Below are 72,089 nucleotides of genomic sequence, written 5' to 3'. Positions count from 1 at the left end.
CCAGGTTTGCCCGAATATTTAAAACAAAATTTGGAATAAAAATGCCTATCCGACCCGGTTACCCGGATTTCACTGAAAAAATCCCGGCTTTAATCACTTTATTTCCCAAATCAAAAAGAGAAAAAATATGTTGTAATTTTTTTTTTATTCATGGTTCCAAAACGATTTTTTTGGGTAAGTTTTATATAAATAATCATTAAATGTTCTTTGAAAGCCTAAAACACGTTAGAAAATCTGCAGTTGAGTTTGATGAAAAAAAAATTTGTCGAAGTTTTTTTTCATGATGTTTCTTTAGTTATTTCTGGGTTTTGATAAAATTTTCCCGGATATTGCCTGCATTTTCGACTGTCAATTTTGAAATCAAATGCCCGGATTTTGCCAGGTTTTAAGATAAAAAAATAGCTCGGATTTGTCCGGCCCGAATACTTGCTGAAAATTTGTTGGCTACATTAATCTAGGCAAAATCTGAACCCTTGATAGAATGGAGGGTAATAAAAAGTTTCAGTTTCATGTGATTTTGTCGGTTAATCAGTTATCATTGATCGATTCTACTCAAAGTCTATCAATTTAAAAATTTTCACATCACTAAAACAAGAGATGATAGACAAAATCTGTCAAATGAATTGAACTCAGGACGCCAAAATCTCCCAAAAACAGTGATTAAATCACAGGCACCAAAAATGCTGTTTTTCAGTGTTATCGAAAAATTTGAGAGAACTGTAAAATCTTTTTTTCATGTATACATTTTCTTTCTAATCAAAGTTAATTTTAAAAAATCATAGAAATATAATAAAAAAAAAATGGTTTTGATGACTGCATATCGAAGTGTTTATCCGACTGAATGTGAGTTTTGATTAATAATTCCTAAAAAATTGTTGACTCTTTATAACCTTCTCCTTTGGAAACCATCCTCGAATGTTGTTGGAAATCGTGGGCAATTCATGACGAGAAGTAGTGAAGAACGATCTTTCCCAAAAATAATCTTACAGGAATAATAATTGAAATACAAATTAAAACTACGTAAGTGCGACTCCCTACTTATTTTCATCAACAAGAATCGAACTGGTTACAATAAACAGGTAAAAAGTTTGACAGATCGATATCTGATTTTTCAGCAATAAGCGTTTACTACTTTACTAATATTTTCAGCAAAACATAGCAATTGCTGTAAAAGTCAGCATACAAACCATTTTTGCTGGGTTTCAACTGAAATTAGGATTGCAGAACGCTTTTAGTAAAGTTTTTATCGGCCAATGTTTATACATAAATTTCTTTTTTTTTGGCTATGCTAGGAAGATTGTAAACTTCTGTGAATTTCATTTTACGTATCGATCCCCTATATTTTTTAAGAAACGTTAAAGTTTTATATTCTTAAAGACTTTTTGGAAGAATTTTTTTTTTCAAGTTTCAACTGAGCTTAGCGAAGTCTCCTTCTTTACGTTAGCGAGTGCAACGTCCCTTTGATGCTTGCAGCGCCTCTTGCGGTGACTAGCTGTTTGTTTTCATTTCGGACCAAACATTGTGTGCAATTACGGCTTGTACGCAAATACCAACGCAGAGCGTGCATCAGAAGTCCTCGAAAAATTTTTGGAATAAGCGAAGAATTGAAACGAGAATTGTATGTTATGAAGGAATTATATTTAAAAGGACAGAATGTTTATTAGTCGAATATTTTACTGACTTGACCGTAATGACCAAATAACAAAAATTCTTTGATGAAAATGTGATGAAAAATATGATAATCTAGCTGGTCTACCAAATTTAGCACATCTGATGAATCAAATAGAAAACGGCACTATCAGGGAACCTCGTGGTGCCATGTTCAATCACTTGTAAAAATCTGAGGCAGCCAGAAAGCCTCAGTTTAACCGAATATTGGTCATCTAACGCTTCTTCCTTTATTCGCTTATCCCCATTTGTTTTGATAAGTTTGTTCGATTCAGTTTACGCTGGCCAAAGATGCCGCTTTTGCAATACTCTGGAGATCGCTTGCCGGCAAAGAAATCATTAAACACAACCATGAAAAGATGCGAAACTGCTCCATATAAGCTGTAATAATTGAACGAGTTTCGTTTCTTCACCGACTTTTGAGTTTCTTAGTAAACAACATACATTCAGGGGCAGAAAAATGATTTTCTCCGGTTTGTCGATTTTTAAAGCGATATCGGCGTTAATCTTCCTTGTTGATCGATCGATCGCTCTTAGTATGAATAATGCTTGTTTAGATCTTTTTATATTGTGAGCGTATTGCCATGATAAAGGGGTCGTGATTTTCAACTGGATTGTTTATCCAAATCGATTTTGATTTAATTTTTTTTATCTTGAGGTTTGAATCAACAATCGAATTTATGAGTGTGCGATCTTTTGCAGTTTGCGTTTCTCAAGGAAATTCTCACTTTTTTTTTTATTTTGATTGTAAAACTTAATAAATCTTAATTTTGAATCGAAATTTTTAAATTTTAATCTGAGTTCAAAACAAAAATTTGTTACATTTCAAAGCTGAAGTGAAGAATTAGAGAAACATGAAATATCAAAGAGAGAAAGAACATAAGCCGTAAAAATCATGAATTTTTAGGAAAAGATACAACCGCTCACCGACAGGAATTGAGCTCGAAATTTACGCTTCTGTACAACGGCGTGTAAGCCAATTACACCACGGGAACATGATGGAATCGACCGATACGATCGTAAAAATCGAACTCCATCGGTCCTTTCATCGATACACTCGATGTATATATCGTATGTGTTCATTGCCCACTATTGATCTCTCTGTTGTTTCTCTATCACCACCAGGGTTGCCAATGTGCCTAATTTTTAAGGATGTGCCTGATTTTTTACAAAGCTGTATGATGGACATGTGAATAAATTTTACGGACTTTTTATTAAAGATTATGGTTATACTAAAAAGTAAAAAGAGGTATAAAACCCTACTTATCAATCGATCAACCGCCAAAATTGTTTTAGACACTGGTGAAAATTTTTTAAACGCCGATTACAAATTTAACATTATATTTACAATCATTTGTGACATTTTGGCATCATTTGATCCTCGAAATACGAAGCACAGATTTTCTCACGAATTTTCAAAGATAGTTATCTTTTGAAACTGGATTTTGAGTATGCAAACGCAATAGTTTTGCTATACAATTATGTTCACAAGAAAGGTTAATACAGTGAAGTAATTGCTGCGATGTTTCTCAAAAAGATATGAGGCAGACGTCGCTGTATCTATTGAATATATAAATTGCCTACTATATGTAAGAATATTAACTTAATTTGTGATGTAAATTTGGTTTCAAAATTAAATTCCAGTTCAGAAACATAATTTTTTTGCAAAATCTAAGCCCTGATATTGAATTTGGACTTTGAATCCCATTACTTACAGATGATTAGTAAAAAAATAAGGACAATTAATATGGCTTATTTTCTAATCCTCTATAAATACAATATTCATACAATTGTTTTTTTTCCCAACCGTATGAAGCTCTTATATCATGGAAAATCATCACTATCAAACAGAAAAGAGGACCCTCGTAATTTTATTTTTGTTGTAAACGAAAGAACGATATGACCCTTATATGGAATTTCAACCTACATTTTCCACGAGCGTTCTTATTCTATGGATAGGTACATTATTAGGACTTGTGTGCTAAAGAATGTAGAGTGATTCTTTGTTCTTCTAACATTTTTTTTTTTTAATTTGGTTTATGGTTACTTTTTTATAGAGGACCTTTTTTCTAAGTACAGATACTATCGTGTAGCTGAATTTGTGTTCGAACTTTTAAATCTGTTTTTATCTCCTTTTTTGAGCCTTGGTTCTGATCATGTTCATAAGAAAAAATTAAGTTTAATGAATTGAATCTTTTTCTCATTTTTGGCAGTTATTTCGAAATAAAAGTCCACTTCATGATGAGTGGTTAAACTGTCTATCAAAAGTTCATTAAATATTTTGAGAACGTCGTATTAAAATGGAGTTAAAAGGCATCAAAAGCGGAAAATGCTACATTTTCACAGTTGTACATAACCTTCGCCTAGTTTTGTTTAAAATATGTGAACAAAATATAAACGGACGCACAAATGAACTTACAGCTAAGTAAATCATCGAGATCGATAGATACCTATAAAAGGGGGAAAAGACCCCATAATTTATGATCTAGAACTAAACCTTTTTTTTTTTTTTAAATAAAATAAAATAAAATTGTCTATTGCTTCGTGTTTGCCTTTACTTACAGTCAGGCCCGTGCGAAGGACCGGACCATGGGGGGCTGGGTTTCGAAATTGAAATTAAGCTAAAAATAATAACAATACCAAAAATACACAATAAACATGAAAATAGTTTTCTAACATCATTTTCTTACTCATGATTATAACACAAAAAATTAATTTCATTGATAAAACAGATCAAAATTTTCAAAACAAATCACAATGAATGTTTGAAATCAATGAAATTTTCGGTAAGCCATTGATAAATTATGAAAATGATGTTCCTTATGTTGAACTAGAAAATTTTTCAAAATAACTTGTAAACCTAGTCTGGTTTATCAATTAGAAATAAATATTTTCAAAACACAGATTAAAAAAAATCTGAATTCTTAAATAATCGTCAGTTCAAGTTAAAAATTACCCATGATAAATTGTTAGAAAAATTGGTTAAATGATAATAATTGTTTTAATTTCTTTTCTTCATTTCCAACTGATTCAAAAATTCCGCTGCAGTGTTTATAATTTGAAAACAAAAACGCGATTTGAAATGTGAATTTTTGATGAGGAAAAAATTCAATTGTTTATGATTTTAGAAAACATGAACAAACTTATCAAAAATATTTCTTCAAATTTAAATAGATTGACTTTAAAATTCGGTCAATTAAAAAAAACAAAAAAAAGTGCCATAAAATTCATAAAATTCGGTAAATTCATTTGAAAATGAAAACAAAATATGAAGATGCAAAAGATAAGTTTTTGAACATTTCAAAAGGATTTATTTTCAATAAACCTGTCTTACCATAATGGTAGAAACTTATTTATAGAATTTAATTGCAAACTCAAAAGAACAGCATTTTAATGTTTAAGTTTTAATGGTTGATTTTGTAGATTCGAGAGTCCTGAACTCGAATCTTTTGTCAAATTTGAACAATCACATTTAGTTTTATTGTATGGAGTTTTAAAATGTGTCAGTTTTAAGTGAAATCAGTCTTTGATAACTGATTAACTATCAAACCAACATTTAAGAAAAAATCTGACTCTGATTTTGTTATTCAGTATACTTCATTCAATTAAAGAGTAATATTTTGATGATGATGATGCAGGATCTAAAAAAGTAAAATTAAACAGTTTTTAAAAATTTGGAAAGATATGTATTTTTGACGTTACTGTAGAGAGCTAAACAAAAACTGATTTCATTCACAAATTTTATGGAACCTGCAGAACGGTTTGATTTATGCTTTAAAAAGTATCTAAAATTAAATTTGGTTTGAATCTTCTTTAAAAATTAGTTAAATGAGGAAAAATAAATAAAAAGAAAACTTCTACAACTTTTCCGCAAAACTCAAAATTTTTTAAGTGTTGAGGAAAGCTGATAATTGATTCAAAAGTTCTATTTTGAAATGTGATGTTTTGTTTACAAATTTTGTCAAAAAACTGCACAGCTTCCTTACATAATTTTAACCTATTTTGAACAGTTATTTGAATAACAAAAGCTGATAAAAAAAATGACATATTTAGATTCAGGGCATTTTAATTTGCCAAAATTACGTTTTACATTCATTGCAGCTCGGAAAATGTAAATTTTGTAGGCTTGTGTAGTTTATCAAAACATTCTCAAATGTGATATTGAGTGTTAAGAAAAACAAGAAACATGATTTCTTTAACAAAAGTTTTTAGTACAGTAATACCTCGATATAAAGAAACCTCTTTTAAAAGCAACCTCGATATAACGCAACCCAATATAAAGCAAATTTTGCCTCTATATAACGTAACTTTAAAAAATGTTTCTAATTTGAATAAATATGTTTAATTTCAATACTTTGTTGTCAAAAAAATATAATAATGTTGTTTCTGAGCCATGCGGTAAATTCACAGAGGCATAAATAGCGAATGAGCGCATACGTTGAAAATATAACTCCAGTACTTTCAGTATTGTGATAGTCGCTTTTGTGCTTTTGAAAATCCAGCTTAGAGCATGTATCTCCATTTCAAAACTTAATGACTATATTTGCACCTACAGATAAGTTGCTTAAGCTGATGTTAGGTTAGGGCATGTAGTCTTTTATTCAAATAAGTTTTTATGATTGCTGACAGTTGATCAATCACTGTACAGAAGACCGCTGCAAGCTTTGCATGGAAATTTAAAATTCTTAAATTTTTACACCTCCCACAACTTTTTCAGTTGTTTTTGCTGCCAGAAATACCAATACAAATTCTGGAAGCGATCCATCCAGTCCTGAATTAGCGCAACGAGTTTTATGTTTGTATGGGAAAACAAAATTTTTCATTCAAAAATGTCCAGAGATGTTCTGAAAGTTTTAAAAAATAAAACTGGATGAAAAATGTTCCTTGATTCTTGCAGTACATTTCATGTTAACAAAGCACAAACCTATCTTGTTCCCCAGAAAAGTTATTCAATGTTTTATAAAAATTTTCTTTTCAAAATTCTTTTTTTTTTAATTATATCATTTTTGACTGCTTGTTTGAAAGCTGTGTAACAGTAGGATGGAAATAAAAAATCACAAAAAACTGCCTTGCATTGCGAGAGAATTTATTGACTAATAAAGCCTTTGCAAAAACATTTCATGCAATTATTAACAGCTCTAGCAAGCAAAGTCTGCCATTTTTGAATACTTTTCAATGGATTCAGATTTTTTTTATTTTGAAATGGTTATAACTTTTTTAATGAAATTCTTTGCTGCTTGTCATGTAAGAAAAAATGAAGCTTAAGAATAGTCAAAGTCAAAACTCAAAATTAAAGACCGACTTTATTTCAAGCTTATTTGAATTTTCTGGATGATTTAATGTGCAAAAATTTCTTCTTCCATACAAATTCCCATACAAAATTGAAACGCGTTGCGCTAACTCAGGCATCAACCAATTCATCTCAAATTTTACACTGATGCTTGGTGACCCAAAAGGCAGCGAAAAAGCATATGGGAGCAAAAAGTTATTTTTTGCAGCGGTCAACTGTACAAACCTCTGTACCATCGCTAATGCACGGCTTTTATCACTTGCTATGAAAATAACAAAGAAACATTTCTGATGTTTCTGAGCCGTTTTGAAAATATCGCCTTTAATCGCCTATCATATCAGAATGTCATTATTTGGTGACATTTATCACAATTATTAAACGTCAAGGAATGCATTGAATCAATAGATAAAAAAACAAAACTGTCTGCAGTTGGCGCTTTTGGGCTTAGCAGGAGCTATTAGAGCATTGAAGCCAATATTTTTAATGGTAAAAAGTATTAAAACCGTACAAACAGAATTTAAATCAACTTTTTCACATTTACGATCACTATAGATGCTCCAAAGAACCATTTTAGGTAGTGTTTCGATATAACGTAACTTCGATATAAAGCAACGAAAAAAACAATTTCGTTGCTTTATATCGAGGTATTACTGTAATAGGGTAGATGATATTAGATTCTAGATTTGTTAAGCTTATTATATTGACCAATGTGAGAGGTAACATGGTTTCGAGCTTCTCGATGTATAAAATTAGTTTTAGATTTATTAATTTTGTAGTTAAAATGGTTCGTTTCAAACTCTGTTCTTGTTTGGTTACACTTCGTAATAAAAAAAAACCCATTCTAAAGACAAGGTAGGGTTTTCGTGTTTCAATTTAGATATGCAATACAAAACGTTAGTTGAATTGCAATTCAAAATTTACAATTAAAAATAAGTCTCTATTGGTGAACGTCATATAGTATCGTAAAATGAAATGTTTCAAGCCTAGGGTGATTTAAAAGTAAATTCCGCCGGAGGCCAGCCAAATTTATGACTTGCTTGATAACACTTATTTCTAAACACCTTTTAAGGTCAAGTAATTTTCCGATACTCCGCAAAAAATTTACTTGGAAAAAATCTTCAACATGAAGTTCTATGTGTAAGAACCCCAATCTGGAACCTCGAAATTTAACTCTGAATTTTTGGAATAAAACATCTTTTGAAATAACTCTAGCAGAATTGCAATGAGAACCAGTGCTGGCAGAAAATTTAGAATTATTTAGCAATTTGATATTATGTATTCGAGATTTTTTTCAAATTTTTTATCTAAAACATGAACTTCATAATGCTTTATGTTCAAAGGAATAGTAAATTCTCAATTTTTATAGGAAAAAGTTTTCCAAAAAATATATGTTATGGGCTTAATTGATCCCTAGTAGAGATATAGCGAAAAGTGGTATTCGGCGAACGGCCGAATACCGAATATTGACCTTTTCAACTATTCGGCCAAACGAATATTCGGTCGAATATTATGTTGAGTTTTCAATAGAAATACTTCTATTTCAACTGCTATTTCTATCAGAAATTTTCTACTTCTGCCATCTGTCCCTCATCTTTTTAAGTCGATTATTTTCAACTGAATCTATCGGATCTTTTTATGTAGAGGTTTCTTTGATTTTTAAAATAACATCAATAGCTGAAAGGATATCAGATGATTTGTCGCTTCTAGGATGTTTATCAAAAAAGAGATCAGATTCCATTGAAACCAGGGACAAATCATGTCAAAACAGGTGTTAAGCTATTTAAAATGGCTTTTTTTTATATCGATCTAGATGATTGTCTAATTTTTGCTAGATGTCATCAAAGTAGTTGCCAAATAGAAAGATGATCTTTAACCTTATGCAAACAATACTTTCTTCGACACGTATCCACACGGCCAGGTCTGAATGTTTTTTTTTAAAAACTTGTAAAAAAAGGGAATTCTGAACAGTAACTAAGGCAAACAAACAATTGGAATAAAATTTATAATTACTTGAAATTTAAGGTTTTCATCGAATCACAACACAATCGTGTCTGACGAATAAATTTACTCTAAAAATCGATTTCTAAAAGAAAATTTTAAAAATTTCAAAGAGAATTTCGATTTTTTTGTATGATTTAGCAAAAAAAACTAAATAAACCCAGGTAGAATCCGAAAAGTTTGAAAAAAATGTGGCCATTCCGGTCAGACTTAATATTTCTCGAATGCTTTATTTGGTTTATGGGCAAGCCTGGATATATCTAGAAAACAGGAATAAACGATAATCAAAGTATAAAACTAACTTCAGTGAAAAATACACGGATACATTTGAAATGTTTTACTGAAACCATTAGTTTTTGATGATTTTGAAGGTTTTTCAAATTTACCTTTGGATATTTGATAAATTATTCAACGTTAGTTGAAAATTTGAGAACTCTGTTTTTGTATAAACTTTTAATAATAAATATTCGGCCTATTCGGCCGAATACTTAGCTCAACTATTCGGTGTGCCGAATATTCGGCTTAACGGTTTTTTGGCGGTATTCGGCGCCGAATATTCGGCCAACCGAATATTCGGTACATCTCTAATCCCTAGAGTCCAAGAAGATATATTTTTCTTCTGAATGGATCTTGATTATTGGTTATTACAAAACTACCAATATTTGTCCAATCACTAATGATTAGCCACTAATTATCAGTTAAAAAGGACTTAAAATACTGTTTTTATCTAAAACCTAGAAAATTGCGCCTTTAAGCATGCAATGGCAATAGGATAGTAGACAAATTTATAGAATTGTCTTTGTCTGATACTTACAAACAGTGAAATGAGAACTAACATAACAAAAAAAGTCAACGGACCTTTTAACTTTGGATTCGGCTAGATTTTTACCTAGTGGAGGATCAAATCTCCTTTACTTAAAAATTATCACACATTTTTTCGTCTAACGAAAATGCTTCTAGTTCATCTACGGGTTCATGTATGGTTCTACATTTTTGAGCATATAAACTTGAAACGAGTTTCTAAATTTTCAGAAAAGGAGATCTAGTACACCTAGGTTTTTTTTTACACGGTTTTTTTTACGCGGTTTTTTTTTACACGGCTTTTTTTACACGGTTTTCGGGAATTAACACGGTTTTTTTTTACACGGTTTTCGCGAATTAACACGGTTTTTGAGAGAAAATATTCTAAGTCCTTTTCAACGGAAAACACTTAGAATCTTTTTGAAGTTGGGAAAATCTTATCTCTTAGACTAAGAACATGATACATGAGACCTAAGACCTGGGACCTGAGACCTGAGACCTGAGACTTGAGACCTGAGACCTGAGACCTGAGACCTGAGACCTGAGACATGAGACATGAGACATGAGACATGAGACATGAGACATGAGACATGAGACCTGAGACATGAAACATTAGAAATTAGACATGAGACCTGAGACCTGGAAGCTGAGACAAGGGATATTAGACTTGAGACATGAGACTTGAGACATGAGACCTGAGACCTGAGACCTGAGGCATGAGACAAGAGCCGTGAAACATGAGACTTTAGACCTGAGACATGGGACATGAGACATGAGGCATGAGACATAAGACATGAGACCTGAGGCAAGAGACAAGAGCCATGAAACATGAGACCTGAGACATGAGACTTTGGACCTGAGACCGGAGACAAGCTACTAGAATTAGTACCGCGAGAAACAAGTTTAGCTCCGATTTCTACTTGCGACCCCTCTAATGAAAGGGTTTGACTTGCAGATGACGAAAAACAGTGTCGCGACTTCGCTAGTACAAGCTACTAGTGTTAGTACCGCGAGAAACTAGTTAAACTCCGATTTATACTTGCGACCCCTCTAATGAAAGGGTTTGACTTGCAGATGACGAAAAACAATGTCGCGACTTCGCTAGTACAAGCTACTATGATTAGTACCGCGAGAAATTAGTTAAGCTCCGATTTCAACCTGCGACCCCTCTAGTAAAAGGGTTTGACTTGTAGATGACGAAAAATAGTGTCGCGACTTCGCTAGTACAAGCTACTAGTGTTAGTACCACGAGAAATTAGTCTAGCTCCGATTTCAACTTTCGACCGGTCAAATGAAAGGGTTTGACTTTTAGGTGATGAAAAATAGTGTCGCGAGTTCGCTAGTACAAGCTACTAGTGTTATTACCGGTAGAAAGAAGTTTCATTTCCGATTTCAATCTGCGACCAATTAAGTTAAAGTGTTTGAAGCAAACAGAACTCAAGGTTAGTTGTGAGATACGTCTCGCTGGTCGAGTGGTTAGCGTGGTAAGACGGTAATCGCTGGTCCACTGGTGGCATGGGTTCGATTCCTATCTCGGTATTGGAGTTAAATGTTAATCTTAAATTTTCAACGTAATTAATTCAGTCTACAAAGCCTAAATCGGCATAGACAACGTATGTCTTTTAAACAGAGATACCGTCTGGTGCATCTGGTGCATCATGCAACAGTTTTCAACTTCAATGGCCTTTAAAAACATTATTTCCGCAGATAATCATACCGTTTGTACAAAAAAGTTTTAAAGTTGATTGCACATAAAATTGAGGTAGTCAGAAAAATTATTGGTTCCACAAGTTGTGATGTATTTGTAATGTCGTAATGCATGAAGCACCAATTGCAGTAGTTTTTGGCTTTGTTCGAATTAAATTTTATATTTTTTTAACCATAAATGTTTTTATGGAAAAAAGCATGAGGGTTCAACAAACAGTTAGGGGTGAAAAACACTGTACCAAATTCTACTAGCTGAAATCATAAAAATTCATGATTGGATGGATAAAAATTTTGAAGTTATATTTTCATTAACTGCTAATTTTTTAAAGAATGCGATGTTTGATAAAAATTTTCGATAATTTGTAGCATCTTGTTCAAATTTTCAAACAATCAAAAAACGCACGGGCTCACAGCTCTCAGAGTTCTCTAGAATGATGATTTTACTCAATTTTCAGCTGGGTGCTGCAGCTTCTGCTTGCGCGTTTTGATTTATTTTGCCAGTTATTAAAACAAAACGTGATACAAAATATAAAACATACACTTTAAATACTATTCAATTCCCCGGATTCTCAAGATTACCCCCTGTAACCAATATCACCAAGAAGTCAATCCCTTTCACTTGACGGGTCGAAAGTTGCAATCGGAGCTTAACTAATTTCTCGCGGTACTAACACTAGTAGCTTGTACTAGCGAAGTCGCGACACTATTTTTCATCAACTACAAGTCAAACCCTTTCACTTGACCGGTCGAAAGTTGAAATCGGAGCTTAACTAATTTTTCGCGGTACTAACACTACTAGCTTGGACTAGCGAAGTCGCGACACTGTTTTTCGTCACCTACAAGTCAAACCCTTTCACTAGAGAGGTCGCAAGTCTAAATCGGAGCTTAACTAATTTCTCGTGGTACTAACACTAGTAGCTTGTACTAGCGAAGTCGCGACACTATTTTTCGTCATCTATAAGTCAAACCCTTTCACTTGACTGGTCGAAAGTTGAAATTGGAGCTAAACTAATTTTTCGCGGTACTAACACTAGTAGCTTGGACTAGTGATTTCGCGACACTGTTTTTCGTCACCTACAAGTCAAACCCTTTCACTAGAGGGGTCGCAAGTTGTAATCGAAGCTTATATAATTTTTCGCGGTAATAACACTAATAGCTTGTCTCAGGTCTAAAGTCTCATGTCTCGGGTCTAATCTTTCATGGCTCTTGTCTCATACCTCAGGTCTCATGTCTTATGTCTCATGTCTCATGTCTCAGGTCTCAGGTCTCATATCTCATGTCTCATACATCTTGTCTCATGTCTCAGGTCTCAGGTGTCATGTCTTAAGTCTCAAGTCTCATGTCTCAGGTCTCATGTCCCATGTCTCAGGTATCAGGTCTCGTGTTTTATGTCTTAGGTTTCTAGTCTCAGGTCTCAGGTCTAATGTCCCATGTCTTTGGTCTCATTCTTCAAGTCTCAGGTTTCATGTCTCAGATCTCAGGTCTCTGGACTTAGGTCTCAGGTGTCATGTCTAAAGTCTCAGGTCTCATGTCTCTAGTCTACAATTTCAAGTCCAGGTCTTATGTCTCAAGTCTCAGGTCTCAGGTCTTAAGTGTCAGAACTTCAAAGCTGCAGAATTCGAATGGTCTTTTTTACACGGTTTTCGGGAATTAACACGGTTTTTTTTTACACGGTTTTTTTTACGCGGTACGTATATCAGTGTAAAAAAAAACCTTACTGTATCCCCATTCTCCCTACTGTCTGGTCATGTGAAATTGACCTTTTTTTTTGTGTCCAATACTAAGTGAGTACTTTAAAGTAGTTAGTACAACCTGTTAAAAAATGTTTCACGGAATGTTCTTTCAGTTTAACAAAAAATATCCGTTGGGTATTATATCGTTTATTTATGCATGTTTTGACTTAATTAAAACGGGTTTTAACCAGTAAATTACCTCACATTTCTGCTGTTGCTGTCCACCCGATATCGTTCCAATTCCATATTCTCTCCGCACAGGAAACTCTCGCCGATTTCGTTGGATGACCGGAGAAATAGAAATACATGCACACACACTTTTCCCACACTTCACTTTTTTTTTGTTCACCACCATTTCCGGTCAACCGTTGTTATCAAATGCCCCACACAAACCTCTCTAGAACCGAATTTGTCGCTTGTCAAAATCTCAAACAAATTCGGATCTACAGGGTAGATGTAGAACAGAAATCGACGAAATTCTTCCTGGTCACTGTTGCTTCCCGTTTTGGTTCACTTCGGCTCCATGGATGATTTGTGAAAAGTTTCCGGAAAATTTGCAACGAAAGAAAATTCGAGAAACTCGGAAAAAAATTAAGCATGTTTTCCAGACTGCTCTCGACTGCCCGACAATGGCGGTAAACACGCAGTGATTAATGTTATTTGTCCGGTTTCAGTTCCTGAGCGAAGGAAAAACAAACTCGTTCGAAGAACTTTCCCCACCTGGATACAGGTTGCAGTTTGTAGAGGTCGATGGCGCCTTCAAAGTCGAACAGTAGTGACATTAATCCTAGAGCCTTTTCTAGTTCCTATTTGCCATATATTCATTTTTTTTTCCTACAAAAAAATCACCAGCTTGATTGAGGTAATGCTGTCGACACATTCCGATTAGAGGGTGCGTTTTTTCGGTCTCCTTCGCCGTTGCCATCGATAAACCTAAAACGAAGAAAAACCCCAGGGGAGGGAGAAAATTATTGCATAAAATCATGACACCAACACTGTGATATGCGAAAAATCAACGTTTTTTGCTGCTACCACTTTTGATTCCGTGCCATGGTGTGTAAATCGCAGTAGGCAAATATTTGCCTCCGATTTGTATTGGTGGCGTGTGCGCACCTAATACGGAACCAAGGATAGGAACGAACGAAAGGACGAACGGAGGACCATTTTAAAAGGATCTAGTTTTCATTGGATATGCTCACGCATATCCTGGCGGTACCTACTTATGTACCAATTCCTACAAACACACGGAGAGAAAGACATAAATACAGTTCCAGCATTCGGGGTGCGCGTGGCCTTCTAGGAGGGTTTTCTGGTCGGGCGCTGATACGGAGTTAACATACATTTCGGGTGCCAGGAATGCCGGGAGATCCTAAAATTAGAAAATTTAAAATTTTAATTTTATGAAGAGATTAACCACCGTAATTTTTGTTTGTTACTTTGATTTATCGGCCTAGCGGTGAAAAGTGATGTCCTTTTTAGTAGGGACATCTAAAGATTATGAAATTTTTTTTTTTTTATATAGATGGATAGAAGGTTAGAAGAAATGAAAGATGGTGAAAATGAGCGGGTAGAATTTGTCTAGAAGCATTACCATCACATACCAAATTTTTGTTCCTCACGAGCCTACTACTATGAAGTGGTAGATACAGATAGATACAGATAGATTTGTTCGTCCGCACTACAAGTTCTCGCTTGTGGGGCGGACCACGCTAAGCCTACTAATGTGTGGTGGTAGATGCAACTCTATCTGTATCTACCACTTCATAGTAGTAGGCTCGTGAGGAACAAAAATTTGGTATGTGATGGTAATGCTTCTAGACAAATTCTACCCGCTCATTTTCACCATCTTTCATTTCTTCTAACCTTCTATCCATCTATATAAAAAAAAAAAAAAATTTCATAATCTTTAGATGTCCCTACTAAAAAGGACATCACTTTTCACCGCTAGGCCGATAAATCAAAGTAACAAATTAAAATTTTAATTTAACTTGAAAAGAGAAATTTGTAATTTCTAATCAACTTCTGCAGAATCATTCCCATTTGTAAACTACTCAGGTACCGCCAACATAAAAATTGAAATACCGTAAACTGGAGGAACTTTTAACACCCGGGTAACTTTGATAAGCATGAAATTTTTGCAGATAATTATCATTACCGAAGGCTGACGTTAAAATATCTGAAAACTATTTCCTATAAATTGAGTTTTAAATAGGCTATATTTGGATTGTAGTTGGAGATTTTTTTGTATTACATAAAACGTAGTTTTAAAGTTTTAAAATATCTGTTTTTTTTTTTCGAAGACTCACAAACAAACACCTCTCCTGATATAATTATAGCATTTAGAAGCAAGTGGATTCTTTTATATGAATGTTTAACTTTTTTCCTTTGAATAGCTATAGTTTTAGAGTTATTTTTATGGTCATTCTATGATAATTTTTGTATATTAAAAAAAAACATTTTCTATAATAAAGCATGTATAGAACAAATTTCTAAAAACCCTATTAAATGGTTAAGTTTGAATAAAAAAAGTACATAGGAACAGTGGGAGTATCTAGGAAATTACATGAAGGTAAAATATCATTTGTTTTTTGAGGTAACAAAAATATTGAGAAATGTTTATAATCTTTGCCCCTAAATGTATGCACTATGAATTACAAAATATTCGAAAATGAATTTAAAATTAATCAATGTTCCCCCACTTTACGGTGCTTCCATTTAGAAAGTTGCCACCAGAGAAAAAATTATACTCAATAAAACAACTGATACATATTTTAAAAATGAAAATTAGATTGCTCAAAACTCTGCAGACAAAAAACGTTTTTTAATATTTCCAAGTTGAAAAGTTTCTCATTTGAGTGTAATTATGGTAATTTTTTCATATTTGTCATTTTTTTCATTTTTGTCTTAATTGTATTTTTTTTTCATTTCTGTCCGTTTTCGATTTCCCCAATGTTCTTTACTTCCTCTTAAGGTGACTTCTAAGAGTTACGAAATTTCGAAATCAGATCCGATTGAGTTGAAATTTGGCACCACTGAGATTCTTGAGCCAATCAACAAATTGTAAAGCCGCTACATGACCGGTTTTGGAAATTCGATGTTGAAATTCTTCCCATACATCCACAGTTTGTATGGGAAGAATTTTGTAACATATTTTTCAAAGCGGCGACCCTAAGATTGGTGCCTTTAGGTGAAAATTGACTTTCTGAAAGTTTCAGCACAATCGGCTGAAGCACGAGGTGGAGCAGTTGACTTAAAATTTGTATGGAGATTTCTGGTAAAATTTATGAAAAATCAATATATGCACATTAACTCTTTATTTTTTCAAATAGTTGCCAGTGTGCTACATAGCTCAGATTTGCAGCATTTTTAGTTAAAAAAAAATGAGGAACAAGTTTGAGGCAATTTGTAACGCGATACGAGTTCACTGTGATCATTTATTTTCAATTGAATGAGTGAAGTTTTCGTTGATATTTCGTTTACTGTGTAGGGGTGTATTACGCTAGTTTACAAAATTGAAAAAAAATCTTGAACTTTTTTGAAAAAAAATCTTGAATGCCGATGTTTTCAATAAAACCGGATGCTGAATGCTAAAATTGAAATTTGAAAAAAAAAAATCTAAGTAGAACAGTTTTGAAGTTATGCTCAAAACATAAAACTTTGCTCAGTAAAAAAAGTACTTGAACATAAATCTCTATATTGAATTGCTTGGCTAAGGTCTTAGAACTATTTTGGTCTTCGACGTAATCCGCACTGTTTCTCACACATTGACGCAGAATGTCAGCACGGTTTTCTCAAAAAGGAGCCAACTTGATCAAATTTGATGGTGTATGTTCCTTTCGTCAGCAACTGTCTCGCGAATAAGAAGCAAGTGGATGCAATATACGTGGATTTTGCCAGAAGTTCGATCGGCTTGCTCACAACCTAATAATTGACAAACTGGACAAAAAGGGTTTCCCAACTTTAGCAGTAAAATGGCTCGCGTCATATTTTCGAGGCAGGACTGCTTTCGTCAGATAAAGCAACATCAAATCTCAACATTTCAGTGTCCCCTAAGAAAGCCATCTGGGTCCTGTATTGTTTTATTTATTCATGATCTTTGCCAACTAATTGGTTCTTAATTAGTGTTTTATGCAGAGGATCTGAAAACGTACCGTTCAATAGCGCATTACACAGGCTGCTTGTTAGGGAAGTCAATCTAAAAAAAAAAAGTAAAATTCTCAAGTTCACCAGAAGCAGGATTAAGATAACCCATCTTTTCACAGCTGTCTCTTGAAAGGAGCATTTAGCTGTAACCATGGCCAAAGCAAAAGCTGTGCTGAGATTTTTAGTAAGGAATACCAAAGGTTTCACTGACATTACCACGCTCAAAGCATTGTACTGCTCACTCGTTCGCTGTGTCTTGGAGTAAAATATCCAAATATGGGCCCCAAACTCAATTGGCGCGATAAAAATACTTTAGTCAGTCCAGAAGCGGTTCCTGCGATACGCGCTTTCAAATTTACCATGGAATGAACTTCAGCGACTTCCCTCCTACTATGACCGATGTGGAATCTTGAACATCGAACCACGTGCATTTGACTTTATATTCGGGAATATAGATAGTTTAGTTTAGTTTAGTTTATTTGTAATCAAAAGTAGCGTAAGACAATTGTGCCAGTCTCATCGGAAAGATATCGTTTAAGAAGTGCATCCGAAATCAAGTGGTAGGAATAGAATTGCAATCGAATTGCGAAGTGTTTTCAACTATCAACGTTCACCCCGAAGTTCAAACGGAATCTTCCCCCCGAGCGGGCGATCAGATGCTGCGCCATCAATTGTACGACTTGCCTGGAGTTCAAGTGTTGGTGGATGCCGTCGTCTGGAGACGGGAAGTAAACCTCGAAGTCAGAACCCCCCATCGGTAACAACCTCGAACATTTTGGTCCTTCGAGCCGGATTTGTCTTAATGTCTTGACATGTCGCTGAAAGTCATCAAACAAAGCGTTGAGGTCTTTTGCTGACTCACGTTTTATAAGTGAGAGATGTACGTTGATGTGTTAAAATCACTTCGAAATTCGATTGCGATCCTATTTCTTCCACTCGATTTGGGATGCACTAATTGAACGGTCGCTCGATTGAACTAATAACTAATTTATTGGAACAGTGAAAAATCCGTGCGTAGTATTTAACGTTACAATCTATGCTAATCAATTCTAAAATGGCTTACTTCACTATTATTTCTAACTCTCTCGAGGAAAGCATTCCTGTTGCGAGAAAGTGATGCTAATCCGAGGGTACGTATACTGATAGTGGTGCTCCCTATCAAATGAATTAAAGTGTCAAGTGAACATAAAACTAGACACATATTACAAACAACCCTGAGATGCTATTTCATGATCGGTACAGCACCTATCAAAAACACAATTTATAAATGTGAAAGACGGGGTACAGGAAGCCATGTTCCTTAGCCCCTGCATTTATGCTATTATTTTAAAAATTGACTTTTAAAATTACCTCAACGATGAAGTTTTTCGTTAAACGAAAGTTGTTAATAATCTCAAAACTTTACTTCTGTGAATTTTCTGAGAAAATATATGGTCTAAGAGGGTTAATTTTCTCTAAAACATATGATGAAAATGGAAATCGATTTTGCATTCTATCGCAACAAAAATGATTGAAACAGTCATTATTTAGGGCTTGTGATATAGCTCAGTTGGCAAGTCTGTTGTCTCCTGAGCAGATGTCCGTGAGTTCGAGCCCAAGAGTAAACATCGAACACAGTTGTACCGGATAGTTTTTCAATAACGATCCGCCAACTGCAACGTTGATAAAGTCGCGAATGCCATAAAGATGGTAAAACGACTATAATCGAAACAAAAAAAAAAAAAGTCATATTTGACGGGATGACATGCATTTCAAAGTGAGTTTTGATGAACGAACCATATGAAATCACTTAAAAAATACACTAAATGCTTTCTACAAAACTTCAGCAACTTCTAAACCCATCATAATGTATGAAACAATTGTAGATCTCTACTTGTTTTAACTTTGTTCCAAGATAGCGAACCGTTTTATCCAATCTACAACGATTTAGACTACAAAAACAGTTTTTTCAAGGTATTTTTCGTACTTATACTGTAACTTCTGTGAGTGATGTAATAGAACTTTGACGTATTCTATAAATTTATGTATTTTGACCAGATACAAAGAAAATACGCAAATCGAATACGAATGCATAAAACTAACGAGCAATTTTTTGCACAACACAGTTTTCGTTGCGTCACATAATTTAATTTACCCTGGTGTAACTTATTTCTCAACCGATTTTAATTCTGTAAGAGCAAGTTCACTGGTGTTGGGGAAAAGTGGTAGAAATTTTGTCACTTTTAGCACATTTTGAAAATTTTGCTATACAAAAACATTTTCAAGATCTGTGACCTTCAAGTTTTTTAACAACACGTGTTGTTGTTTCACATGCTGTGATGCAAAAATAGCAATATTTCTATCACATACGGCTGAAAGAGAAACAGTGCTCTAGAAAAATACAACGCCTCAAGATCTTGAAAACATTTTTGCATGGTAAAATTTTCAAAATGTCATTATTTCTACCACTTTTTCCCAACACCAGTGAACTTGCGCTAATAAGCATTGTACGTGGCTTCCTATGTTTAAAAAGAATCTGAATTTTCGTTACAATAGAGTTCCAAAGTGCATTGTAAACCTAAAAAAAACCTTTTATTTACGTTGTGGCACATTTTTGAAAAATACTCCTCTATAAATCCAAAATTATAAAAATAGCTCCAAACGTCTTGACATCCTGGAAGCAGATAGCATTGTTTTTGGGTAAAGAATGAACCTGCAAAGTTTATGAGTGGACCCAAAACTGAAATTTCATATTCATTTAGTTATTTTAAAGCAATTTCAGACGAGGGAATAAAAAAGAGAGATGTGTATGAACGAATAATTCCTAAAACCTGGCTCGCGAGCGTTTAGGCAAAATTCCTTATATAGTAAGGTTGCCAGACTGCCCGGCTTTATTTGGGTTTGCCTGGATATTTGATACAAAATTTGGGAGCGGTCAGGCCCGGCCCAGTTGCCCGGATTTCAATCGGGATGGCCTGGATTTTGCACGGATTTTTTCATTTTTTTTGGCAAATCATACAAAAAATAACAAATTGTGATGTAGTTTTTTATATTTATACGCCCAAAACTTTTATATTAATAACGCCCAAGTTTTATAAAAAAAAATAATGAGAGATTTTTTGGAAACCTTTAATACAATATCAAAGTTTTCAATGAATTTTGATGAAATTTTTCATCAAGTTTTTTTTTAATTTTTGTGGGTTATTTCTGGGTTTCGACAAAATTTGCCCGGAATTATGGTCGTCAATCATGAAGTCAAATGCCCGGATTCCACCAGGATTTTAGATAAAATTGTCCGGATTAATCCGGCCCAGATACGGGCTGAAAAAATTCTGGCAACCTGATTATATAGGATGGAGAAAACATTATTCATAACTCTCCATTCGGCTTAAGAAAACTTTACAACTAGGAAGAACGTATTTTAAGTTTTGAATGTGTATACAAAAATAAAAATATAGGTGGCCCACGATTCCCCACAAGCAATGATTTGCAAATTGGTTTCATTTGTGTGAATAATTGATGTGCCATCAAAAATTCCTTTTCTACGTAAAAGAACATGACAAAATTAATATCATAAGCGTATGAGCATGAGACCGCTGCAAAAAATGACTTTTTGCTCCCATATGCTTTTTCGATACGTTTTGGGTCACCAAGCATCAGTGTAAAATTTGAGATGATTTGGCTGATTCCTGAGTTAGCGCAACGCGTTTCAATTTTGTATGGAAATTTGTATGGAAGAAGATACTTTTGCACATTAAATAATCCAGAAAATTGAAATATGCTTGAAATGAAGTTGGTCTTTGATTTTTGGTTTTGAATATTCTTAAGCTTGATTTTTTGCAAACATGACAAGCAGCAAAGAATTTCAAAAAAAAAGTTAAAACCATTTTAAAATAAAAAATCTGAATCCATAGAAAAGTGTTTAAAAATGGCAGATTTTGCTTGCTAGAGCTGTTAAAAATTTCATGAAATTTTTTTTGCAAAGGCTATATAAATCATTAAAATTTCTGGCAATACAAGCAGTTTTTTTAAAAAATTTTATTTTCATCCTACGGCTTCACAGCTTTCATATAAGCTGACAAAAATTAAAAAAAAAAATAGTTTAAAATTATTTTTTTTTATAACATCGAATAACTTTTCTGGGGTAACAATTTAGGTGTGTGCTTTGTTCACATGAGTTGTACTGCAAGCAGCGGTGTTTAAACTCGCCTCGGAAAGAATCATTCGGCTGATTTTTTCCGAGTTTAACTTGTTGTGTGCAGATTGATTTTATCTTCGTTCCAATCATGACGTGATTGCACACAAAACGAAGAGAACAGTTCCGAGTTGATGTTTTCCCCTCCTCGCAGGAATAAAATCACACCAATGAAACAACAGAACGAAGCTTACCGTACACGAATGCTCACGAGCGATCGTTGCCCGACGGACCGAGTTAACATTCCTCGCACCCTTCTCTCGCTCGTTTCCCGTTCCCTTGTATCTATCACTTTTAGCCACGCCCCCATGCGTTGTCCGATTGATGTGTTCGGCTGCCGAACGAAAACGATTTTTTCTTTAGTTCGCTGAACTGTTCGTTTGCTTCGCTGATGTTTCTCCCCCGATTGCTGTTTACTCCTGCCGAGTTTACCCGAAGCTTACTTCCTGATGCTTTCCGAGTCGAACTTTAGATAGCATCATTGCAGATTGAGTTTAACGAAATAAAATCGTTCTGCAAAGAAGGGCAAAGTGCGAGTATGTAGACTCGCGATTTTAACATCTCTGACTGCAAGAATCAAGCAATATTTTTAGAAAAAAGTTGAAGTTTTTGAAACTTTCAGGGTACATCTCTGGCGATTTTTGAATGAAAAATTTTGTTTTCCCATACAAATTTCCCTACAAAATTAAAACTCGTTGCGCTTATTCAGGTCTGAATGGATCGCTTCAAAAAATATTATTGCTTTTTCTCGCAGCAAAAACAACGAAAAAAAGTTATGGGAGGTGTAAAAGTTTAAAAATTTGAAATTTCCATACAAAGCTTGCAGCGGTCTAATGAGCATATTTTTGTTATGAACTTTAGGTTCCCCATCGATGCCATTTGCGGGTGCTTGTTTAATTATGTAAGTGATTTTTTTTTTAAATTTTTTTGAAGCTTGATAAATCAAAGAACAATAAGATGCGTATTTTAGTCAACATATGTAGGTATAGAAAAAGCGACGGCGATGACAGTTGGATTGAGATTTTTATCTCAACACACCTCTGAGATATTCAGAGTGGGCCACGTTATCCCACTCTCCCCTACAATTTTGTTTTTTTAATGAACTTATTGAATTGTATTTATCTTTCGTTTTTTATAAGTCAAATTCGATTTTTTTAAAGGCAAAACAAAGGAATCAATCAAATTAATTTGTATTTTAAACAAATGCTTTGTGATTTTTTTCTTATCAAACTGGTTTTCTGCGTTTTCTGAGAAAAAAAAACTTTCAATCAACATACGATGTTTTTTGGTTGCAGGCCAAAGGTTCCCAGGTCAAAAGTTATTCGGCCGATGGTCCCGAAGTCGAATTGATGTTTGGCCGAATTTAAGTTAGACCGAATGAATACTCCACTTAATGGACAATAGGTAGCAGCGATTTGTATAGCGAAGTTCGAGTTACCGTGCTTCTGGATTCACTCAAAACTAGGGTTGATCCTCTAATCATGCACGTCAGTGCGAAACATGAAGCGTATAGCGTAACAAATTAAGCTTGAAGGTTTCTTGAGTCTTGAACCCATTCGAGACGGAGGCCTTTTTGCGACATTCGAACTCATAATACTTTACTCTTAGATAACTTGTATGTTGTTTGAATTTCATCAAAATCAACTCTCAAAACATTTTGCCTAAACTTTACGGATTCTGTTGGTATAGAGATATAATTTTTAGTTTGAGTAATTCCATTGCACACATGGTGTGCAATCGGTCTCGAGCGGATTAAGAAACATTCCGTTCAAATTCTAGCTCCTTATTGACATGTTAGAAAAGCTCCATACTCGCTTTTTCGGTAACCTTAGTGGTTTAATTCACACATAAGCTTTGACAGCTGACAACTTGAAAAAAAATCGTTTCCCTCACCGTATTTAAGTTAAATGGCCACTTCTCTGACGAAATCCTGGCATCACTGGTTAGTGAAAAACGTTGGTGTCGAATCAGGACGCACCGCGCCGGTAGCTCTTCGTGCATACATATTATCCTCGAACGCAAATGTCGTGATTGCCCGAAATCAAGGATGAAACCGGCAGCACCCCCGTTCCGTGTCAGCAGAGGTAGGAATCAAAAAGTTTCCCTTCCAACAACCTACAAATGGTAGGGGACGATGATGGAAGTCTGTTCTTTTTTTTCGTCACCCTACCGACCTGTATCCTTCGAGGGCATTTGCAGGTATGTGTGAATTGTTGGCTTATGTCGGGCGGGAAGTTGCGTGTGTCCTTTACATCCGTGCGTGCATGTGTGTGTTCCTGTGCATTCCTCGATCCCATTCCGAATGCTGATGACTGACTGGAAGCGAGAAATCACCCTCCATGGCAGTATATTTATTTCTGGTGGCCGTGTGTGTTTCTCCCTTCGTTTCGTTCCAATTCTGTTGATGTCCTTCGAGGGTAGAAAAGGTATACCTTTCTCCCATTCCACCTTTTTACTCGTCCTTCCAAAATTATAGGACGTAGGTTGATAGGTAGTTAGATACGTGCCATATCTGTATGTTTTCGCTGAAGGCAGAAAAGGCTGTTTTTTCGTCACTGGGTTTCCGTGATGACAAGCTTTTGACGTTGATTTGGCATTGAACATGGGACGACGAACTCACTCATCCGATTTCGAGATGGGGGTTGATGATGATGTTGGGTTGGCAATCACGATGTTGATGATGATAACGATGATGGTGGTGGTGGGTGTTGTTTATTTGGACGCATCAGAACGGGAACGCGAAAATGGCTGGCATTTTTCGTTTTTCCTACGCTTCAATTTTGATAGACGACTGCCGCTCGATTTTTTACCCTGTGTATTGGAAAAGCAAACAAATGGATGGTCTCATTAGCGAATCTATGCAAAGTTTCTGTAGGCGATAATGAAACGACGATGATGATGGCTCGACGATTGATTGTCGTCAAGTCGAGGCTTCATTTGTCACGACGAGTTGAGTTGAACTTGATTTGATTTACATGAATGGTTTACAGCAAACGGATCGATGCGCCGTGTGACTGAGAATAAGTTTGTTTTGCGCCATTCGAACGTTTATCTTTCGAGTCAGTATCATTAGAGCCGATTTGACTACGATACGACTCGAATGATTCCGATATTTTGATTTCAATTTTTCCAATATTTTGAAATATTTCCATTTTTTAAAAACTTTTGTCATTTTTGTCATTTTTGTCATTTGTGTCATTTTTTGTCTTTTTCATGTTTTTGTCCATTTTTGTCATTATTGTCAATTTTGTCATTTTTGTAACTTTTGTTATTTTTGTCATTTTTTGTCAATTTTGTCACTTTTGTCATTTTTGTCATTTTTGTCATTTTTGTCATTTTTGTCATTTTTGTCATTTTTGTCATTTTTGTCATTTTTGTCATTTTTGTCATTTTTGTCATTTTTGTCATTTTTGTCATTTTTGTCATTTTTGTCATTTTTGTCATTTTTGTCATTTTTGTCATTTTTGTCATTTTTGTCATTTTTGTCATTTTTGTCATTTTTGTCATTTTTGTCATTTTTGTCATTTTTGTCATTTTTGTCATTTTTGTCATTTTTGTCATTTTTGTCATTTTTGTCATTTTTGTCATTTTTGTCATTTTTGTCATTTTTGTCATTTTTGTCATTTTTGTCATTTTTGTCATTTTTGTCATTTTTGTCATTTTTGTCATTTTTGTCATTTTTGTCATTTTTGTCATTTTTGTCATTTTTGTCATTTTTGTCATTTTTGTCATTTTTGTCATTTTTGTCATTTTTGTCATTTTTGTCATTTTTGTCATTTTTGTCATTTTTATCATTTTTATCATTTTTGTCATTTTTGTCATTTTTGTCATTTTCGTCATTTTTGTCATTTTTGTCATTTTTGTCATTTTTGTCATTTTTGTAATTTTTGTCATTTTTGTCATTTTTGTCATTTTTGTCATTTTTGTCATTTTTGTCATTTTTGTCATTTTTGTCATTTTTGTCATTTTTGTCATTTTTGTCATTTTTGTCATTTTTGTCATTTTTGTCATTTTTGTCATTTTTGTCATTTTTGTCATTTTTGTCATTTTTGTCATTTTTGTCATTTTTGTCATTTTTGTCATTTTTGTCATTTTTGTCATTTTTGTCATTTTTGTCATTTTTGTCATTTTTGTCATTTTTGTCATTTTTGTCATTTTTGTCATTTTTGTCATTTTTGTCATTTTTGTCATTTTTGTCATTTTTGTCATTTTTGTCATTTTTGTCATTTTTGTCATTTTTGTCATTTTTGTCATTTTTGTCATTTTTGTCATTTTTGTCATTTTTGTCATTTTTGTCATTTTTGTCATTTTTGTCATTTTTGTCATTTTTGTCATTTTTGTCATTTTTGTCATTTTTGTCATTTTTGTCATTTTTGTCATTTTTGTCATTTTTGTCATTTTTGTCATTTTTGTCATTTTTGTCATTTTTGTCATTTTTGTCATTTTTGTCATTTTTGTCATTTTTGTCATTTTTGTCATTTTTGTCATTTTTGTTATTTTTGTCATTTTTGTCATTTTTGTCATTTTTGTCATTTTTGTCATTTTTGTCATTTTTGTCATTTTTGTCATTTTTGTCATTTTTGTCATTTTTGTCATTTTTGTCATTTTTGTCATTTTTGTCATTTTTGTCATTTTTGTCATTTTTGTCATTTTTGTCATTTTTGTCATTTTTGTCATTTTTGTCATTTTTGTCATTTTTGTCATTTTTGTCATTTTTGTCATTTTTGTCATTTTTGCCATTTTTTAATTTTTTTCATTTTTGTCATTTTTGTCATTTTTTTTAATTGACTGAATTGATTTTCTGGTAGTTTATAATTTGTCAGATGTAAGTCGTTTGTTCGGGAAAAACTCAAAAGTATGAATGAGTAAACTTATCTGCAAAAAATCAATGAAGAATTTTTCTGCACGTAGCCGGCAGTTTTAAATAAAAATTTTGCAAAATCCAGGCATTAGTTGCCAAAATTGACGATCAAAAATCGGGGAAATTTCCGGGAAAATTTTGTCAAAACCCAAAAATCTCTCAACAAAAATCATGAAAATAATGTTGAAAAATAATTTTTTCCTCATATTCATCGACAGATTAAAAATCGTAATGAAGGCCTGCAAAAACCTTTTGTGATTATTTTTGTTAAACTTTTACACATATTTTGCAACACAATTTGTTTCATATGTTTGATTCCCAAATAAAACGAATAAATCTGAGCAAAATCCGGGATTTTTTTTTCAATAAAATTCATGCATCCGTGCCGAGCCCAACAGTTCCCAAATATTGTATTTAATATCCAGGCGAACCCGGATAAAACCGGGCAATCTGGCAACCTTACCCATACCTATTTATATGAAGAAATGGAAATGGTGGTGCCTGGCTTCAGGGGCTAAAATAATCGAAGATTTTTTTTAAGTTTTCATTTCTAGATTTCCAGCAAACGCTGAAAGCGAATATCTACTGGGATGAATATGAACATGAAGTTTCATCCTTTCGCATTATTTTCTTCGTTTGAAGAGGATCCTCGATTCTGTCATGGCCATTTTAAATTAACCTAAAGATAATTGCGCCGAAGAATGTTTTGTTGAAATATGTTGCCAATTTGAGTAGTTTTAATCAATTGTTTTTTTCGCAAAAAATTATGTTAAAAGAATTCTTAACCCTATACAAAATTCGTAATTTACAATTAAAAATCTGTATTTACTTTGTTGAGCAAATTTCCATTCAACACTTTAAATTATATGATATTTTTTTCAATTTACGTTTTTCAATATTTTCCAAATAATCTGAATGTTGTTGCTATTTCTGATCAAAATCTGGCTGTTGAAATATGCAACTAAAAACATCTATTTAACATATAGTTAGATTTTATTTGCGATCTGATATTCAAAATCAGAAATGAAATTCTAACATTTTTTCGCAAATCCTAATGATTCGGCATTTTTGTAATACTTGAGTGTAAACTAATGCATAGTAGTACCTACGTATAAAGAACATTTTATTTTGTCCTTCTTTTCTTAGTTCTGATATCTGGTTCAAAACTTTCTATTTTTTTGGATTTTCTTGGTTCCTTTTTTTCCTTCTCAAATATTTTTTTTCCAAGCTTCTTGTGTTTGAAGATGTTATTGAATCAAATTGTACCTGTTTCTGACTTCTGACACTGAGTGATTCTAATTTCTAAAAAGTTAACTCTATTTGTATCCTGAATCCCGTTAAGCTTTTAGGTATCTAAGCATGAAAGGAAGAAGAGGAGATTTTCTAACGTTTAAATTTTTTTTTTACAATTTTACGATTCTATTCTCAAACTAACTGAATACATTATAAACATTTTATAAAAATCAATTAAATCTAAACAATGCTGCCTTATACTAACTAGGTAAAAATAAAACAATTTCGTGGTGTTACAACGAATGTAAAAAAAGATTTTGTTATGGAATAATTCAAATACTCCACCGTTATCTGTTTAGTTGTTATGAGTTTGTCAAAAATATTACAGACATATCGTTGAATTTTATTTTCCCTTAGTTAAATGACATTCTCTATTCGCAACTTCCAGAAACCGTTCTTGATTATTTTAATGAACTTGCTTAAAAATTTGAAACATTAAATTAGAGTTTTTAGTTAAATTTTGCAAATAAAGTGGATAAAAATCAGGGGTTTTTAAAATGAAATTCAGTCAACCGGGCTAATCCGGAACCTTCTCAAAATTTTGTATTAAATATATCCTGTCTAGTCCTCAATCGACAGAACCGTATAAACGCAGGGTCAAAAATAGTTATGAAATTTCAAACGATATGTATGGGACTTGAAACAAAATTGCAATTTATGGAAAATTGAGGGGTCTTTTTGTTCAAATAAGTAATCAGTCGCATTCTTTGAAATAACTTGTGTAGCAATTAGTAAAATTTATGTTCAAAAGCTTTCAATATTCTGTCTTCGAGTCAGTTTTTATTTGACAATTTAGCAGTATTTCAGCAAAATATTCGAATTTCGGAAAGCTTTTTTTCAAGTGTAGTTGTTAAATTATGCTAAAAAAATTACTCGTTACTACTTGTAATGAATGCTTCTTTATTTTAGATAATACAAATTTATAAAAAAAAACAGGTATGAGGAATTTAGCAAAAAGCAATTTTTTTAACTCAATAAAAAATCTACGCTAAAATACATATTCCATACACACAAGTGCATTGTAAATACTTTGGTGAACATTTTTATATATTTTGCAGAATTTTCATATCAGTAGTTTTTCTAGAAAACTAATATTTTAAAAAATTTCCATACATTTCTGAGGAATCTCTACTTTTTTATGGGCTAGGGACGATTTGGGACCAGATTAACGTACAATAGAAAGAAAGAATATAATAAAACACGATTTTGATTATATTTTTTGTGGAAAAGTTAAAACACTTAGAAAACGAACCTTGATTTCATATTTTCATGAATTAGAACCAGAAATGAAAAGCGGATGTGACAAAAAAATTTATAATTTTGGTAATCTGTACTCGAAAATGGAAGAAATTTGATATAATAATGCTTATTATCGTAATTTGGGAGTCAGAAAATAAAAAGAATGACATTTTGTTTTGATAATCGGGTTTTCTCACAAGTTAACGGCATTCATAATTTGAGCATAAAACGCATTTTAGTTAAAATTTTTGGAAAGTTAGTAAAATAAAACAAAATATGAATAATTTTCCACAAGTGAATATGAGTGGAAAAACGATTAGCTGTAGTTTAATCAGATTGCGCAGGCTGGTAACGTTTACATGAGTAAATTTGAACTTTTAGGTTTGTATGGGAAAATGGAATATTTTGTACTGAAAAATTTATATATTTTCTAAAGGAAATTTTTTATGTTTTCTCGCACAGATAAACAATAAATTCAATTGACATCGCTACTTTCCACGCAACACTTCGCGTTGCTCAAGCAATGATGTCAATTGAATTAATTGTTAATCATTGCAAAAAGACATACCTCTGTTAAACAGCTAATAACTTTTTTGCTTAATAAGATACGAAGTTACGGTCTTCAACAAAGTTGTTCAGCGGAATTTTATAAATTGGCATAAAAACCATAAGCTGGCTCGGTTCCACAGATGAAACAAAAATGATGTTGATTTTTCAGTACAAAATATTCAATTTTCCCATACAAACCTAAAAGTTCAAATTTACTCCAAAAATTCCAAAATGACCCCGAATCGACTCAGTCTAATGGGCCATCTTACCCTACTGGTGCGTCTTGTACAGTTTTCCCCTACGTACATATTCGGTCGGGATTCGACCAGACCGAACTGAACGCCAATTTGAAAAAAAAAAAAAAATAGTTTTCTATTGTAGCGAATTTGAAACATGATAAATTATCTATCCAATGCAAATCAGAATATTTTTTCTATTTGTTATGCTTATATTTCAAAATTTCAATGTTGCAGACAGTGGAAATAGCAAAAATGATTTGCGCCAAAGAGAACTGAGAGTCACCTAAGAGTGTGTTGTTTTTTTCGATTCTAAAGTGTTGGTTTTATCGATTCTTAACAGTCCTCCGGCTTGTCAAGAATTAATATCTGATAAATTAAATGATAAAAAAAACGTTTCCGTGTCTTGATTTTTGTTGAAAAAGGTAAGTGATACTATTCTTTTTTCGCACCTTTTTCACATTTTTGGTCCTCAACACCAATTGCTTCATCCATAAACAAAGTAAACTTATGCTTGATTTATCCGTTGAACGATTTAAAATAAATTGTAGTAGAAATTTTTTATGATTTTCAATCATTCGTATTTCACAAGCAAAATACATAGTGGCACTACTCTTGTTTCGTTCACTGTGTATGATTGGAGTTTCCGGGAAATTCATAGGATTAAAAGGTGAACCCCATCATCAACTTTTCAATCAATTTTCGAGTCGATGAATGCCTACCCATGCAACAATCTTGTTCCAGAATATTCCGCCGCCCGTTCAAAGTTGTGAGAGTCCTGGTATCACTTCATTCATGCCATGATTTCCGCTCTCTGAATATTCAACATTGTCGAAGCTCAGCTTTCATCCACACATCAACAGATTCCTGGCCCAAGCACAATCGAAAGAGGAGGAAAATTCCCGGCGGGGAGCCTCGATGTGCGCATGTGTGTTTTTCCCAGGGCCATCTGCCTGCCATCCAGCCAGCCAGGAGGACGAAGACGAAGGTCCTGCTGAAAGATGTTATCTAGGTAGCTAGCAACCGGAAACAGTCACTTGAAGGTTAAAGGGGGGGGGGGGGCAGGAAATGGTGAAAATTTCAATCCACGATGGTTCGGAAAACTTCGATCGACACTGTACGGCGACGGGTGGAAATATTAATAACCCCACTTTGTGCCTACCAGTAAGTAATGCAAATAAATTCCGGCCATCGTACCGGTCAGATTGCGCCCAACTCCAGCTCTCCCGGATTTTGACGGGTAAACCTGACTTGTTGACCCGACCGCAACGGCTACCCCAAAACTCACCAAAGAAGTAGTAGGCGGTGGGCGTTTGTTTGCCCAAATAAATGTTCCTGGCTTCCGCCTACTTTGGATTAGGCAAGTCAGTGTTTCCGAAATAAATAAAACTGTGACAAAAAAATACGAAATTCCCTAGTGGGCACGTGGCCAATTCTGAACGGGATTTCGTTCTGTTATTCTTCCCAAACGAATGCTTTGATCTGTCTTTTCATCCAAATGAGCCTACTTAGACTGCTTAGACAGACGCTCAAAAGGACGACCAAAATCAATGTTTGGCTAATGGTCTGGAAAGATTATCCGCAACGGCTCAACGGTCATCGATCGTTGAGAATGGCTGAGAAAAGATTAAGTATGCGTAGACAAGCGGTAAAAATGGAAAACCATTGCCGGGAATGTTTACCTTACCCGAAAGCAAAGGGCAAATAAAAAAAACAGAAAGAAGGTGTCACTGATCTGTGATAATCTTTGCTTGTTTCTCGAAAGCTGTTTTCGACTTTTGAATAACTGAGGCTAATCTGTTTTTGTACTATTGACTTTGAGAGCGCTACCGAAGATTATCGGGCGAAAGCATTGTTTGGTCTTTTCAAGTTATTATTTGTAAACATTCGCATATAAATAGCAAAAAGTGTGGATCATTGGTTATTCTGAAGAAAAGTAATTGACAATTTTGACAATTTTGACAATTTTGACAATTTTGGCAATTTTGACAATTTTGACAATTTTGACAATTTTGAAATTTTTGACAATTTTGACAATTTTTAAAATTTTAGCAATTTTGACAATCTTGACAATTTTGACAATTTTGACAATTTTGACAATTTTGACAATTTTGACAATTTTGGCAATTTTGACAATTTTGACAATTTTGACAATTTTGACAATTTTGACAATTTTGACAATTTTGACAATTTTGACAATTTTCACAATTTTGACAATTTTGACAATTTTGACAATTTTGACAATTTTGACAATTTTGACAATTTTGACAATTTTGACAATTTTGACAATTTTGACAATTTTGACAATTTTGACAGTTTTGACAATTTTGACAATTTTGACAATTTTGACAATTTTGACAATTTTGACAATTTTGACAATTTTCACAATTTTGACAATTTTGACAATTTTGACAATTTTGACAATTTTGACAATTTTGACAATTTTGACAATTTTGACAATTTTGACAATTTTGACAATTTTGACAATTTTGACAATTTTGACAGTTTTGACAATTTTGACAATTTTGACAATTTTGACAATTTTGACAATTTTGACAATTTTGACAATTTTGACAATTTTGACAATTTTGACTATTTTGACAATTTTGACAATTTTGACAATTTTGACAATTTTGACAATTTTGACAATTTTGACAATTTTGACAATTTTGACAATTTTGACAATTTTGACAATTTTTACAATTTTAACAATTTTTACAATTTTTACAATTTTTACAATTTTTACAATTTTGACAATTTTGACAATTTTGACAATTTTGACAATTTTGGCAGTTTTGAAAATTTTGACAATTTTGACAATTTTGACAATTCTGACAATTTTGACAATTTTGACAATTTTGGCAATTTTGACAAAATTGACAATTTTGACAATTTTGACAATTTTGACAATTTTGATAATTTTGACAATTTTGACAATTTTGACAATTTTGACAATTTTGACAATTTTGACAGTTTTGACAATTTTGACAATTTTGACAATTTTCACAATTTTGACAATTTTGACAATTTTGACAATTTTGACAATTTTTACAATTTTTACAATTTTTACAATTTTTACAATTTTTACAATTTTTACAATTTTTACAATTTTTACAATTTTTACAATTTTTACAATTTTGACAATTTTTACAATTTTGACAACTTTGACAATTTTGACAATTTTGACAATTTTGACAATTTTGACAATTTTGACAATTTTGACAATTTTGACAATTTTGACAATTTTGACAATTTTGACAATTTTGACAGTTTTGAAAATTTTGACAATTTTGACAATTTTGACAATTTTGACAATTTTGGCAATTTTGACAATTTTGACAATTTTGACAATTTTGACAATTTTGACAATTTTGACAATTTTGACAATTTTGACAATTTTGACAATTTTGACAATTTTGACAATTTTGACAATTTTGACAATTTTGACAATTTTGACAATTTTGACAATTTTGACAATTTTGACAATTTTGACAATTTCGACAATTTTGACAATTTTGACAATTTTGACAATTTTGACAATTTTGACAATTTTGACAATTTTGACAATTTTGACAATTTTGACAATTTTGACAATTTTGACAATTTTGACAATTTTGACAATCTTGACCATTTTGACAGTTTTGAAAATTTTGACAATTTTAACAATTTAAACCATTTTGACAATTTTGACAATTTTGACAATTTTGACAATTTTGACAATTTTGACAATTTTGACAATTTTGACAATTTTGACAATTTTGACAATTTTGACAATTTTGACAATTTTGACAATTTTGACAATTTTGACAATTTTGACAATTTTGACAATTTTGACAATTTTGACAATTTTGACAATTTTGACAATTTTGACAATTTTGACAATTTTGACAATTTTGACAATTTTGACAATTTTGACAATTTTGACAATTTTGACAATTTTGACAATTTTGACAATTTTGACAATTTTGACAATTTTGACAATTTTGACAATTTTGACAATTTTGACAATTTTGACAATTTTGACAATTTTGACAATTTTGACTATTTTGACAATTTTGACAATTTTGACAATTTTGACAATTTTGACAATTTTGACAATTTTGACAATTTTGACAATTTTGACAATTTTGACAATTTTGACAATTTTGACAATTTTGACAATTTTGACAATTTTGACAATTTTGACAATTTGACAATTTTGACAATTTTGACAATTTTGACAATTTTGACAATTTTGACAATTTTGACAATTTTGACAATTTTGACAATTTTGACAATTTTTACAATTTTTACAATTTTGACAATTTGTACAATTTTGACAATGTTGAGAATTTTGACAATTTTGACAATTTTGACAATTTTGACAATTTTGACAATTTTGACAATTTTGACAATTTTGACAATTTTGACAATTTTGACAATTTTGACAATTTTGACAATTTTGACAATTTTGACAATTTTGACAATTTTGACAATTTTGACAATTTTGACAATTTTGACAATTTTGACAATTTTGACAATTTTGACAATTTTGACAATTTTGACAATTTTGACAATTTTGACAATTTTGACAATTTTGACAATTTTGACAATTTTGACAATTTTGACAATTTTGACAATTTTGACAATTTTGACAATTTTGACAATTTTGACAATTTTGACAATTTTGACAATTTTGACAATTTTGACAATTTTGACAATTTTGACAATTTTGACAATTTTGACAATTTTGACAATTTTGACAATTTTGACAATTTTGACAATTTTGACAATTTTGACAATTTTGACAATTTTGACAATTTTGACAATTTTGACAATTTTGACAATTTTGACAATTTTGACAATCTTGACCATTTTGACAGTTTTGAAAATTTTGACAATTTTAACAATTTTAACCATTTTGACAATTTTGACAATTTTGACAATTTTGACAATTTTGACAATTTTGACAATTTTGACAATTTTGACAATTTTGACAATTTTGACAATTTTGACAATTTTGACAATTTTGACAATTTTGACAATTTTGACAATCTTGACCATTTTGACAGTTTTGAAAATTTTGACAATTTTAACAATTTTAACCATTTTGACAATTTTGACAATTTTGACAATTTTGACAATTTTGACAATTTTGACAATTTTGACAATTTTGACAATTTTGACAATTTTGACAATTTTGACAATTTTGACAATTTTGACAATTTTGACAATTTTGACAATTTTGACAATTTTGACAATTTTGACAATTTTGACAATTTTGACAATTTTGACAATTTTGACAATTTTGACAATTTTGACAATTTTGACAATTTTGACAATTTTGACAATTTTGACAATTTTGACAATTTTGACAATTTTGACAATTTTGACAATTTTGACAATTTTGACAATTTTGACAATTTTGACAATTTTGACAATTTTGACAATTTTGACAATTTTGACAATTTTGACAATTTTGACAATTTTGACAATTTTGACAATTTTGACAATTTTGACAATTTTGACAATTTTGACAATTTTGACAATTTTGACAATTTTGACAATTTTGACAATTTTGACAATTTTGACAATTTTGACAATTTTGACAATTTTGACAATTTTGACAATTTTGACAATTTTGACAATTTTGACAATTTTGACAATTTTGACAATCTTGACCATTTTGACAGTTTTGAAAATTTTGACAATTTTAACAATTTTAACCATTTTGACAATTTTGACAATTTTGACAATTTTGACAATTTTGACAATTTTGACAATTTTGACAATTTTGACAATTTTGACAATTTTGACAATTTTGACAATTTTGACAATTTTGACAATTTTGACAATTTTGACAATTTTGACAATTTTGACAATTTTGACAATTTTGACAATTTTGACAATTTTGACAATTTTGACAATTTTGACAATTTTGACAATTTTGACAATTTTGACAATTTTGACAATTTTGACAATTTTGACAATTTTGACAATTTTGACAATTTTGACAATTTTGACAATTTTGACAATTTTGACAATTTTGACAATTTTGACAATTTTGACAATTTTGACAATTTTGACAATTTTGACAATTTTGACAATTTTGACAATTTTGACAATTTTGACAATTTTGACAATTTTGACAATTTTGACAATTTTGACAATTTTGACAATTTTGACAATTTTGACAATTTTGACAATTTTGACAATTTTGACAATTTTGACAATTTTGACAATTTTGACAATTTTGACAATTTTGACAATTTTGACAATTTTGACAATTTTGACAATTTTGACAATTTTGACAATTTTGACAATTTTGACAATTTTGACAATTTTGACAATTTTGACAATTTTGACAATCTTGACCATTTTGACAGTTTTGAAAATTTTGACAATTTTAACAATTTTAACCATTTTGACAATTTTGACAATTTTGACAATTTTGACAATTTTGACAATTTTGACAATTTTGACAATTTTGACAATTTTGACAATTTTGACAATTTTGACAATTTTGACAATTTTGACAATTTTGACAATTTTGACAATTTTGACAATTTTGACAATTTTGACAATTTTGACAATTTTGACAATTTTGACAATTTTGACAATTTTGACAATTTTGACAATTTTGACAATTTTGACAATTTTGACAATTTTGACAATTTTGACAATTTTGACAATTTTGACAATTTTGACAATTTTGACAATTTTGACAATTTTGACAATTTTGACAATTTTGACAATTTTGACAATTTTGACAATTTTGACAATTTTGACAATTTTGACAATTTTGACAATTTTGACAATTTTGACAATTTTGACAATTTTGACAATTTTGACAATTTTGACAATTTTGACAATTTTGACAATTTTGACAATTTTGACAATTTTGACAATTTTGACAATTTTGACAATTTTGACAATTTTGACAATTTTGACAATTTTGACAATTTTGACAATTTTGACAATTTTGACAATTTTTACAATTTTTACAATTTTGACAATTTGTACAATTTTGACAATGTTGAGAATTTTGACAATTTTGACAATTTTGACAATTTTGACAATTTTGACAATTTTGACAATTTTGACAATTTTGACAATTTTGACAATTTTGACAATTTTGACAATTTTGACAATTTTGACAATTTTGACAATTTTGACAATTTTGACAATTTTGACAATTTTGACAATTTTGACAATTTTGACAATTTTGACAATTTTGACAATTTTGACAATTTTGACAATTTTGACAATTTTGACAATTTTGACAATTTTGACAATTTTGACAATTTTGACAATTTTGTCAATTTTGACAATTTTGACAATTTTGACAATTTTGACAATTTTGACAATTTTGACAATTTTGACAATTTTGACAATTTTGACAATTTTGACAATTTTGACAATTTTGACAATTTTGACAATTTTGACAATTTTGACAATTTTGACAATTTTGACAATTTTGACAATTTTGACAATTTTGACAATTTTGACAATTTTGACAATTTTGACAATTTTGACAATTTTGGCAATTTTGACAATTTTGACAATTTTGACAATTTTGACAATTTTGACAATTTTGACAATTTTGACAATTTTGACAATTTTGACAATTTTGACAATTTTGACAATTTTGACAATATTGACAATTTTGACAATTTTGACAATTTTGACAATTTTGACAATTTTGACAATTTTGACAATTTTGACAATTTTGACAATTTTGACAATTTTGACAATTTTGACAATTTTGACAATTTGGACAATTTGGACAATTTTGACAATTTTGACAATTTTGACAATTTTGACAATTTTGACAATTTTGACAATTTTGACAATTTTGACAATTTTGACAATTTTGACAGTTTTGACAATTTTGACAATTTTGACAATTTTGACAATTTTGACAATTTTGACAATTTTGACAATTTTGACAATTTTGACAATTTTGACAATTTTGACAATTTTGACAATTTTGACAATTTTGACAATTTTGACAATTTTGACAATTTTGACAATTTTGACAATTTTGACAATTTTGACAATTTTGACAATTTTGACAATTTTTAAAATTTTAGCAGTTTTGACAATTTTGACAATTTTGACAATTTTGACAATTTTGACAACTTTGACCATTTTGACAATTTTGAAAATTTTGACAATTTTAACAATTTGAACCATTTTGACAATTTTGACAATTTTGACAATTTTGACAATTTTGACAATTTTGACAATTTTGACAATTTTGACCATTTTGACAATTTTGAAAATTTTGACAATTCTGATAATTCTTACAAGTATGACAATTTTGACAACTTCGCATATATGATTTTTTATCAGTTTACCAAATTTCCAAGTTTAACACATGAATGAACTCAAACACATTTAAAGAATTTTATTTCTCGTACTGTGATCAATTTTACTGTATTGATTTTAAAATCACTTTGCAAATATGTATAGAGAACTGGAAAATTATTCTCCAAAAATTTCAGTGCAAAAACCGGGCAGCCAGTTGAGGAACATGGTCGTTTTTGAGGTTAATATTCCCAAAATTAAAAAGCGTTAGTGAAACGCCATGATCTATAACACGGGTGTAATACCCGGCGGCCAAAAGGACTACAAAATAATTCGACTATTTAAAGAGATTGCTATTCATGTTTAATATCCAAAGAACACAAAGTGCAAACTCATTGAAAGGTTTTTTTTCTCAAAGTTTATTTCTAGCTTTATAAAGGTAAAATGTGCGAAAATGTATGTTTGACCTGCGTTCAATGTACAAACCCAGGACACTTATTCAGCAAATCATAATGTCGTCTGAGACTGCCAACCTCAAATCAGCTGATTGGTGCAGCTGCTGGATAACAGCTATAAAGTTGACACCAAATATCATCATTCTTGATGATTTTTTTTTCAAACCGATTGGTTATTGCTGCCTATATCAAATATGTTTCGATTTTTTCATTAAATCCAAACAATTTAAATTTTTAATTTTTTCAAATTTGAAACACCTGGATTACATTTAGAACCATCTGTTTTTCCGTATAATAATTTTTTCCGTTCGATTAGAACTAAGGAAAATTCTATTTATTCTCAACCCTCTGATCGTAAACCCCGTATACTGAATAAAACCTGGATGTTGGAAAATCCATCCCAAAAGCCAAACCCCTCCAAGCTCACTCGCCAACCAAGAATTATTTATATGTGTTGTTACATCGAAACCCACAATGTCACCCAGCCAGGCAGCAAGCTGTCAGCACTTCGAACCGAAAATCCTGGCGAACCGTGCCAAAAAAGGCAAATAAATATCGACCCGAAGCAAAAAGCTTTTCACGGTTCCATCCCTCGAACTCGAACGCCATCCTTCCATGTACGGTACATATCTTCCCCAATTCCGAGACTCAACCAAAATAGGAACAGCAGCACAAACTTCCCCAATTCGACTTCGGCAAGCAACAAATACACAACATACAAATTATTGATTTCTTCCATATAGTTTAATAGCCTACGGCTATGGGTGTTGAGGAAGACAGAAGCAAGAAGGGGGACGTTTCCTACACCCCCTTAAAAAACATTCCCCCTTTCCCTTAGCCATCTCAGCTTTTTAAATGTATGGCGAAAAGATCTTCTCTGGCCTAGGTTCTCAGGGCTCAGCGCTCAGCAGAGCACTGTTGAACATCGGCGGAGCAGAATCACAAAACTTCCTCCTCCCCCATTATCAAGTCCTTCGACATAACCCCGGTTTCAATTTTATGCCAGAAGCGCGAGTAGGTACCAACTTTGGAATCTCGTATTTGTGCGGAAATGTTTTCGCAATAGTGTCCTATAGTATCAATGCATCTAAGAGTCGTTGTTGAAAAATATAGGAAAATTTAATTTTTTTTTGCAAAATTACTATATGATTTTTTAAATAAATGTGACAATTGCTGATGCAAATTATGTTTTCCCAATTCAAATAACACACCTCAGCAGCATTGAAGATGTTATGTTATGTGTTTGTTAAACACGAATAACTTTGTCGTGTTTTCGAATTGTGGAGAAGAAACTCGTTTCAGAAGCTTATTGTAAAAAAAAATTTGACCACCCAAAACTCATTAGATAAGCCGAATATTTAGCTCACCGATTAGTTGATCTAAAGCCGAACAGGCTGAGTATTTCTATTTTTTGAATTTATTTGATAACAGTTTTAGCAAATTTGTCAAGTGATGGTGGGTTATTTTTAAAATATCCAAAAGTAATGTGTAGTTTTCCAACACACTCAACAAAACATGAGGCTTCGATCAAACATCTTCAGTCTATCTTTAACTTTAGATGCTGTCGGCCAATGCTTACAAGTATCCCTTTATTCTTCGATTATCGTTTATTCCAGATTTTATGTATATATCCGGGCTAACGAATTCGAGCCAGGTTTCCGTGATATGATTAAAAATCAATGTACCAAAAATCAATTATTATTACTGAGCCATGCTTCACTGTATTCAGAGCTCAAAATCGTAGCAGTAGATTTTTCCTTTTTCATCCATAATGCATGGATCTTCTTAAATCGAGACGCACTGTGTATCATACCGTAGTGCTCCTAGCTGTCGGATCTAGAATGTTTTGACAGTATTTTGTTTTGGAAAGTTTCCTCTATCAGTGGTGCAAATTCCATTTCGATTCGGGTTCAAAAATCGCGCAATCGTTGAAAATAGTCAAATAGACCGTGTGCACCATTTTCAAACGTTTCTGTAAGTTGCATACTATCGATCGGCAGGTTCATAGAGGAACTAAGGATCGGAAACTGCATTTGAAGGTGTTGAGAACTTTCCAGGCAACCCCGGTCGGACTATGACATCTCCAAGAAATTCAATGCCGACCGGTACACCCTCAGAAAAATTCGTCTGCGTGAAGGAATACGATCTTATTAGGCCAGTTAGCAACCAAACCGGACATTGAAGCAGAATGTTGTAGCCAAGGACGTGCCCGAAAGTTATACAACAAGGTTCCAACGAAGTACGACGGATGCATCCTCATAGAAGACGAAACGTACGTGAAGATGGATTTTGGGCAGCTTCCTGGCCAAAAATTTTATAAAGCCACTGTTCGAGTTGATGTCCCCGGCAAGTTCAAATTCGTTTTTGACGGTAATTTTGCAAGAAAGTGTTTAATCTGGCAAGGTATTTGCAGCTGCGGACGAAAATCCCCGGTTTTTGTGACAAACAAGACCATGGACTCCAAGATGTACAAGGAGGAATGCCTGACAAAACGTTTTCTTCCGTACATTAGATCTCACAAAGGACCAGTAAAGTTTTGGCCAGATTTGGCAAGCTGCCATTACGGTAAAGATGTACTACAGTGGTATCGGGACAATGGTGTGGATTTAGTCGAAAAGGACATCAACCCACCCAATTGCCCTTAATTCCATCCTATCGAAAAATATTGGGCAATTGTCAAGCAGAAGATGAAGAAGAATGGTAGGACCGCTTGGGATGCAACTGCGATGAAGAGATGGTGGAAAAAAATGAGGTCAGCGAAACTGTTTCCAAACTATGATAAGTGGTATTCGACGAAAAGTTCGATAATTCATCAAAACCACATCGAAATATTTTTTTATTATTTTTCCTTTTAAGTACAATGAAAAACCTACATTTTGAGCACAGAACATTTTTATTTCGTTTGCATAGCTTCGAGATAGGCCCGTTTTAATGTGTCCAGATTTAAGAACATCTATGCTTTAAAGTAACCGTCATTACAAAAATCGAGTAGAGTTTTCAACCAAGTTTTAGCTGCGTTTTGCTGATTACATCCAAATGAAGTAAGCGATGTCATTTTTTGTCATGAAATCTAAAAATGCGTGGCCTTAATCCCGAGCAAGGAAACGGATTGTGCACAAATGGGGCACTATGAGTTGTCTTTTAATCAGTAAACTAGCTAAGTTAAGGTTGCCAGATTGCTTGATTTTATCCGGGTTTGCCCGGGTTTTTTTTTGTACAAAATTTGGGATTAGTCCGGCCCGGCCCGGTTGCCTGGATTTCATTGAAAAATACCAGGATTTTGCCCGGATTTATTCACTTTATTTGGCAAATCATACAAAAAAAAACAAACGCCTCTAAAACGAAAATTTTTGAGCATTTTTTTTTTAAATAATCATGAAAGATATTTTGGAAGCCTAAAATGCGATTCCAAATCTATCGATGAGTTTTAATGAAAAAAAATTGAGTAATTTCAAGGTTTTGAGAAAAATTGCCCGTATATTGCCCGGATTTATGGTCTTCACTTTTGAAATCAAATACCCGAATTTGCCAGGTTTTTATGAAAAAAATTCCCGGTTTGTCCGACCCGGATTCGTGCTGAAAAAATTCTGGCAGCTAAGAAAGAAGGTGTGAGTGTCGGAGTAGTTCAAACCGCGTTGAGAAAATATGGAGAACAGAGTGCTTTCACAGATTCTCCAAGACGCAGTAGGAATCCTGGTCCTGCTGACCCTACAATGGACAAGAAAATCAAGGATTACTACAAAGAGCATCCTTCGACCTGAGTTGGAGATGTGGCTAAGAAACGAAGTTCCTCATCGACTAACGTTATGCGTGCCAAAGAGAGAATTGAACTTCAGACCCATCGGAAGCAGAAGCAGCCAAAAAGGAGTACTAAACAGGCTGTCTCCGTATAACCAAAACTCTACGATAAACTCCTGACCAAGAAATCGGGTTTTTGCCTCACAGAAGGGAAAGGATGTTCCTGCATTAATTTAAGCCATTGACACTGGAAAATTTGGAAAAAAAAAAGTTATGGTGTGGCATCCATATGTGAGATTCGTCACATCGAAACTTATTGGGCTTTGACGAAGGCAAATCTGAGAAAATTAATACAACCAGCGGACAGTGTTGAAAAATTAAGAGAAGATTGGCTTAAAGTGGTAAAAATGGTCGGAGAAAGCACTATGCATAAAAACACTACTGTGCAGTAATATTTAGAATAATTTTGTCTAAATCATTGTTTCTGTTATTTAGGAAAGAAAGTGTATTTATAATTCCCGGAACAGTCTATATGTGGATTAACCTTCAGTCTGATTGGTATCGATTCAATACTGCTTTTCGACTCGTTAAGAAATTAATTTTGATAAATTCACAGAGAAATAACGCTCTCGTAGCTAAAAACTGTATGTTGTAAGCATTTGAATATAATTTCAGTAAGACCGTATTGACCGAAATTTAAAAAAAATAATTTTTCGATTAAGCAAAAGGAATGGTACAACTTCAATTTTTAATAATAAAGTAAGATTACTCTCTTACTTATTGCTTACTATTGTTTCGAAAACAATCGATAAGCTAAAATCCAAAACATTTCTCAATTAGAAAGTGGGAAATTTTGAATACGTCGGTTCACTCGTTGGATGCTTCCTAAATTGCGCCTTTTTTAAGGCTCCTAAATATAGCACATATTGCCCATTCGAATGATATTGCCTGGTCGTTTATCCCATTGGTAGGACTGGCATCATTGAACTCAATTATTTCGTAATCAAGTTCATGGCGTTCAGTTCGGTCTGGTCGAACCCCGGCCAAGGGATGAGTGATGATACTTGATCCCTGGGGATACTTGATTCCTTCGCTATATCTCGAAACAGGAATGTCTTACAAAGATCAAATGTTCTAAAAAACCCACATGAAAAAAAAATATCAAAAATATTTATTCCAATATGACAATCATTACAGTATTATATGAAATTCACAATGCCATATTTTCAAAGCCAAAGTCAACTCTCAATTTTTTGTTAAGAAAAAAATTCCAAATTGTACGATACCAGTTAATTTTATCCCTAGAGTCCAAATAGATTTATTATCCTCCTAAATGGATCGTGATCTATGCTGTCTAATGCTAAGCACGAAAATACTAATATTTATCCAATAACTAACATTCGACCAGTAATTACCTGATAAAAAGAAAAAACAACTCTAACATTTTTATAGCTTTTATCTAAAACTTCGAAAATGGCGCCATTTATTATGTAATGACTATAGGATAGAAGACAAACTTCTAAAATTCTCTTTATCTGACACTTGCAAACTGTGAGATCAAAACTAATTACCAAAAAATAGGCATCGGTTCAAAAGGATTTTGCTTGATTTTTGCCAAGGGTTAGGGCTCCTTAAATAAAGGATAAAGCATCCTTTAGTAAAAGATCCTTTACCTTAGAAAATATCACATTTTTTTCGTCTCACGAAAATACTTCTAGTTCATTTATGGGTTCATGTATCGAAATAACTTTTGGAGCATATAAACTTGAAATTACACGTTATCAAAAATTGCAAAATACGGCTGTTTGGATTTGGATTGTTCGATCTTGGATCGATCTTTTGAACTCAGAATTCCGATTTTTTTGGATCTATTCTTAAGCCCGGAAAAGATCGATTAGATCGGTTCATTTTCGATTCGATCTTTTTTATTTTAATTTCTCGGTGAGCTGGAGATATTTGATCGAATTATGAGTTTAAATTTGATGTTAAACAGTGTCATCTGTTTATCATTTGCTTAATATCGGTACTCAAAACAAGATTGGATTTTGCGAAATTTACGGAATTTCTGTCGGCAGATTTAGATTTATTGAGCACCGATAGTTTTGTGAAACAGATTAATTAATACACCTTTGAAATTTCAAGTTCCTTTTGTTGCATTTTTTGCGAAAGGTAGCTCCATCTTGATAAAAATGGATCCTTAAGCTCCGATTGTTTTCTAGCTGGATCGATCATACGGCCGTTCATCTGAATCGATCTTGGAGGTCGATCTTTTACTGAGGATCGAAGAATCCTAGGGGAGATGCTAATTTTTTCCAAAAAGATATGATGAAAATAAGAAAAAGGGATCCACATTCTCCCCTATAGTTTAAGATTGCCACATTTTAGTATCATTTCACACATATAAGGAGTGCCTCATAGCTGAAGACGTATAAGTTCAAAAATAAACGTTGCCAGAATTTTTTCAACACGTATCCGGGCTGGAAAAACCGGGCAAGTTTATACAAGAACCTGGCAAAATCCGGAAAAAAAATCTCAAAATCCAGAGATTACTCAAAAAATATCAAGAAAAAAATTTGAATTTTTCACCAAAACTCATCAACAGATTTAACATCGTATTTTAGATTTCCAAAAAATATTTTTTGAAAAACTCATCGACAGATTGAACATCGTATTTAATTTTTTTCCAAAAATCTTTTATGAATAATAGTAGTAAACTTTGTAGTTTGAAGTAAACTTTTGCTATAAACTTTTGTATGTACGATTTCCAAAGATCAACTAATTACATTACAATGTTTCGAAAACTTATTTGAATTTCAGTCTTGAAAGCAACTTTCTATAAAATTGTTATACCTATGCCATTTATAAGTATTACCAACTTGGGTGATCTAACGTATTTGGCTCCTTAAAACCGGAAGGTATGAGTCGTTTCAAATAAAGATTTACAAAAAAAACTTGGATGACTAGAAATGTTATATATCAGCCAATCTCCCAAACGACGTATTTATTCCGATGAGGCACATAGAAACACTTCCCCCTACGATTAAAATCTACATGATGCTGCAAAGACTTTCGTTTTTAACCTCCATATGTAGAGATTCATTTACTAGAGTAGGTAAGTAATTCAGCTTTCTAGCCGGTTATCTTAAACTCAGCCTATCAGATTGCCCGTTTTTACCCGGACTAGCTTGGATATTTGCTACACAATTTAGGAAATACTCGGTCCGGTCCGGTTGCCCCGATTTCGTTAAAAAAAATGTCCGAATTTATTTCCTTTATTTGAAAAATTCAATGAACATTTTTATCTGAAAATCATGAACGGTTTTTTGGAAGTTAAAATGAAAAAAAAAAACAATATTTCCAGTGATTTTCTATTGATTATTTCTGTGGTTTTAGATGAAATTGTCCGGATTTTAGATTGAAAATTTAAAAATCAAATGCCCGGAGTTTTCAAGGTTTTTTTTAGATAAAATTGTCTGGATTTGTCCGGTCCGGTTTTGGCAACCTTATCTTAAACTGTGACCGAATCGAACCAAAAGATACGCTGAGTAGAGCTTTGACCAGATTTTTTCGGCGATACACAAAGCAAACATTTGCGCTACCGGCGCTTGTGTCACTTTTATCAATCACAAACCATCAACAGAAGCAGCAGCAGCAGCAACGACGAGTCCGCCCGTTCTGTATGACTATAAAGTGAAAGTTTTCTCGATTTCACCCGCCATTTTATGTCAGGCTTTGATATCAACGAAAAAAAAACCTTGTTGGATCTAGTTCGTTCCATTCTCTCGTGCGCTATCTCGCTTGCTCGAGCCATACCTATCTAGGAATCCTCAGCTGCCTCTCCTCTATTACATCCCTACTGTACGCCTACTGTGTGCGATGTCCTAGCGGATGTGCATATCCTTCCCTGTGCTAGGCGGGCGCCGAACTTTTTGCTTCGCTGCTGCTGCTGCTCATCAAGAAAGGGTCCGGCTGTTTCTCACCGTCGAAACCTTCCGATGATAAAAGCAAAATAAAGTGAAAGGAGAAAATGAACAGTGGGAAAAAATTGTCCACCGTATATTTGTTTCCTAGATGAAAAGCTCTCTCTGCTCGGAGCAACAGAAGCAAAAGTTAGAGGATATATTCCATGGTTCAATTTCTGCCAAACAACAAGCTGGAACCATGGAAAGGACTATTTCGCTACCCCCCAGCCTATCGTTCAACGCGAGACCAAGCGGGGTTGAAATCGCGCGAGAGAGGAAAGCCAAAATAGCATTACACATGCGTAGATCATTAAACTTTTCGTCACAGCAGCCCAAGCCCCGTACCTTCGAAACTTAGCAGGCCTGAAGATTCGATGGCCAGATTCGTTTGAAGGTTATTTGAAAATTGAACTTTCTTCGCGATCGAATATATTTCTTCCATGGAGTCAATGTACTTACCATGACAGCCGGTCGATAAGCACCCCTTAAAACTGGTTGGTTGGGGTCCCTCTAGGAAACTTCACTCCAAAATTCTTCCTTTCTTTGAAAATCTGGAATCCGGATCCTTAGATCCTAACCTCCGCAGGCACTGATAAAAATAGCAATCCTCAGAAGAGCACTTCAATTTTACACACTACACTCCTATCGAACATGAAGCAGAGGATGAAAAAAAAACAGAGCCAACTATCAAAGCTGGCCGTCCCCGACCGGGAATTTTGTCCACCACAACCTGCTCACACAAAGCCTACTCTACTGCCGTTTTGCCCCAGAAGAGCCGCCCGTTGTGTTAGAAGTCAAGAAATCAACTAAATTTGTGAGACACTTCCTCGCTAGGGGCGAACCTTCCGAATGACGATATGGTCTGGCCTAGCCGTGCAAGATATCCGGATGGATTGCGCGCCCCGTAGCACTCTCTCTCTCGCTAGCTGGCTCTTTCTCTTTCTCGCTGTCCCTTCCATCAGGCCAATATGTATGCCAATGTTTTTTTTGGGTAAATATCTATCTTCTACAACCATTTCCATTGAAGATATCATAGTGCCGTCAGTAACCCTCGATCCCAGCACAGCAGCAGTGACTCCATAAAATCATTGACGACAATCGTCATTGAGGCGATAGCTGTTTTTCACAGCCTCTCTCCCTCTCTGTGAGAACATAGGATTATATTTCCCAAGGTGAGTCTTTGCGTAGCTCCGCAGGTTGGCGGAACGATGATGATGATTATTGGCCAAGTGATCCGGAGAGCGGGCCAAAAATATGGGCCTGGTTCCAAAATCGTGCCGTCGCGTCGTGTGGGTATCGCTGGGCCAGTGGCGTGCCTTTGGTTCTATTGGTCAAAAGCACGTTTGCGGAAGGTAATTCAATTCAAACAGCTACAACTTGACAACCACTTGATAGGTTTTCACAGACCGATGAGGAGCAAAGGCGCACCAACACAAACATGCTTTCTGAAAAATATGCCCTCGACTCACGATTTCACCATCTTTGCAAACCTTTTCCTATAAAGCACATCTGATGTTTGCCTGTCCAATTATTCCTAATAAAGATACAATTTTCCAGCAAGGTTTTCAACTCGCCGCTCCTCGTGACGTGTCAAAAACGTGATAAACCAAACGTATTTAAGGGTATAAGTGCATAAAAGCTTACTTCGAAAAAACACGGCTTTCAGTTGTTGTGAAATCCCTTCATCAATACATTTTTCAAAAATTTGTATTTTTCTTTCGAGCGTGAAAATTAGTAACTAAAATTATAAAAATCTTAAAATCATAGTTTGAAATATGAAGAATTGTTTGGCAGTTTACCCTCTTGGCTCTGACGGCCTCATTTATCGAAGACTAGCTGACCCGGTGTGCTTTGCTACCCCTTCCGAGGAAAAAATTAAAATTTAAATAAATTTTTTAAAATAAAATTTTAGCAGCGAACTATTTTTCATGACATCTAGATAGTCTTGAGCAGGGCCGTAGGAAGAACCGACTCATGGGGGGGGTTTTGGTGACTGATTATTTACCTACGATTTTTTGCCCATCAATGCACGGATACAAAAAAAGCAAATTATGTTTGTAACTATATGATTATTCATTTTAAAATACTTTTTCAAATCGTAACTTTAGAAAATTGGTCCTACACCTTGAAAGGTGAGCTAGATTCGCTTTCATCGATGGTTACAATCTTTGAATTTGTATAAGAGTCTGGTAGGACAAACTTTGTTGATTTGGGCATAAAACAAGCTATTTTTAGGAGAGTCATTATTTCTTAAAAAAAACTTATTCTATAATCAGATCAAACAAGCCCAATCTTCCAAACTATTTTTCAAATTTAAAGATTAAAAATTTTTGATGAAAAAAAAAACAATAACAAAGAAAAAAAAATCATCAGATTTTCGGATCAAATTTTCTACATGCAACTTGAAACAAATTAAAGATTTTAGTATGAAATTTGGTTTAAAAAACTGCAATATTAAAACATTGCTGACCAAATATGAGATATCTCGTTTTTTCGCTAGCCGCTAGTATGCTCGATTAAAAAGAATAATTCAAACGTTATGAATTTAATTATGAAACTTCATTCTACAAAATTCAACACCACACTTCCCGTTACTCAAATATCTAAAATAAATTATCAGAATTTTGTATATTGGTTTCTGAAACATAAAATTCCGTATTTTGGTGTCCCTAATGTGTTATTTATACACTGGGAAAATATAGAATTTTGGGCAGATTTTTTTTAGATGAAAAGAAGATGTTTCTTTAACAGCAAATATTTTTCATAAAGATTCCATTCCATAATGGAAATCCGGTGGATGATTTTTTAAATGAAATTTGGGTTTTTTTTTATAAAAAAAAACTCAAATTTGACCTTTAATTTGTGATTTTCAGCTGAATTGTGTTAAAAAACTATTTTTTTTTTAAATTGAAATCTGTAAATTGAATTGACAAGCAATTTTAACACATTAAGGATCAGGAAGTAATCAATGATGAGAAACGCAGAAATTCGGCATTCTTTATCTCAGAAACCCCTGGATAAAATTTTACTACTATAGCTTTTTTAAGTTACAATTCGAATTTTGTCGAATAAAGTTTAACACTAAAATTAATTCCATTCGAGTTATACTTCAAAGTTTACTGTTGGAAAGCGAAAAGAACAAGATATCTTATATCTGGTCAGCAATATGTTAAGTTCATGATCTCTTGATTTCTTCAAAAATTTATGTTGATTGTAAAATTTATTTAAAAGCTATATTTATTTCTGAATTTTGAATCTGCATTCTGAATCAAAATTCTGAAGCTGAATTCAAAAATTACGCTTTGAATCTGTATCCGATTTTTCATACGATTTCTGAAATGTACAAAAAATACGATTCACGAATCTCAATCCAGATTGGAATTTTATGAGTAAGTTTTAGAGCCCTCATTCATGAATCTATAATTAAAACTCTGTAATTCAGGTTTAATTTAAATTCACTATTTAAATTTTTTATTTTTTATTTGTTTTGTGAATAAGAATTAAAATATAAATCTAAAAGATCTGAACCTGATTTTTCAATTTTGGATTGTCTTTTCTGAATTTTGTGTGAGAATAAAGTTTAAGAACTTCGAAATTGAATATTAAACAAATTTCCTCTTTTTTCATATCCAGAAAACTATTATCAAAATATTGAAAATGCATTAGATCTCGAAAAATATGATTCAAATTTTATATTAAATGCAAATCCAAATTTGAACCAGGATTTCAAAGCAGCTTTTTATTTCTGATTTCCTATGATGAACTGAAATTCAAGAATCCTGAACTGGATACAAAATCTGAAATACGAATATAGTAATAAAATTTTGGTTATGGGAATTATGGAATCAGAACCTCAGAAATAGGTTTAACTTAATTCAAAACTTAATATTCAGACCTGAACTCCGATGAAGTGAGAAAATTTTGAAAAAGTGTTTCAAAATTTTGGACTAGGGTTGAGTTTTTGAGGTTTTAGCATTAGTTTTTAGTCTACGTAGATTGTTACTTTTGATTCACCTTACTCTATTATCATAATTTACTTCTGAATTTGAAATTTTGAATGTAGAGTAGAATACCTCGTTTGCTGTTTTGGGTCCTCATGGGGGGGTTTAACCCCCAAAACCCCCCTCGTTTCTACGGCCATGGTCTTGAGTCTCAACGTAACTTGAAGGTTTTAAGGTTGAAAAAAATATGAGGGATTTTCAATGCAATAAATAAACCCTTTAAATTCAAAAATCGCCCCTTTTTGAAGCGGGAGGAGTGTTTAGATACAGGCAAATTTGAACATAATTAAAAAGTATGCCAGACTTTATGAAAACACTAAGACATTGGTTTCATTGATAATATGTATGTTACATTTATTAAATATGAGAGTCTTCATTATATGAAATGGGAAGCGTCAATCAATACAATATATTTTCTAATTTTAAATAAAAATCCGAGGATTCGAGATTTTCAATTTCTTGTTAATTCTATATGGGAGCCCCCTCCCTCTTTTCGGATTGAAGGGAAGGGGTATGAAAGTGTAATAGAAACCATTCTCGATCTTGAAAATGACTTCACACCAAATTTTGCTTTGATGGGTTCAATAGTTTCCAAAAATTGTTCAAATTGTGTTTAAATTTTTAATAATCTTGTATGGGAGCCCCTCTCCTCTTCCCCCTCTGTTAAGTCAGAGCGGTTTGAGAATGTTTTAGAAAATATCTCTGACCCCAAAAAACTCTTACACACAAAATTGCACATTCATCGGTTTAGTAGTTTTCGAGTCTATGGAGAACAGACAGACAGACAAACATTCATTTTTATATAGATGAGTGCCCTTATTATATAAATGGAAAGAGTCTTTCAATACAAAATTTCCTGTTTGCCAAATCACTAATTCATCTCATCATGTTAGAACGATAATATTCATTATTTTAAACATTTGTTGTTAACATAATTTGTTTGAAAATTGTTCGAATTTAGTCATGTTTTTGAAAATTTTGTACGGGAGCCCCGTTTACAAAAACAGTAAAAGTATAAAAATCTTTATATAATCTCATGACATCAAGAATTTTATTATGTGCGAAATTTGGTCGAAATCGTTTGGAAATTGCTCGAGTTCTGATATATTTTATAATGAACATGTATGAAACCCCCTCCCTTTCCTACTGGTCCAAATACATCAAAATCCACCCACACCAAAATAAATAATTGAATTATGTCAAAATACGTTTGTGTGGGTAATTTGATGAAAATTACTAATAATTTGTATGAATTGTGTCATATTTTATGTATATTTTGTATGGGAGCCCTCCTCTTTCTCGAGTCGGAGGGAGTCCAAACTATTATAGAAACCATTTCCGACTCCAAAAACCCTCACATGTCAACGGTACAGTAGTTTCCGAGTCTATTGGGAACAGACAGACAGACAGACAAACATTCATTTTTATAAATAAAGATGACCTGGAACCGAAAACATTAAACAACGAGTGTAACCCTGATTTTGTCATGCAGCTATTTTATCTAGTGGTCTCAAATGCCAAAACGCACGTTCACCCATATTGAAAAAAGTTTTGACAGCTGGCTAAAATGTTTACGAAAAAGGGGGTCCAGGGATGCCAGATATTTGAGATCAAAAATCAGAGAAATTTGGAAAGAAAAAGTCTATGTATGTCTGTGCCCAAGCTAATCGTAGACCAAGGATCAAAAGATTTAAAACCAAATTAGGTTTTAGTTTTTTTTTGTTTTATCAAAATTATACTCCCGAAAACAAAGAAATCCGTATTTTGCAAAAAAAATCAGAGCATCTGGCATTCCAGCCAGCCAACAGCCAGCAGTCAAATTTCGGCTGCGTTTCGCCCCCACCACTGCATCCTACTCTCGTCTACTGTTTGCCAAAGTGAGACCACCATACTAGATTCATCATTGCCACGATTTTGCCGTCGTTTTCAATCAGATCTGAAATCGCGTTTATTGACATCATTCTCAAGGGAGAAGAAGCAATAATTTATGGCACTGATAATGATAGTGAAGGTGATTTATAAATGACAGAAATATTCGATTTTTTGTTCAATTTCTGATGTACTTTTTTTTTTAATATATTACATAAATAATGTTGGTACACGGTGAAAAAAGTATAGTTTTCCTTACTATATTCCACTTGTATTCAACTATATTTTTGATTGATTTTCGACCAAGTATAAATCTGAAGATTTCAACTATATTCAATTCAAACAGAGCTGCATATTGTTTCCACAGGAAAACAGAAAAAAAAGCACAAATAACGCTCAAATGTCAAAAATCACAGACCAGTGGGTAGGTAATAACTTTTGTTTCTTCAGAATGATCCTTATATAAACAGTCTTTAAGGAAGTTTAGCATTGATCAGGTTTACAAATTTCATCAAACTTAGTATGTCTTATCTATAAAACAATAGTTTTGTTGATTTAGTTTGATTCTGGCACGAATTTTTATTTTAAACGATAATAGTTCTTTAAAAAAATGCTCAGTTTTTTTGGTCGAAAAGTAAAAAAATGCAGCGGCGAATTTCTCTAATTTTACTGGTTGTGCTAAACGTAAAAACTTATGCTACACAAATAACACACGACGTATTACAGGACACCACACTTAACGTTTTTACGTACGGAAAAAGGAATTAAATTTACCTTTTTTACCGAATTTCTATCTGCCTGGACTTTATCTAGTGGTGTCCTCAATAATGCAGATTCTTTTCTTCGCGGTGGCACTTCTGATTCAGTGTAAACATAAACAAATATGAACATTTAGTCAGTTTTAAACGAATAGTATAAGGTAATAGTTTTTTTTAACTTGACGAGTTTCGATACAATTACTGATGAAGTTTTGAAACACAGTCTAAAACTTATTCGCTATTTCCTTCAAACTTGCTTAAAGTACTAAATGCTGTTCAATCAGAAACACAGACGTCACACATAAAACTACACGATGCATAATGGCTGCTGCTAAGCGGCATGTAAGCTTATTTTGTCAAAACTAACGCGCCTTATAATGAATAATAAAATTTTAAGTTTTGAGCTACATTCTAAAAATCTGCTACAAAAAGAGGTTTCAAAATCGGTCCAGAAGGCAATTTGACCAAATCAATTGACATTTCAAAAGCAACGGGACAGCTTGGAATTGACATTTCAAGCGAGGGGACAGCTTGGAATTGAAAGGCGAGTTGAGAGGACAGCCTGATCAAATTGATAGGAATTTCAAGTGAGTTGAGAGAACAGCTTGAAATTTATTGGCGAGTTGCGAGGACAGCCTGAACAAATGGATAGAAATTTCAAGCGAGTTTAGAGGACAGCTTTATTAATGGCGAGTTGAGAGGACAGCCTGAATAACATATTGAAATTTCAAGCAAGTTGAGAGGACAGCTTGAAATTGAAAGGCGAGTTTGAGAGGGCAACCTGAACAAATCGATTGAAAATTCAAACGAGTAGAGAGGACAGCTTGGAGTTGAAAGGCGAGTTGAGAGGACAACCTGAACAAATCGTTAGAAATTTCTAGTGAGTTGAAAGGACAGCTTGAAATTGAAAGGGGAGTTGAGAGTATAGCCTGAACAAATTGATAGAAATTTCATTCAAGTTGAGAGAACAGCTTGAAATTTAAAAGCGGGTTGAGAGGACAGCTTTATTGATGGCGAGTTGAGGGGACAGCCTGAATAATCTATTGAAATTTCAAGCGAGTTAAGAGAACAGTTTGGAATTGAAAGGCGAGTTGAGGGGAATGCCTGAACAAAACTATAAAAATTTAAAGCGAGTTTAGAAGACAGCTTGAAATGAAAAGCGGGTGAGGACAGCCTTAAAAATGGATTGAAATTTCAAGCGAGTTGGGAAGGCAACTTGAAACTGAAATGCGAGTTGAGAGGATAGCCAAATCGATAGTAATATTTAGCGAGTTGAGGCAACAGCTTTCAATTGAAAGGCGATTTAAGACGACAACCTGAACAATTCGATAGAAATTCAAAGGAAATTTTGAAATTTATTGGCGAGTTGCTTATTCATATACATTTATCAGCATTTACTTCCATACCGTGTGTATCGCTCCATAATAACAAGCGGTCGATGTCCTCCTGAAGTGCAGCACAATCCAGTATCGATTCGACGGTCCGGTAGATTTTAACGCATTGCGGACCAAATACGAGATATCTCATTTTCTGGCTTGAAGCGAGTGAGCTTCAATGAGAATCATAACTCAAATGTGATACCTACATTTTAAAAAGCAATTTTATTCTACACAATTGTGCACAACACATTCGATAAATCAAAGATACTAAATTTTTAGAATTTGATTCAGTCGTTTTAGGATAGAAAATGCCAAAAAGTACGTAATAGTAGCGGTCCAAGATGACTACTCTACGGGACACCAAAAGGCATGTCGAAAACAAAGAGTGAGTTCCACGAATGTTGGGCTCATAGGCTCTTCAAAAAATAGTCAAACCGGGCAGGGAGCAGTTGATTGTCATTGCCACTAACAAATTCACAATCGATGAGAGGGGTTGCCAGAATAAAAGTAAAGTCGAATAAAATTTAGAAATGTCTCTTTTTAAACTTAACAATCTAAAATTCAAAAGTTGTTTAGAATGTTGGCTTTATCACTATACATACCTCAGCTGTGCCGGTTAAATTACAAACTTAAAGTAAGTTGTTGTTACGTTTATTGCCTTCATTAATGCAACTTATGCGAGCGCTCTGGAGATCCTTTAGGAATGGATGTCCAGAGCAAAAACCATCATTTTAGGAGGAATTTGAAACATGAACATAAGCATTTCCTCTTAAATCCATCCGAAAGCATAACAAATATGTTTGCCTTAAACATTAAAAAGCTCAACTGAAAAATAAACTTTTCGAGAGAATTTATCAAAACCCATTGGGCTGCCAATGGACAAGTTTCACTGTCGTCGTCGGCCTTCGAGGGAAAGTTTAATGGTTCAAGCCCACTTTCTTAGTATGAGTGGTCTTCCATGTGACCCTGAATGGCAAAAAAAAATCCGTATGCTACGAGCGCATAATTATGTTCCTTTCTGCTTCGCTCTGCTCTCGCAAAACATAATCATGCAATGTTTCTCTCCTCAACATAGTCATCGACACCATCATCATCGTGAGGTGGCAACAACATGGAGGTCGATCATCATCATCATTGGCAGATGGGCCGCGTAAAAGAGAGCAGAGAGAGTAAGGGAGAACACACAAACCACCAGTATGCTTCTGGGGGTAAGAAGGGAAAATCATCAAAACTAGGCTTCGTTCGCCGTTAAAACCCATAAATGATGGTGTAGCCTTTTTCGGAACCAAACATGAAGCAGAAAAAAATGCCAGAATTTGCCCAAGCAATGGATGGGTTTTGCTAACTTTGAACCGATCAGTCGAGCGGTGTTGTTGCCGGAATTTGGCGGATCTGCTTTCCCGGAGGACGAATTTATGCAGGCCTAGGCTTACGAAGGATGTCCGGTAACGTGACAACCCATATAAGTATACCCTGATGTTGATCTCATATTTGATAGGTGCACTTTAATCCAAACGGTGTTTATTTTTCAGGTTTCTGTACCGATCAAACTTATTTACTGGAGCGATCAGTTGAGGTCCACTTAGCATCAATTAACACCATGGTCATTTTTTAGGATAACTGATATCAAGCGATTCGAGGTACAACACTTTCTGGGACAAATTTTTATCACAGCAAAGATAGCTTTGGTTTGATTGAACATACATAAACAATTCAAAATCTCTTTCGAAATCGTCAAAAAAAAATCTCAATGAGAACACTTGAATTTTTGTATTCCATGGCACTTATTTCTAGTACAAACTTTATTTGAAAAGTTTTTTGTTTCAATTCTCCAAAAAGCATGAGTAAATTTTCAACATTTTCAAATGTACTATTGAAGGTGTTTGCTGGTATCCGAATAATTTTTCTTCAAAGTTGTCATAATGAACTTTTTTTCAGCATTAAAAACGAATCTTTTTTTGTTTTCTCGAAGATTTATTTGAATAAAAATCGTTAAGTTTATAATGCGTTCCATATTTCAAACAATTTGGTAATAGTTTTTAATTGAATTTGGTCCAGATGGTATCGAGATATAGCACAACAAATGGCGAGATTCTTGCATTAGTATTTTTTCGCTTTTTCATGTGTTAATTTCAAAATTATATCAGTTGATGATAAAAATGAACAAAATAGTTAGGAAAGTAAAAAGATTTTTTAAAATGTAACAAAGCTGCAGCAGCTTTTTTATTCATATCTAAACCCGGATATTATAAAATTTGTGTGATGAAGACCGAAGTTATCACCACAGATGAATTATTACCGCTGCGAATTTCGACAGATGGGTCCTAAATTTTTTTCGATACGTTTTGGATCACCAAGCATATGTGCAAATTATAGGATAATTTGATTGATTCAGGATAAGCGTAACGAGTGTATGGAAACAGCTATTTTGACATTTTTATTAAGTCAGAAAATTTAGATTAGTGCTTCAGATAGTGAATTATCTTTTTCAATACTGTGTTTGGGCATGAGCATATGAGCTTAGATATATGAATTTTTAAACAATTGTTTTCATTATTGATGAACCGTGTGTTTTGTTTATTAATTATTTTTTTACAGCCTTATCGGTGAATCCTTGTTATTTTAGTAAGAACATTTCAGGTTTTGAAAATTAAAGATGGATAGATGAAGATTAGTAGAAAATGACAGGTGTAAAAATGAGCGAGTGATTTTTAAGAACCTTTTGCATCAGATTTCTACCTTACATTTGTTGAAGCACGAATCAAACCTTTTGAAATGGTAGAATCGGATAAGGTCGAGTCTAACTCTTCAAAAGAATTGATCAGTGTTTGAACCAAATTTAAGTAAATGTGATGAAAATGCTTCTTAAAATCTATTCTTGCTCATTTTTGACACCTGTCATTTTCTGCTATTCTACATCTTTAAATCCTGAAAAAAAATTCCAAAAGAACTAATTTTAAATAAAAGCTCTAAGGCCAAAGAAAGAAGTTTAATTTTTTTTAGTTGAATGAAGTTTACTCTTTAATGCATACTGTTGTTTAAAAACAACACTCATCAAAATCCAAATATGTCGGACACGCTTGGATATTTTTAAGCTATGTGTTGACAAAAAATATTATAAAAATTTAAAAAAAAGGCCATGGTATTTTTGATTCGATTTTTAATATATGTATGAGATATCATACAAAATATGCGGAAAAGTTGCAAAAATCATTTTTTTTTTTTGAAAAAAAATTGTTTTGGAAAATCGTTGTTACTTCTGTATATTTGCAAATTCTAACATATTTTTTAATCTCAAACAATCACAAACACCTTTCTATCATTCATTTACGACAAAAAAGCTGAATCGGATAGCAGTTTAGGCAATTCGTAAATATTTCTCCAAAAAGTTAAGAATATGCTAATTCGACATTAACGAATTGAGCGATCTAAAACTGAACAGATTTACGTTAAATGGGTGGTCCTTAAATTGACACTCTATTCGGTCTCTTCCTTTCTTCCTTTGACCGGTATCAACTGATGAGTTGGCATCGTGGTAAGATAACGGACAGCGAACTCGGGAGGACTGGAGTTCAAATCTCGATCGAGATCCGTTTTACTCAAATTAATTAAAATCGTTGGGGGGATCGTGGGGAAATCGAATCGTTGGAATCTTGTCATTGTAGTTATATCGCCTCCACTTTTGTATCTATATGCTATTTTGGTAAGTTTAATACAATCTTTTCATCATTATTTGTTTGAATAATTATTTTGTTCCTGCGATGTACCTTCTTAAATTTTTGCTGGGATCCTGCACCCAATTTACATGTTTTCGAAAAATTTGCAAAATCTTATTGAAATGAATTAAAAATTTCTAAAATTATTTTTCATCTTTGATGGGCCATAACTTTTATAATACACTGGATTTTTTTAAAAACGTTTGTTGTGTACGTGCAATGAAGTAATCGTTTAAAAAAAGTTCAAAACAATCGGGCAAAATCCATCACTCATTGTAAATTGATCATTTCCATCCTCATTCTTGACTATATGTCTGGTTGCTAGAATAGAGAAAAAACTAAAAATAATTGTATTGATATCACCAATATTCGTAAAATAGAGTCTCACCTTGCTACAGCGTACGAAAACAAACATACTCCAAATTTGACAACTTGTTTGCTGATTTTCCAGCCAACTAGACCAATTGCTGGAAAGTTCAGCAATTAGAAAGTCTATTGCAGATTTTTCAGCAAAAATGTCAAGAAAACTACCGAATGCTGAAAAATTCAGCAATTTGAATGACCGATTGCTGGTTATCAGCACAAATTTGGATTGCTGGACGTTTCCAGATTTTTTTTTTAAATGGAAATAAAATAAAAATTTAGTGTGTTCGTTCTCTAAACAATCAAACGCTCCTGGGTTATGTAAACAAGCTTTTTGCGATTTTTGATATTAATTCTACGGTTATCCAGCTATAAAAAAATTGCTCTTCCAGACATATTATGGATTTTCTTAACTCTTCCTGAATAAGAAGAAGCACTACCGCAAACGTCAAACATGCAAACTGAACTTTGAAACTAAAATAAATCTTCAGAACACTTTCATGGGTTTTTTACTAAGACCTACATCATTTTTTCCGAATCAAACAAGATATTTCAGCAACATTGCAAACTATTTAAAATTATTACTGCACACGGTAACGTTCTGATTGGAACATTGTTTACCTAAAGAACTTTGGTAAACTTGATTCAAAACCGCAATCAGAAGGAAGAAGAAGAAAGAATGCAAAGCTTATTTCGAATTGTTTATCTTCGTATTTCTATACATAAAATCGAAGGTTTAACATACAATATGAGGTATTTTTCTTTCAAACTTTGAATCTTTTGGCAAATTTTCGTGTTCGGAACAAACTGTCAAAAACTTATTCCAGCGTTTAGTTGCAGTTAAAATGCCAAAAAAAAGTTAAATTACTTTTGCCAGCTTTCACGAAGTTGCTGATTGTTTGTGATTTTCATCCGCAAGAATGATTCATTTCTCAAGATTTTTCAATCGTTATTTAAATAACGATTTAAATAACGACTTTTTCGATCGTTATTTAAATAATGATTTAAATAACGACTGAAAAATCTTCAGCGAGGAATCATATCTTTGCGGATGAAAATCCCAAAAAAAAATAATGCTGGTTGCACGACCTTAAAGATTACGTAGTATTTTTACAAGTTTATTAAAAAAAAAATTCTGAAACCATGATTAAATATTTAAATATTAATTAAAAATTAAAAACGCCAAACAGCTTTGTTGCAAATCGCCATTCGACTTAATCATCATCATCATCGTTTGGGAACTGACAACACATGTAATTCCGACAATCTAGCACATAAATTTTCTTCGTCGGAAGTTGGAAGTCCAACTTCTGAAGTTAAATTTAGTGCTGGCGCGATAGACATATTGAATAGAAACTAAACTTGAAATCCTAAATTTGAATGAATTTAGTTAACACAAACATTCAACATTATCGCATAATATACAGTACAAACAATGCTTCTAATAAGTCATAGATGTTTTAAAGTAACCGACTCTTATCTCCCGACTCGATATCTAGTAATTTACAAAACTCGCCGAGAAGTCGATTTATTCATTGAAATAATAATTTAGTGCATCTTAAATAAACGATATACATATCATATGGTGATTTGCCTTAGTGTACCTCCGCTACACAGACGAAAATGTAACCTATCAGCAGAGCTGTCAAATTACGGTTGTCAACTTTCGGGTCTAACTACCGTCTCTGAATACGCAATAAGAATAGATTAAAGTCATTTGAAATATTTGGATTTTTTTTTCAAGTATGACATCAAATATAGTCTTTATTTATTTCTCTTTTTTTCTTTTTAATTTGTAAAGTAAGATAAGTGGTTTGTTTACATGAGTTGGAAAGGATGGGTAAATTTGGACCCAAAATCCAAAAAAATTGAAATAATTTTTAACAATGCCCTGACCAAACCGAATTCGCTCTGTAATTCAGTTCACTTCATCGAGTTGAATTATCTGCTAGATTCTATGGCAGAAAATGCTCATCGTGCGCCGATCAATGGTGCTCTATACACCCCAAGTCAACAAGTTAAAGTAAAAACGCGTTTTAAAATTGATATAGTGAAAAATTGAAAATTTAATGATGGTAAAAATTGAGGAACAATGTGCACATTATGTTGCAGAGCGTATCTTATGGATCATGATGATTTAACGATCATAAGAGCTTATTTTCGCTTATAATATTATCGTCACTTGCGAATCACGTTGGATTTCTTGAAATATTTATGTGAAGATGATAAGGAAATTTCATTTTGGCTGAAAAATTAATACTATAGAATAAGGTTGCCAGATTGCCCGGTTTTATCCGGGTTTGCCCGGATATTTGATACAATATTTGGAAACAATCCGACCCGGCCCGGTTGCCCGGATTTCATTGAAATATGCCCGGATTTTACCCGAGTTTATTCACTTTATTTGGGAAATCAAACAAAAGAAAATTGATTGTATTGTAATTTTTTTTCATTTAGCCATCAAAACAAAAAAATTTTAGCTGAATTTCCAAAAAAAAAAAGATTTTAAAACTGTTCATAAATTTTGATGAAAAAAAATTTTTTTTTCAATATTTGTAACTTGATTTTTGTTGAACAGTTTCTGGGTTTTGACAAAATTTGCCCGGATATTTGGTTTTCAACTTAGAAATAAAATGCCTGGATTTTACCAGCTTTTTAAAGAAAATTGCCCGGATTGTTCGGCCCGGATACGTGCTAAAAAAAATCTGGCAACCTTACTTTTACTCATGAAGATTTCGGTATCGCATTTTGAATACGGCGAATGGGTCAACATCACTGTTTCGAGAAAAACGCGTCCAAAGTTTGACAGCTCCATAAGCTCCCATCCAAAATTCCATTTAGTTTTCTTTGTTTCCCGAGAACCAAATATCATTCAGTTAACGTTGTAGACTCAAAATGTAGGTCTCTAAACGTACTTTGTCACCCAACTAATTACTCCATTTTTTTACATTTGGCACCTTCGCCCTATTCAAATTCACTACCGATTTGTTTGAGAAAATTTTTACTTTCGTGGAAAAGAGGAGTGCTTACTATGCCTCGGGTGCTCTTTATGCTCTTATCTTCCCTATCAGCACCATCATAACTCTATCAAGTTTCTCTTTTAAACCATAATAAACCAGTTAAACCAAATGCCAGTCACTTAAAACGCAAGTGATAGGTAAGTGAATGTTGACTTGCTCACTTAAAACTCAAGTGAGATCTCTAACTTTTAAGTGAAACTTCAGATATATTTGAAGTGTGAATTTGATTTCAGTGTATATATTGTGGTTAAATATTCAAGGTAGGCAGGAGAAATAAGGGCATGATGAGCAAGGAATATTTAAATAAGGTAGTGCCGAGAGCTATATTGGACTTTTTTTGTGACGTCACAAAAACGATTATATCGAAAATTTATATGAGAATGGTAGGAGTTTCAAATAAAAACACGTTTTAGAACGAAAATGAATTCCAATTTCATTTTGATTTAGTTGTAAGGCCTCTATTCCACTATGTTATGTAGTTTTTTTGGTCCTTTGAAGATTGCATTATGTTTTTTTTCTTATTTTAGTTATGAATGCAATGTTGCCTTGAAGCTAATACGTGCAAAATGAAGCAAAAATCAGCTTTTAAAGGTCTAGCTGGTAGATATTGAATGTTAAATCAGTTTACTAAAATGCCAATAAAAGATTGTGGTCTTGTATAAAAAATTGTGTTTTGATCACTTTACTGTGAGGAGGAGCTTAAATTTCACTAACTTAACATTTTCATGGAAGACTTTAAAATAATTTTGAAGTTTTGCAAATTTCAGTGAGGAAATTCCACCGTTTTTTCGAACTTCGATGGTCTATTTTAAAGAAAAGTTATTCGAAAATGCAATTTTTTTGTACCGATCTTGAAGAACAAGAATCCTTCTATAATAACATGTTTTCAAAGTGGAAAATTTCCTGCAGATTCTTCGAATTAAAAACGAAAAGGATAAATTTCCTAGTAAATTAACAGATTTTTCGTGATTGTGACGTCTCAGCCTGTACCAATACTAGAGCAAGGCCGCCTTGACACTACCTTCATTAAATATTCATTGCATGATGAAGTTTATTTAAGTTTTATTGAAATTGTGTGCTTTTGAGTAATTTTTCAAAGCACATCTTATTCAAGAGTTCATTTTCTAAACACCTGAATTTTTATTTGGTAAATGCATGATTTGTTTTTTTAAGGATATAACATTAAGTTTCGATATTAAAAATAAAATATTTTGAAGCAACTCTAAGAATAAACATTCGTTTGCTTATCGACTTAGATGGTGCACTGGGTAAGATACCGGACTGGTAAGCCGAGATGAGATGTTGCAGTCAGTTCGATTCTCACTTTATTTTTATTGGGATGAATTATCCAATAGGATTAAAATACTATTCTTAATATATTAAAATATTATTCTTGTTTCGCTTGAATGTAGTGATCATGCATTATTTTGCTTGGGAGCTCAAGTCTTTTTGCCAGAAGTGCTATTCCAATCATACCATCTTTGGTACAGTACACTTTTCAGAGCATTTTCGGCAAAGGGAGTTGCAAAATAGGCATTTGATTCTTGCTACCTCTTCTATGGGTGTAGCATAGAACACCTTTTTGTTGGTAACGCATAAATCATATGTTATAGGATTATGAGCGATTCCTGCATTGTGCTCTAAAATATCTTTAAATCTTCACAACAAACTGACGTTGGACACGTTTCAATTGAACCCTTAAAACGCCGCAGCTGATCATGTGACGGAACGAGTGCCATCCGAAAGTGACTTCGGAAAATACCACATCACAATGTTAATTATCTTTGCCAGCCTCACGACCGAGCAGCAGCGCCCTCATTCAGCGCGCACGTGGTTTCTCAAAAATGTAAACATCCTTTAAAGGCAAATAATTTCACCACAAATGAAAAAAAAACTGACCGACTGACTAACATACTAAATAACAGGCTGACTACAGGCTTTGGGGCTCCTCCAACTGACCGCCTAACTGTAGTTTGATCTGCTTTAAATTATCGGTCAGGTGTTAATTCGATTAGCACCCGTTCCGGCACGAAGGCTTCCCTAGTGGTAGCCCAAGGGGTTCCTGACTTCGAAAATCGATGAACTTTCTACTGAATCAGGTATAGGTATGTATAACGCAGGGAAGTTTCTCAAATAGGCAAAAAACAATAAGCACAAAACGCCACTCTAGATGAAATGTTTTTGTTCCATTTTTTTCTTGTTTTATTTGTATCAATTCGATTTATTTGCTTTGATGCAATAAGTTTGTTGATCTTTCCAATCAATTAAAACTAATCGATTCGATGCGATTTTTGTTCCTTAACTTTTTTTTTTGCAGTTGTTATTTTATCTTTTTTTTCTCTTTATTGTTGATCTTGTTGTTCATCCTTAGGTAAGTTAATCGCATCACTAGTACTCTCCATATGTATAGAATGAGATATATACTTTCTGTTGATGAAAACTAATTGATAAAGAAAAACATAAACTATTTACCCTTCAATCACTTTTCCTACAAAGATGGTTGTAGATTTCTGCTTATTTTTGCTTCGATTCTGCCTGTTGTTGTTTATTGCGATTTTGAGTTTTGTTTTCACTTTGTCGTGATCTCTCATTCTTGGCCAATTTTCCGTCCGATTTCGCCTTTCAGGTTGGTTATTCTATGGATTTATGCTACGGTTTGTTGGTTTTTTTTTTACATTTGTTTGAATTCTCTGTACAGGTTTTTTTTTGTTTTGTTTTTGCTTGTTTTCAATGTTAGCCACAATCCAATAATGGTTTCGCCGCAGCTTTACTACTCATTTTGTAATTTTTTTTCTACAAAACTTTGCTGGATTCTTCTTGCAGCCTGAGAAAGCTTTTTTTAAACTTATCTCGCTCTGTCTCTTTCGTTCTTTCTCGTTTTTGTTTGTAACTGGTAAAATAGTGTATCATCTCGGAATGCTTAAAATTTCATTTCATATTTCTGGCTAATGGGTTTTCTTGAAAATCTTTTCGTTAGTTTTTAGTTACTCTTATTGCAAGTACGAACTGAATTAAATTTAAAGAAAAATACAACGCTGCTATTGTTTTTTCATCAACCCACGGGCTTCCATGTTTCAGCAGGTGTTATTTTTTAACTAATCCGCCTCAAATAGGTTTGCTTGCACTAGAAACTTTAGAGAGATTTATACACAATTCAAAGCCGTGGGCTGTTTTTTTCTACATACATTTAGGACTGAGCTTTTATCTCACAATAAAATTTGGGTAAAAATCATCAAATAACCAAAGAGCCAAAATAAAAAAAATGAGACTGCCCTTTTTCTGCGAGTGTTACAACATTAGCGGGTAGCGTAAAGATATTTTACGTTCGGTTTTCCTTTTAAATAATCCCTGTGTAATCCGAATTTGTTGTTAAATTGCGTGAGTGGCATGATTTTTATTTAATTCGTTTTCAATGATTTTTTTTTTCAATCAATCTATAAAAACCAAAACAAAAGTAAAGCCTTGCTTCTTAGCGCGGTCTAATCGGTAAATTTAAAACAAAAACGAAAAATAAACTGGAGCTGTCATTGACAAACTTAAACAAATAGAAACGCATGATTTTTTTTTCTGGAGACTTTCAATACTTTTAGAGTTCTCTCTTTAATGATTGTGATGTTTTTTTTTCAGCTTGGGAAATTAGTTCCAAATGTTGCCTGTGTATTGCATCTTGGTTGATTGGTACCATTTAACTACTTAGAAACTAATCGCTTTTTCATACAGCAGTAATAATAATAATCCATAATAATAATAATCATAATAAAGATAGTTTTATTAATAGCAATAATAATCATAATAATAATAATAGTTCCTACAGCGCTTGCACCAGCAATTGTAATTCCGTCGTTGAATAAATTAAAGTTTCTTTTTTAACTATATTTTTTTCTCTTTCGATTCTTTTTTTTATCTCTATTTACAAAGTGCGGATGTGTTTTTTGTTTTTTGATCTATTTTTTTTTTGTAATTCAGTAGCGTCTTGCTTTTTTCTGATTTGTTTTGTTTCTTTCCACTTGTTTCATTATCATTGTCTGATTCCGTTTAGTGTGTGTGTAATAATTAAACTCTTAGAACGTAACTGACGACGCTGACAGATTAACATAATAATATTAATTATTTATATAAAGGAGGGTTTCCGACGGGTCTAGCCCACCGATAATAATATCTCAGACGAATATCAATTTGTTCAGCATTTTTGTTTTGTTTACAAAAACTTCTTGCTATAAAAACTGAATACAATTCTAGCCGTTAAAAAAATAAACAGTGCTCCTTTTCGATTTACTTCAAATTGTTCAACAAACAATGGAGGGAAAGGAAACATCTTACTACATGGGCCGATAATCTGATCGAGGGATTAAAAATGGGTAAGGAAACAAAACATTAACAACATAAGTAGTTTTGAGTACGATGGTTTTAAGGGAAAACTCTTCTCTACCCCATCAGAAGACTTTAACAATTGCGATAGAATAACAAACATCGAAGATTCCTTATATTGATAGAGAAAAGTCAAAGTTACAGTGTCAAATCGTTATATTGTTGACAATCTTTCGCAACGTGGCAACAGACTTTTTTTTTTTTCAAATATTAATCAAACTTGTTCTCATTTATTTAAAAAAAAATCCAAATTCGAAATTATTACTTTCATTCTATCAACTGAAAGAAATTCTAATTGAACAGACCTAATCCCGGCAGTCGCATGAAAGCCTTGTGTGCAGTCTTTCAAAGAAGCCCTCAGACTTGCACGCGATCGGTCGAAAACTTGTACACAAGCTACTTGCATACACGTGTCGGAAAAAATGTGCCCGGACGATCGAACTGATCAAAGTGGGCTACGGAGAAATCCAATTGGATTCCGCCATCGGCTATTTGCTTTTTCCGTGAATGAGCATGTTAGACTGATTCATGCTTTGTAGCACGTGCTTTTCAAATTGAAAAGTGTAAATTTCAATTAAACGAATGCTGTTTTTTCGTTCACGTTCAGTTCTGTTTTGGGTTTTGTTTATGAATTCTCTTATTCTGTATTCGAATAGTTTCGATTTTTAATTTAGAATTCAGATTGGACTTTTCAGTTTTCACAATGACCTGGCGTCGTTTAACGTTGAAACAAGGTTAAATATATTTGAATGTTGGGCTTTATTTTGTCCCCATTTTCATTTTTAGTGATCATACTCACGACTTTTTGCTCCCAAACATTTTTTCGATGCCTTTCGGGTCACCAAGCATCCGTGTCAAATTTAGGATGATTTGGTTGATTCCTGAGTTGGCGTAACGCGTTTCAATTTTGTATGGAAATTTGTATAGAAGAAGAAATTTTTGCACATTAAACATCCAGAAAATAAAAAAAAACCTTGAAGTGAAGTTGGTCGTTGATTTTTTGGTTTTGACTATTCTTAAGCTTCATTTTTGCTAACATGACAAGCAGCTAAGAATTTCATGAAAAAAGGTATAACCATTTCAAAATAAAAAATCTGAATCCATTGAAAAGTATTCAAAAATGGCAGACTTTGCTTGCTAGAGCTGATAATAATTTCATTAAAGGTTATAGCAAAGGTTATATAAATCAATAAATTCTCTGGCAATGCAAAGCAGTTTTTTGAGATTTTTTATTTTCATGCGAAAGTTAAACAGCTTTCAAGGAGACAGACAAAAACGCAAAAATTAAAAAAAAAATATTTTGAAATTTTTTTTGTATAACATCAAAAAACTTTTCTGGGGTACAAATTAGGTTTGTGCTTTGTTCACATGAATTGTACTGCAAGAATCGAGGGATATTTTTCATCCAAAGTTGTTTTTTTGGAACTTTCAGCACATCTCTAGGGATTTTTGAATGAAAAATTTTGTTTTCCCTTACAAAATTAAAACTCGTTGCGCTTATTCAGGACTGAATGGATCGCTTCCAAAATTTTTATTGCTATTTCTGGCAGCAAAAACAATCAAAAACAGTTATGGGGGCATTCAATTGTATCGTAATTTTTCAGAAATTTAAATTTTTTAATAACTTGGAGAACCGCACTATAATCGTAATCACACAAATTACTGATTACGACATTTCAAGTTTGGCAGCTGAATATTTACCACAATAAAAAAAAAAACGATGTCCAAATTATAATGATAATTTTTTTTTGTTTCTTCATGGCAAAAAAAAAACTATTGAAAAACTTGTCCAGCACAACTATGTTCAATGTTTACTCTTAGGCTCGAACTCGCGGACATCGGCTCAGATGACAACTGAATGGCAAACTGAGCTAACGATCAAATTAATTTTTGAAAAAAAAAATGGATTGGGGAGGCAAACATCCTAACGTATTTGTTTAGATTTTATTGATTGATTTTTTTTTAATAAATTTGTTTTAATACACTAGCAAAGTCACCAGCTTAAAAAAATTGTTGAAAATTTTAATATTTGTTGAAAATTTAACTATCGCTTACTTCACTTGAAAGAATTGGAAATTGATTAATCAGAAAGTTTATAAAGATTTCCAATTTGTCATCAGTTCTTGTTGAAGATTTGAGCTATTAACTGTCGTGATTTTAAGATTCTTTCGAATCTGAATTCAGAGATTCACTCAGACACGTTTGTCACTCACAAGGATATATCTATAGATTAATGACTGACTTTGTTTTGTTTTTTTGTTTCGTTCAAATGAATGAGGCTATTAATTTCACATTTGAGTAGAAATCTACGGGAAAGTTACTAATTCTCAGTACTCATTAAAAAGTTGTTAAAAAACACGCAAATAAAAAAATTATAATCATTTTACAAATATCAATGCACTTGGCACCCCTGAACACCCAAATAAAAACAAAACACGAGCATCTGTGTATCACTCTTCACAGGGCGAATTTGTCGATATTAGTAACGGAAAATCGCGTTTATCGTGCCCTTCTCAAAAATCGATTCTGTTCTCCCATGGTTTAAGGTTAGGGTTGAAGCCTCCTGCTAAGGTAGTGTTCGTGTAGAACTGTCAATATATCCTAATTGCTTAGCAATAGCAACTTTTCTTGTCGCTCTATCTTTGTTTACCAGTGTAGGAACAATACGAAAAATATTCTTAGCAGCAGCAATTCCAATCTTTGCATTTCCAGCCGCTCTGTCTTTGTTTACCAGAGCTGGAACAATACAAAAACTTTCTTTGTCGCAGCCATTCCAATCTTAGCCTTTCCAGCCGCTTCGTCTTTGTTTACCAGAGCCGAAACAATCTGAAAACATTCTTAGCAACAGTCATTCCAATCTATGCATTTCCAGCGGCTCTGTCTTTGTTTACCAGAGCCAGAACAATACGAAAAATATTCTTTGCAGCAGCCACTCCAATCTGTGCTTTTCCAGCTGATCTGATTTTGCTTACCAGAGCCGAAACAAAACAAAAAACATTCTAAGCAACAGCCATTCCAATATGTGCTTGTCCAGCCGCTCTGTCTTTGTTTACCAGAACCAAAACATAAACAAACAATCGTAGCAGTAGCCTTGAAAAACTGCGCTCCTTGAGCCAATCCGTCTTGTTACCGGTGGCCGAATCAGAAACAATTTTTTCGTAGCTGCAGCCTTAAAAATCGGCGCTCGCTCAGCCAATCCGTTTTTTTCACCGGTGGCCGAGTCATAAACAAATAATCGTAGCAGCAGCCTTGAAAATTTGTGCTTTTTGTTCTTATTCTACCAACCACGCCATAGTCGTGATTTTAAGATTCTTACGAATCTTAATTCAAAGATTCACTCAGACATGTCTGTCGCGCAGAAGAATAGATAAATGGCTGATTTTATTTTGCTTGTTATGCCTAGTGTTGCCAAAATACAGAACGTTGCCATAGAAATGAGTTTTATTTCGTTTTTCTTCAGTGTTGCCGAATTGAACTTTTCATTTTATTTAATTTTATTTATAGTAAAACTTTATGTATTTTCTGCATATCCTTCATTTCATCCGTCATCCTTATTTAGGGATGAGATGAAAGATATGCAGACAATGAATTATTTTTTTATATAAATAAAATAAAATAATATAAATCTTCAATTCGTGACACTGAAGAAAAATTAATTAAACTAAATTTCTATGGCAATGTTTTATATTTTGGCAACACTGGGCAAAACAAACAAAACAAAGTCAGTCTGTTGTGGTATGAGCCTACTTGGTTGAATGATTCAACTGAATCAAAGCAATCGAAAGATTCCTTTTAATTCAACCACGGTTATCGAAATACTGGTATATGAACTTTTCATTTACCGTGGTTGAATTAAAAGGAATCTTTCGATTGCTTTGATTCAGACAAAGTCAGTCATTGATCTATTCTCGTGAGCGACAGACGTGTCTGAGTGAATCTCTGAATTGCAATTCGTAGTAATCTTAAAATCACGAGTTTCCAGTAGCGTTTTCGTTTATTTTTCACTGGTTTAGATGCAAACTTTTTCTTCGTAAACAAACAAAATCGTCACCCGGGACGATGCATATAATTTAGGTGCATCGTCCCGGGTGATGATTTTGTTTGTTTATGAAGTTTGCCACTGTCACCGTGCCAGTGGAAAATAAACGAAAAAGCTATTAGTTTGAAAATTGGAGACATTTAGAATGTCTACAAAAAATGATCTTCAATAATACGCTAACATGTTGGATTAGGTATAGTGTCTTCCCAAAATCAACTTTTAAAAAGTCCATTTAGCGTTATTCAAAAATTTTAAATTCACCCGCTTTTCAGACTCTAGCATTACAACTGTCCCGATTTATGCAATCTTCAGGTTGCCTGTAATATTTCTCTCAAGGTTATGTACCAAGAGGTGAAGATTATGTTCGACTCCCTAGAAATTAAGAAGAGGTGCGGTAAGCTCAACCTCAAGATCCAATCCGAACAAAACAACCAACCAGCCACCACCGTTTTTGCGTCTCACGTGACGTGATCACGAAACGCAAAGCTGCGCCCCCCGTTTGTTGGTTTTAGTTTCAGTGATGCTGCGTTTTTGCTCTCGGATGATTGCTAAGCTGCCCCCGGGTGGGAAGGATTCTTCCATGTTTTGTTTTGTAGGTGTTTTTTTCTTTTCGTCTGACGTCTTCTGCCTTCGAGGGTTTTCCGAGTGGGATCGACTGGATGAAGGTGGTTGTTTGAGATTTAAAAAAAAAACTCTGGGAGAATGGGGATGGGGATTAGTAGGATTTTTACAGTGGGAGAAGGGGAGTTGCCTTACGCGGAGAACGCGAGGCGTTGCTTTTCGAATACTGATTAGAGAAGATCTCGTTGCATTCCTTAACTTTCTGCGTAATTGTTGGGTACGCTTTCTTCGAGTTTACCGCGTTGCCGATTGGACCAGTCCGTTTCGAGGTTGCGAGTGTACGTGCAAGGTTTCGCTAAGTAGCTTCTTCCTTTATTTACCTATATTTACAACAGTTGGGTACAGTTTTGCATTACAAATGATTAAGAGTTTTCACAGATACGCTGGGATGGAGGATAGAGTTAGGGCACCGAGCACGCACAGTCCGGCGGTCAACCGGCAACGTTTTGGGGGGTAAAATCGAAGAAAGGTGATTCACAATATGCTAGCCGAAGATTTTGCTCAACAGCAGCCGTTAACAATCAAGGTCCTACCAGGGATATCATTACGTTTTTTTTTTCTTTAAATAAACTACTATTTAGAGACAATAGATTCTACACAGCATTGATGGACAGCGCTCGGCGCGTCCGGAGTTTTGGCAGTCCTCGGTTGGCGGCCTGGGGTTTGTCACTTCCGTTTGACACGGAGGATCAACCCAGGCCTAGACCGGGGAAAATCAAAACTCCTGATTATACTTGACCGTATCGGAGGACGGCGTCGTGCTGCCTGCACCAAACAGACTTCCGCCGCTGCCGCCGCCCCCGACGATACTGTCCTGGTTGTTTTGATATCCCTGATATTGTTCCTGATACAGCTGGTTGAGTCTCTAACCAGTACCCGAAAAGTGCCACGCGTCCTATGCGCTCAGGTGCGCGAACTGCGACGGGTGGATATCGAACTGGTACGGGTGGCCGTACGGGGACATGTGGTACGGGACGATGTTCATCGAGGCCATCTTGTGCTCCTTCTTCCACTTCATCCGACGGTTCTGGAACCAAATTTTGATCTGCCGCTCCGTCAGACAGAGCGCGTGGGCGATCTCGATCCGCCGCCGCCGGGTCAGGTATCGGTTGAAGTGGAACTCCTTCTCCAGTTCCAGGGTTTGGTAGCGCGTGTACGACGTCCGCTGCCGTTTGGTTTCTCCGTTGGCATTTACTGTACCTGAAACGGGACAAAGGAGAGGCGGATTAGCTTTTCTTTGGGTACTACAAGAATGCGCCTGGAAGTATACTACAAAATTGATGTGGAAAACTCCTTCAACTTGCAAAATTATGCTCCTTTGAATATGCAAGAATTAATCATCAGTTATGACACTAAATAAAGTCGTTTTTGATCGTTATCAGAGTTTTATTTTGATCAATTGCTCATATCTGTCAATTGATACTGAGAGAGGGTTCTATCTTTAATTCCAAAAACCCACCCATAAAAAACGCAACGTCGAAAAACTCCCTTCTCGGCGGAAAAATGTGAGCTGTGAAACGATGAAAATTGATTTGTTGCTGTCGGTTTGCCGCGCTACGCTGCTGATGGAAGGCAATCGTTTAGCGTTTAGCTCGCGAGATTTTCCATCCACCAACAGAATCAGGGTGCAGGGCGCGTAATACATACATATCCGAGAGGTGTTGATGAAATGATCATTAAATTGATTGAATCTAGATAGTTGTGCAACTCCTGCTCCGTCTTCTTAGCAAACACACACACACTCACGCCCGACCAGATTATACCGCAACATTCCGCATCTGATTAGTATTTACATCCAGCCATCCATCCATCCATACAT

At 33.5% G+C, this 72,089-nt stretch overlaps 1 protein-coding gene and 1 long non-coding RNA gene across 2 annotated transcripts in view; both read right to left on the bottom strand.

Moving 5' to 3' along the window:
- Positions 1-13,362: 13,362 nt before the first annotated feature.
- On the bottom strand, positions 13,363-46,960 carry LOC129740113 (uncharacterized). Its single transcript, XR_008736113.1, has 3 exons — positions 46,596-46,960; positions 23,408-24,325; positions 13,363-14,566 (listed from the first exon to the last, which is right to left on the bottom strand). It is a non-coding gene; the product is annotated as an uncharacterized LOC129740113 (long non-coding RNA).
- Positions 46,961-71,165: 24,205 nt separating this feature from the next.
- Positions 71,166-72,089, bottom strand: part of LOC129738219 (homeotic protein Sex combs reduced-like) — a 21,487-nt gene continuing 20,563 nt past the window's right edge. Inside the window, exon 3 of the mRNA XM_055729409.1 lies at positions 71,166-71,470. Within this exon, the coding sequence (XP_055585384.1) occupies positions 71,166-71,470 (305 nt within the window). The remainder of the gene's footprint in view (positions 71,471-72,089) is intronic.

The sequence above is a fragment of the Uranotaenia lowii genome, chromosome 1 (genome assembly GCF_029784155.1).
Source record: "Uranotaenia lowii strain MFRU-FL chromosome 1, ASM2978415v1, whole genome shotgun sequence".
NCBI classification, from domain to species: domain Eukaryota; kingdom Metazoa; phylum Arthropoda; class Insecta; order Diptera; family Culicidae; genus Uranotaenia; species Uranotaenia lowii.
Note: the sequence above shows the minus strand (reverse complement) of the source record. Positions and strands in the feature narration are given on the sequence as shown.